General features: G+C 38.1%; 4 protein-coding genes and 1 non-coding gene across 7 annotated transcripts; 1 reads left to right on the top strand and 4 right to left on the bottom strand.

The window, feature by feature from the left end:
- Positions 1-342: 342 nt before the first annotated feature.
- On the bottom strand, positions 343-1971 carry LOC136234214 (large ribosomal subunit protein bL27c). Its single transcript, XM_066024007.1, has 4 exons — positions 1845-1971; positions 1459-1758; positions 748-852; positions 343-667 (listed from the first exon to the last, which is right to left on the bottom strand). The coding sequence occupies exons 2-4, from the start codon at positions 1744-1746 to the stop codon at positions 488-490; spliced, it is 573 nt and encodes a 190-aa protein (XP_065880079.1). The 5' UTR covers positions 1747-1758; positions 1845-1971; the 3' UTR covers positions 343-487.
- Positions 1972-9240: 7269 nt separating this feature from the next.
- LOC136233891 (arabinogalactan O-methyltransferase 1-like) lies at positions 9241-11311 on the top strand. Of its 2 annotated transcripts, XM_066023622.1 has the most exons (3): positions 9241-9948; positions 10027-10116; positions 10950-11311. In XM_066023622.1, the coding sequence occupies exons 1-3, from the start codon at positions 9411-9413 to the stop codon at positions 11177-11179; spliced, it is 858 nt and encodes a 285-aa protein (XP_065879694.1). In that variant the 5' UTR covers positions 9241-9410; the 3' UTR covers positions 11180-11311. The 2 variants fall into 2 exon arrangements, with proteins under 2 accessions (XP_065879694.1, XP_065879693.1); XM_066023621.1 differs by having other exon boundaries at positions 9241-10116.
- Positions 11312-36417: 25106 nt separating this feature from the next.
- Positions 36418-36498, bottom strand: TRNAL-AAG (transfer RNA leucine (anticodon AAG)). The gene has a single exon. It is a non-coding gene; the product is annotated as a tRNA-Leu (tRNA).
- Positions 36499-51744: 15246 nt separating this feature from the next.
- LOC136232903 (uncharacterized) lies at positions 51745-55472 on the bottom strand. Of its 2 annotated transcripts, none has more exons than XM_066022380.1 (7): positions 55195-55472; positions 55075-55115; positions 54787-54844; positions 54199-54292; positions 52345-52465; positions 52195-52260; positions 51745-52071 (listed from the first exon to the last, which is right to left on the bottom strand). In XM_066022380.1, the coding sequence occupies exons 1-7, from the start codon at positions 55289-55291 to the stop codon at positions 51985-51987; spliced, it is 564 nt and encodes a 187-aa protein (XP_065878452.1). In that variant the 5' UTR covers positions 55292-55472; the 3' UTR covers positions 51745-51984. The 2 variants fall into 2 exon arrangements, with proteins under 2 accessions (XP_065878452.1, XP_065878453.1); XM_066022381.1 differs by having other exon boundaries at positions 52345-52429.
- Positions 55473-55661: 189 nt separating this feature from the next.
- On the bottom strand, positions 55662-57087 carry LOC136232902 (ribonucleoside-diphosphate reductase small chain). The gene has a single exon (XM_066022379.1). The coding sequence runs from the start codon at positions 56808-56810 to the stop codon at positions 55821-55823; it is 990 nt and encodes a 329-aa protein (XP_065878451.1). The 5' UTR covers positions 56811-57087; the 3' UTR covers positions 55662-55820.
- Between the last annotated feature and the right edge of the window lie 15002 nt (positions 57088-72089).

Raw genomic sequence — 72089 nt, 5'->3', positions numbered from 1 at the left:
TTTACCCAAATACATTCCCGTTTGATCGATTTTCAAGTAGTCATATCAGCCGACTATCGGAGATTTCGAGATCTTTTTAATGATGTGATTTTCATTTCTTGGTTGATATTAAAGAGGAGAATTGTTGAGAAGTGGATTCGAATGAGTATAGTCTTCAGATTCTAGTTGTTGTTTTTGTGAAGATAACTTTTCCCCATCTGTTGTTTGATTGTGGGGTTTCCAAACAAGTTTGGGCAGATGTGGCCAATTGTTGCCATGTTTCCAAACAAGTCTGTGTTTTTGTTACTGTTGTAATTTATGTAATTTGTAAAGATGGAACTTGTTGTGTGTTCACTCATGATAAAATGGAAAAGGGTAGAGCAGCTTCAATTGAAATGAAAAGAAGCAAATGAATTTGATTAGAGTGGACAAAATAACAGGACTTTAGATAACAGGACTATCAACAGCTGAACATAAATATCTGCCTGGTTTTTCCAGTTTAAATTAACTAACATACAGGGTTATCATCAGTAGCATCAAGATTGGAAGCAAGTACTAATTGTGGCTCACCAACATACCCTTCTTTCCTTGCCTTCTTCCGCTCCCGCTGCAACCTAAAGTTCTCTCTCTTCCTCGCTCTGTAGCTGTTGGGATTCTCCGGTTGAATTACTCGTGGATAAACACTTATCTGCCAATCACAAACACTTACAATCAGCATCCTCAATCATACTTAACAAGTTCTAAATTCAACAACAAGGTCTGTTCTACCTTCTTCTTATGTTCAGGTCCGAACTTCTCAAACTTCACAAGTCCATCAATCAAGGAAAAGATAGTGTGATCCTTCCCAATCCCCACATTCTTCCCTGGATGGAACTGAAAATATGCCAAAACACAACACTTCTTTCTTAAATCATCTTAATCAACACAATTCTTCCCATCCTACATAATCAAATTCTATAACATACATATACATGTAAAATCAAACTTCTCTGCTGCTCATAACAAAATATTAAAAAAATACTAAAATTCATGTTCCAATCTGTATGCATAAGCATAACCAAAAACTTCTAGATATTCCTTTCAAAATAGCTATAAGCAACTATTTCTCAGTCTAATCAAACACACCTAGATTTTTCTTTCAAAATAAGGATATGTAGCTACTTCTCAATCTAATCAAACATTTCTATTCTACACTTAAAAAAGCAAAAAGTAGCTACGGAAACGATAACAAACGGACACAAATGCTAAAATTAAACATGTAATTGTAAAACCACATCAGAATTACAGTAAATCTACTACACATCATTATTCTGTTGAAGAATGCCAATTTCGATTTCCAAAAAGATTAGTCTCTTACCCTCTTCTTTTTTAAACTATCCTTCAATTCAAAGCTAAATCAAACATCAAAATTATAATTAATACAGAATTTTTTTAATAATCTATGAAATTAGTGAATTTTTAGAAATTTAAAGGCCGCACCTTGGTGCCGCGCTGCCGTACGATAATTGCGCCGGGTTTAGCGACTTGGTCGCCGTAAATTTTGACGCCAAGACGTTGGCCTTTAGAGTCACGGCCGTTCTTAGTACTCCCCGCTCCCTTTTTGTGAGCCATTTGAATCGTCAATGGACACTTGGGAAAAGAGACGGAGTTTCTGGAAAGAGTCAGCTTGAAGGAGCTAGTATCACCCTTGAAAAAGGAAGATGTCGAACTTGAAGATAGAGATAGACCTTTGAATGAGCCTACCAAATTGAAGCTTATTGCTGCCATTGTTTATTTTAGCTGAATATGGGAAGAATATCAAATTAGATAGCTTTCGATTTCATAGCCAATTAAGAAATTAAATTAAGAGGTGAGTTAGGGCTTACAGAAAAGAGGTAGGAGGAAACCAAGGAAGGAGAAGAAGAGGTGGGAAATGATCTAAGCTTATCTTCGAATGACTACGCACGTGCGACCTTAATGCACATGTTTTAGAAGGATTAAAATTCTGTTTGGCATTGTTAACCAACCCACGGTGGATAAAAATGTAAGAAAAAATTGTTATGGTAAGAGTATCTATTTGCAAATTAAGGCACCATGCAAATAATTCAATTAAGGTCGAGTCTCTTTCTAGTTATTCTTTGATCTATCTAATTTCGACGTCGGAGTATTCCTAAAGACTGATCTTAATATAAGAAGTGTCCGCAAGTGAAAGGCAACACTGAAAGTCTGACATCTCTATTATTTGGTGCACTGACCGTGAAGACCAAGCGAATTTCAGTCCCTTTCTATTCAAATATGATTGGCAACCGGTCTACCTCCACTCTTGTTAGGGAGATGCTTGTTGTAGCCATCGGAGCATCTGACTCTAGGCGTGAAGAGTCCTTATTGAGCCTCATTGGGATGCCACTAAACTTTCCTCCATCTTACGGAGGTCGAACCCGAAGAAGAAGAAGCGGGAACCTCCACATAGCTAATCAGCATCATCAGAAGCTTCCAAACGAATCAAGCAGTGCAGACCACCGCACAAATGAAGATCATCAAGCAACAACATGCTCTACAAGAGAAAACGCCAAAATATGGGAGTTCCTCAAGACTAAAAGGGCTTCACAGAGGCATACCTCAACCTCGGCCACACCATCACAGCTGTGAGCACGGATTTTCATATGATTTCCATGATGAGAATAATTATGCCTTTGTGTTCGATTAAACGAACTAAGATCTAAGTTCCTCAATAAATTTCGAGCTTTCAAATCCCCCAAGATATCATATTAGTACTTTACGTATTTTATTTTGGAAAAGTATCATGACGTACGTTCGCGTCATATTTTTATAGATTTTTCATAATTTTTCTGATTTTTTCCGAAAAACACTGAAATAATATATTTCTCTTCGCAGACCGGAACTAGGATGAGCTCAGAAATTTATAATTTAATTTTTGAAAATAAAAAATAATATTCCACTTGGAAAAATCTAACTAAACATTTTCAATTTATTTCATATTTTTCTGACTTTTTTTGGTCTCCTCGGCTCTATTCCGTGCCTCTAGCTCTAATTAGACTATAATTAGAGTCGAACAGTACGGAATTTTATCAGTTAGAGGCACATCCTGATACGAAGGGATTTGCCATAAAAATTCAGAAAATGTCAAAAATATTTTCGTACGAATTAGAGCCACTCGACATGAATAAGGTCGGGCCGGGTCGGCTCTAATTAGAGCCGAGCCGGTCCTATTCCGACTGCTCTAATTCATGATTTTGGTACAATTTTAGATTTTATGGGTCTTTTTTTTCTATAAATACAAGTCCAAATTCACTGATTTTGATACCAAAAATTAGAGAAAAATAACTCTACTTGATAGAAAGATTCTTATGATTTTTTTGAGGAACTTTTCTAAAGAGTGAAAGAAGCTTTATTTCAATTTGTCTCTTTTATTAAAGTTTTGGGTTTTGATCTTCTTCTATATTAACTTATCTTAATATACTTCTGAATTTTTCATACTTACTCTTATGCTTAAATTGTATATTCATCTTTTGAAGTGTTCTACCTTATGTCATGCTACCATGCTCTGATGTGTTTAAGAACCTTTCAAAAAGAATCGTGTAACTCTAATCTATATCAAGCTCTAATATTATTCATTTCAGATACATTTAAAGCTTTGATATATGTTTCGCTCTGATACTATTTAAAATCTTAGCTCTGAACTATTTTTACTTTTAAACTATTTAATCCTCTAAGTGTTTTCATTCTTAGCAAAATTCGGTAGCTCAACCCTTTATGGGGAAGTATCCAAAACCTGAGAAAGTTCATCAATTCTAGGGGAGTAAGTAAAATCTATTCATTCCTCTGAATATTTTTATCATCATCAGAATGGAGAAGATTGTTGAAACCCAATGTTGATAAAGTTTTTTATTATGATAAAAATTACAATTAAGAAATTAGATCCCCAAGGAATTAAAAAAATCAGAATTAATTTTGTGTGTTTATTTGCTAACAATTGTATTCAAGTATTTTAATTGATTAGAAGCAATATACACAAATAAGCAAAAGGCCTTAAAGGAATAAAGGCCCAGCCGAAAAAGTCCATAACCTAGAAGCAGAAGTCTGTGCGAAAGTTAAACAGAAGATTTTCCTATTCTGGAAAAATATTAGAAGACATAAGACTTTGTCAAAGAAACTCATCTATCTCTCTGTCATGATAAATAAAAAAAATGTGCATTTTGCAAATTCAGAATTCAGAAAAAGATCATTGGACACGCTTCTCAATGGTCAACAATCCTCTGAATTTAGAAACGGTTATTTCCTTAAATGGCAATATGGGTGCAACAGTCAGAAGCTCCGAAGAAGAACAAAAGTTGGTTCTTCATAATGGCTCTCTTCTGATTCAAACGACTAGTTTCAATGCTCCACTTATAAAAGCCAAGTCCAATCTCCATTTTCACAATTGATCATCAAGCTTAAAAGAGATACATTGCAAAAGTGAAAAACAAGAGCAAAGAGAAAATACACAAATCATTTTCATATTCGTGTAAACTTCTAGAGAGAGATTAGTTCATATTAATTTCATATCATAACTTTTATGTTGTAAAATCAGAAGCTCTATTGTTGCTTCGGTTATAGGTGTTGGTCCTTTAATATTGTGAGAATTAGTTCTAGAGGGGGGGGGGGGGGGGGGGTTAATGGAACTATTAAGATTTTAAAGCTTTTGTGCGTTCTTAAACATTTCTCACAGCACACAAGACAGATTAGAGTGCAAATGTCGGGGTTTATAGTCAATTTTAGTTAACTCATAACTAAGATTGTTTTTGTCCTTGATTCGGAGAGCAACACTTAGAGGGATTCTGAACCTTGCACGTTGGAGATAACACTCTGATTGCTTTAGCTATTTCAAAGTAGATTTATCCTAATTCGGCTTCCTGCCTACATCCAGTCCCCAGAATTCGTCTTCCAAGCTTTAATCCACTACTGAGCTCTTTGTGGTAGAGCACAAACCCTTACAATAGTTGTTGAGCCAATTACATAGTACCTTCCTCTATAATTCTATACTCCGACTAACTATCTACCTCTGTTTGCTAAATACCGAACAAACAGAGCTTTTGAACTATTCTAGAGAATTGATGATTTTTGTTCTAATCTAAGAACACATTGAATGATCTGAAAGAAAAGATTACACAAGAAATATGAAGGTGTTTGTGTAAAGCAGTTCTTGCGTTTTCTTTTGCTCTTTGAAATTTTAAGAGATAATCACTTAGAGCTTTTTGCTTGAAGATCCTTGTTTCTCTTGCATGTCTGTGTGTCTTCAAGGTTACAAATGAAAGGTTATTTATAGTTGACATTTAAGGAAGACGTTATTTCGAATTTCAAAATAATCGTTGAGAGGGAAATTGTGCAGCTGTCTTTTTCACTTTCCAGAGGCCAGAGCCTACAACCAATCATCTTCTATCTTGTGTCTGTTGGTTTGTCTGTTGCACTGTCGCTCAGAGTTGGTTGGAGTATGTCTTCTTGGTCTAACAAAATCAGGCAAAGTTCTCAGGTTGACCAGGGGACAGGCCGTCTGTGGTTCTGAAACTTTCCTTATTAGGTATGGGCAATTGATAATTATGTGCAGGTCAACTATGTCTCTGTTGATCGTTTGTTGATCTTGTCAAGCGTGGCTTGATGCTTCTCTTTCGGAACTCTCTTGATTTAGAGCTGGTAAGAGAATTTCTAGATCCTTTTATGATCAGGGCTTAAGCTTTTGATTTGCAAGCCTTCTTGATGATGGGATTTGTTTAAGCCTTAAGGCCCAAATTAACATCTTTGAACGTTTGCTTATAATTAACCAAACACTTCAACAAACACATTACTATAAATAAATCATTTTTATATTTTAATGTGTTATTGATTATGGAGATATAATTTTAATTTAATATTTTTGTCATAATCAAAATCTATGTGGAAATTGTGTTTCAACAATAGGCATCAACGAGTGTGATAGTTGAGCATTGTAGTAAAGGACGGTACTTTACTTAAGCTTAGTCTATTGTGTAAAAGGTTTGTGCTCTACCTTCAAAAGAGTTTTATAGTGGATTAAAACTCAGAAGAAGGTATTCTGAGGACTGGACGTAGGCGAAGACTAAACCAGTATAAATTTGCCGAGTAACTTCTTTCTCTTATATTGCCTTTTACTACTTCTGAATATTGCATGCCCTAAGTATTTATCTCACATTCATTACTCTGAATATTTTGTGCATATCATATATCATCCATATCTAAAAGATCTTCAGAGCCTCTATTAAAAGAGTTGTCCTCTTAGTGGAATTATCAGAAGCAAAATCAATCTCAGTAGACTAAAGCTGCCTCTGATTTCGAGAATTGCTTCTATGTTGCAATTAACTTAAAATAGAAAAGTTTCTAAAGGTTTGTAATTAATCATTAGTTCTATACACCCCCCCCCCCCCTCCCCTTTTAGAACTAATATGTCGTATTAGGGACCAACAAGTGGTATTAGAGCAAGTTCTCAATCTAAAGATATAACTAACTTTAGTAAAAGATCCACCCTAATGGCTGGAAATAGCACATGTAACCTTTTTGGTAATGAGACAACACAAATCCTTCCAAAAGGTTTGTCTATTACCAGACTCATATGTTCTTCGGATCAAACTACACGTTTTGGAAAAACAGAATGAATAACTTTATCTAAGCTCAAAGCATGAGTGACTTGTTAGCAATAATCAAAGGCCCATATGTACTTACTGAAATAGTAGCAGGGGCAAAGGTTGTAAAGTTGGAAGACAAATGGACAGAAGAATATTTGAAAAGGCTTCAAATAATGCTTTGGCTATTAATATGCTTCATTGTGCTTTAGATGCTCTAGAGTACAATAAAATCTCAGGTTGTGAATCTGCCCAAGAGATCTTGAACAAGCTAGAAGTTACATATGAAGGTACCAGCAAGGTGAATGAGTCCAAGATCAACCAAAATATGAGATTATATGAGCTTTTTGAGATGCAGGAAAGTGAAGGCATTTCTGATATGAATGTTAGGTTCACTAAGATTATCAACGAGCTGAAAAGACTCGGAAAGATTTTCTCAAAATAAGAACAAGTGAAAAAGATCCTTATAAGCCTTCCAAAAAGTTGGCAAGCCAAGAAAATGGCTATTGAGGAAGCTCAGAGCTTGACCACCTATAAATATGACGAACTCATAGGATCTCTCCTCACCTATGAGATCTCTATCAAGAACTTCGAGGTGAAAGAAAAGTCAGAAGAAAATAAGCAAAAGTCAATAGTGCTGAAAGCTGACTCTACTTATGAGAGATCTATTGATGATGAAGAAATGGCGATGCTCACTCGCAAGATGAAGCGAATGTTCAAAAAGAGTGACATGTACAACAAAAAGACATTCAAAAGGTCCGACAGACCTAAAAGGAAGTACAATGATAACAAGTTCAAGAAAGAACCCCCCAAATCTATCACATGTTTTGAATGTCATCAACCAGCACACTGCCTTTTGCGCAGCCGTCTATATGAATTCAATGATTGCTTTCTCCTAACCGTACGGTTGCTGGGATGGATGGTGGGGGTTCTTCCACGTGCCGAAGGGTGTCATTCGCGTCTTCAAGGAATATTCGCTTTTCCAGATTTGGGGCTCTTATGAATCATTCAGATCTGAAGGGTGCCACTGATTCACATGTCAAGGATGTTTTCATGAAATATTTCTTAAGGTATCAACTATTATATGTTTGATACTAAAATAAGTAGTTAAAAATATCTCTTTCTCTTTGTCTCTTTAATAGGTCCAAATTGAACAAGAGACCGTATGATCATGTTGATTATGAGTCAGTTGACAAGACCGAGTTTTGGATAGTGGAAGGAGAACTTGACATTGATGAATTAGAAAATATGATCGAGGAATATCCAAGTATTGGTGAAGAATCGTCCTCTATTCATGTTGAATGGTTGTTTTAAATAACGTATTTTAAATTTTCTATTTAATACACGTTATTATTTATTAGCAAATTTTATCTTAATTTTATTTATTTAGTGAAGGAAGAGGACGAGTTGATGATACCGAATGAAGATAATAAAATTAATATTTATTGAATTATTGCAATGTTGATTTGTGTTTTATATTAATTTCAGTCGTGATTATATAAAATAATTTCTTATTTTACTTGTGGATTTTTATGTATTTTTTTAATGACGTTATTTGATTCAATCAATTTGAATCAATCTATTGAACTCATAGACTCCCGACTCAGCTATCAATCTGGTTGTATGTCCAGTACAATTCTTTAAACATTGCCTTTTAGGTTTAGTGCCCGTTTGTTTTACCTATTGTTTGCTGTTTGCTGTTACGGTTTGTTGTTTGCTGTTGGAAAAAACTGCTTTTCCAAAAAGCAGAGATTCTCTGCTTTTGTAAAATGCTGCTTTTCAGGTGTAAAAGGCAACCAAGAGATCACTAATCAAACACTTAATGCTGCTTTTCAACTGTAAAAGACAAACAGTGGAGTCTAACCAAACACCTAAAACTCTGCCTCTTGAAATGAAAAGGCAAACAGGTGATGAAAAGTAGGTAAACAAACACCCCTAGTATCAGTAAGAATTATTATCTTGTTTGGTAAATGGAGGTAAGAAGTTAATGTCCATGTTTGGACGAATCCCCTCAATCCATGGTGTCTATTTTATATATGCCCTCCCTCCATCCCTCCTTACACGACACTGCACCCGTTTGGACAACATCCTTTCTTACCTAATTAAGCTGCAAGGTTAACATTACAAAGTTATTTATATTAGTTTTAAAAAATTGCATCTTGAAAGTTAATTTCAAAGTATTACTATATTATAGGGGAAAAAACAAACAAGCTTCTTTTGCTTGCTTAATTTATAAATTGAGGTTTATGGTTTTTAAAAATTTATAAATAAAAGTATATGGTATATTTTATTAATTAAATATAATATTTTAAATTACATTATTAAATTCTGATGTTGTGAACAACCGACAACTATATGTGTAGTTTTCTTTAAAAAAATTATAGTGATATATCGATAAAATATAAGTCCTCAAATAATCATCGTAAATCATATGATGAACATTTCACATTTTTTACTAATTTGACTGTTTATGAAATTAAAGTGATATTTACATTTATTTTACACGACTGCAATTTGATTTGAGAGCTATATTTCGTCAATATATAACTGTAATTTTTTTTAAAATAAAAATCAATTTATTTACCAACAAAATATATCCAAACTCTTAAACCATGGGATAGATATACATTATTCTTGATAAAAAAAATTCTTTCTTCTTTTTGTTACAATTGTTGATTAACCTAATGATTCAGAAATGTGATATATAGTCAGACTCAATATACTAACAATCGATATATAACTTGCATCACCCTTTGTTTTTGCTTGCTTCTTTTTTTTTTGGTTGTTTCTTTATTTTATTTTCTCATATTGAACTAACAAATGAAGAAAGAAGTAAAAACTCATCCAGTGAGGAAGAATTACCGCCAATTCATGCCAGAAAAACCATATAGGGTCCTTGCTATTCTCATCGGTGCTTTATTAGCTGCCACCGTCACAATATCCTCGTCCTACTCTTTCTTCACCACCAACTTCACCACAACCACCGCACGCTCAACTGGCTACGTGGCCACCCCCACGCAGCTCGAAGCCATTCTCCATTATGCCACCACTCGCGTCGTCCCACAACAATCACGTGCCGAAATCAAGCTTTCCTTCGACGTTCTAAATTCCATAGCACCTTGCAATTTTCTCGTCTTCGGCTTGGGTCACGATTCCTTAATGTGGACCTCACTAAACCCACGTGGCAACACCATATTCCTCGAAGAAGATCCCCAGTGGGTCCATATAATTCTCCAACGCATCCCTGCTTTACGCGCCTATGTTGTTAAATACAGGACGCACCTCCGTGATGCCGACGAGCTTTTATCATCTTACAAGGAAGAAAAATATTGTAAACTGCCTGACATTCGTCTGAAAGGTAACCTATTGTGCAAGTTAGCATTAAGCATGCTACCGGATGAAGTGTATGATAATGAATGGGATGTGATAATGATAGATGCGCCACGAGGATATTACGGGGAGGCACCAGGGAGGATGGGAGCTATTTTCTCAGCTGCTGTGATGGCGCGTGGTAGGACACGCACAGGTCCGACTCATGTTTTTTTGCATGATGTGAATAGAAAGGTAGAGAGGATTTATGCAAAAGAGTTCTTGTGTATGAAGTATATGGTGAAGAGTGAGAGAAGACTTTGGCATTTTGAGATACCATCCTTGCCGGATAGGAATCTCACCCATCTTAATTCTAATTTTTGTTAAAAGTGATTTTTATATGCACTTTTAAATTAACTTTATACATGATATCAATTAATTATTGTCATTTATATACATATATTTTTTAACACTAATTAATTTTTATGAATTGGTATAGATCCTTCTTTTAATTGATCAGATCTAAAACTCTAAGAATATCGTAAAAAAAATTCAAAATCCAAAATGATGTAATTTTAATCTTAACGTTGATAAATTTGACGAATTCAGATATCATTAAAAAAACTGACATTTTGTTCATATGTTTTGCCTGAGTTGCATATGTGTTGGTTACCAATAGTGATAACATGATGCAAATGTGTAGTGATGACATGGTAGGCTCTAGATCTAGAGAGAACAAAAGCAAATTATTTGTTTGGACCTTTTGAAAATTATATACGTTAAAAAAAGTTTTTAAGTTTTTTTATGTGAGTCTTGTCCTCTGACAAGTTTGGTTTGTCTTGTCCTTTGACAAATTTATTTTTTTCTTTTCAATTCTTGCGTCAAAAGTTCGTTCTCTATCTATGACATCATCAAGTAATTAGTTTGTCTTGTCCTTTGACAAGTTTCTTCTTTTCTTTTCAATTTTTACGTCAAAAAATCTTTTTCCATCTATGGCATCATCAAGTAATCTTTAATCGATATATGTTAATCTCTCATTGGAAGATGCAGAGAATGGTGGGGTTACTATACCCGATGAAGATCTCAATATTAATCATCTTGATCTCCGTTGGTCCTTTATTGGAATGATTTCCCAAACTGGATGGAAACCTCGGAATAGGGGTGCTCGTTGGCATGTCAATGATGCAGGTGTTAGAGATTGTGGCGGTAGTTCTCCAATGGTGGTGGACGGTTCGGGTCGGGCCAAGGTAGTCCGTGTAATTGATAATTATGATGTGTAACTGCTCAATTAAAAGAGTAATTGATATTCATGATGGTAGTAACTACTCAATTAAAAGCGTAACTCGTAATTATCGAAACATACGCACAAATCCTAATAAATGATTAACATTGTCAAGATGTGTCTGCTTATAGTTTTGGTGTGATTGTAAATCTATATTATTGGATCTTGAGAATAGTAATGTATCTTTTATTAAACGGTCTGCAATCATTGTTGCCGATGTGTTAGCCAAAGCGACTTGTTCTATGTTAGATTGGTTTGCGAACAAGTGAAGGTCAACTCTGTGGTGAGTTTTCTAAACTTCTCCAGAGCAACTATCAAGTCAGAGATGGAGAAGCAGTGGGTATAAAAGAAGCGCTGAGTTGGTTAAAAATAAAGGTTTGGAAAGATGTGAGATTGATCGGATGCTGCTATGATAATTAATCTTACGTAATGACCTTTTAGGTCTACTTATGGTTTTATATTAGAAGAGTGCAAATCTCTGTTAAATTCTTTAAATGACGTTAGTGTCAATTTCGTTAGCCATTTTGCGAATAGTTAAGCTTGCTCGGACTGTCTACACTATATCAGGACTAATGGAATGGTACTTAAAACTTTCTGATTTTATTTGTTATATATTGTATTATAAGTTTCAGTCATGAATTTTTTTTTGTTTAAAAAACGTTTTTTATATGAAACTTATTAATTGTTGTGTGCGCAAATTCCTTAATTAAATTTTCATATTTAATTTCTTTTACTAAGATATTTTCTCTTATGGATATTGTATTGTAAGTTATAATGGTTAGAAGAAGAAAAAAAGTAATTAATTTATTAGTCCCTATATTTTGACAAAACACATTGTTTAGTCCCTGTATTTTTAAAAACGCATAGTAAGGTCTCTAACCTTTTTCTCAGTGTTTAGCCCTTCCGTCAGTTTGTTAGATTTTTACCGTTTATGACTTCAGAAATGACTAAATTATCATTTACTATTTACCTTCGAACTTCAGAAGAGGAAATCCAATTTAGAAGAAGAAATTATTTGTATGGAGAATAAGAAAAAGAATAGACCCAATGCTTACGAATTTGAACGACTAAGAAGAAAATCATAAGAACACTCAAAGTTGATTTCAGATGCATTAGAGTTTAAAGGAAAGGAAAATAAAGGAAAAGAAGAATGCAAATCCAAATTAACTAACAGAATTTTCATGAGAGTCTAACGGCAGAGACTAAACAGTTCACCGAGAAAAACGTTAGGGACTAAACAGTTTATTGAGAAAAACATTAGGGACTTCACCGTGTGTTTTTGAAAATACAAAGACTAAACAGTGTGTTTTATCAAAATATAAGGACTAATAAATTAATTATCCAAAAAAATAAAGATGCTAATGTTATTGTAACGAATTAAAAAATGGAAGTGAAGAATTGCTTGTAACTTTCAATAATGTTAATACTTATTATAATAAGTTACTATTTTGAGTTAGGTCCTTCTATGATTATTTTGTTTTTGACAAATTAAACCTTACTTGGTTATTTTCACCATTGGATGATGGAGTATAAAATTCATACAATGGTAAAAACACACAAAGTAAGGCTTACTTTGTCAAAAACAAAGTAAGACTTACTTTGTCAAAAACAAACTAAGCATAGCCTTTACTTTTGAGTTATATATGTTTATTTTATTATTGATTAAAAACCTATTCATTAAAAAAAATTGGGATCACATTATTGGTGATTTACACGATTATTCTCATAAATATTTGATATTTCCTAGATTTTTCATATATGTTCTTCCATGTGATCAATTTTTTTTTAATCGAAAAATATTATTAATCAGCAAAGGTCTCATATCCTTACAAATTGAATCTGCTAACCAATTTGGCTGGCAGAAAGAAATAAACGAGCTAGCCTTGGAAAGGACTTGGCGTATCGCAACCACATTTGCTAATCTCGGAATAAAAGACACAAAGAAACCTGGTCTAACTAGTAACATAGAACGACAGTCATCAATAATTTGTCCATACTTAGAAATATCCAGAGCATTCAAATATAGGCTTCGTACCACGGCTTGAGCGTCAGATTCGAACACTACTTGCGTGTGACTCGTGGACATCAGCCACTTGATACAGTTCTTCAGTGCAATGGCTTCGGCTAGTCTGGCTTCCCCGGCTCCCTCATAGTGGCCGCAATGAAGCGCGATAAACGCCCCATAACTGTCACGCAGCACCCCGCCAAACCCATATTTATCTTCGCTGCTGAAGACCGAGGCATCCAAGTTGCATTTGAGCGATCCCGCCACAGGAGGACGCCATCGATCTCGTCCCTGGCCTCGACACACAGCAGCAGTATCAGCAGCCTGTTGATATACTGGTTTTTCTTACACTGCACACCAGTCCGCCAGCAAAGACATGGCCGAATCCATCGCGTTGGTCGGGCTTGCTCCTCTCCCTTTCCACAGCAGCTCGTTCTTTTGTTGCCATATTCCCCATAATACCATCGCCATTCTCCTTACCACCTCGTCCTCCTTCATGGCACACTAGTGTAGGTGCCGCGGCCACGCCCGAGCGGACCGGGGGGTGGACACCGTTGACGACAGATGCTGTGATTGGCGCCGAAAGCAACCAATCGCGGAATCAAGCTGCTCGGCAGGACCGGAGCCTGGAGTATGGAAGAGTCGCCACCCACGAATGGGAAAATGAACACCGATCCCTTGCGGGAGACCGGTGAGGGTTCGGGAAACTTAGGTACGAGCCGAGAAGGCTAGCTCCTTTCCAGAGAAAGGCTACTAGGCACCCCGACATCGCCCGGTTATGAACCACCGGCCTCCTACTTAGCGTGTTAGGCGATAACGGACTAATCGTATATTTTTTTAAGTTTAAAATTCATTTGAAACCTTTTCTTTCTCGCTTTGAAAACCGTTTTGAGCATGTTATTGAAAGCCATCTTATTAAAGAATCACCCATTTTGCATGAATTTAAAACGTATAGGAGAGAGGGGGGGATAGAAGAAAGAATTGATTTATTTACAGTGTGAGTTATGCTTTATATCATATATTACATCTACGCTAATCTCACTCCCAAAAACGAGTTTATTTACATGGTTCGTACCTTAATCGCCGTTGGAATGACTTAGGTACGTTTCAAAACCCCGTTAGTTTATATGATGTTCACTTGAATCGCCGTTGGAACGACTCGAGTGTTTGAAAACGTTGAAATGAGAAGTTTTAACAAGAAAACGTGATTAAGCATACAAGTCCATTAATTTTGTACAAAACTGTTTAGTTAGGAAAACGATTTAAAACTCTGTTATTTACAATGAAAACAGTTTTAATCACAAGGTTCGCTTAATCCGTCGTTGGAACGAATTAAGGTTTCGAAACGTGACATTCTAGAAAACCACTTGGAACCAAAAAGAAATCAAAAACTCTTATTTACATTTTGAAAGTCTCTAAATGCCTTTAATTTACACAATTGAATTGAAATCCTTTTGTGGCTTATTTTCCCCATTTTCACTCTCTTTAACCTTCATAATCACAACAATTAGCAAATCAAGACCAAATTCACCCAACCAAATACATTTGAAATATACACATATATACAAAAATAGAGTGAAAATACATATATATATATACATTTTTATCTAAAAATAAGGATATATCTATAGATAAAAACGAGTAAAAGATATTATATGGTATAATAAAGAAAATGAAAAATACTAAATATAATGCATTCTTATTCTAATTCAAAACACGTAAAACAATGAACAAAGTTCATAAATGTGAAGAATAACATTTGGTTCAAACTAGTTTTAAGTAATAAATATATAGAAAATAACTTCCATCCTAAATAATGACTAATATAACTTAAATGAGCCAAAAACTATATATATATATACAAATATAATACTTTACAAAACCAAATCAAAATGAATTAAGTTCCAAATATGAAATATATAGCTACATAATACGTAATTAATAGTTATAGGACTCAAAAATAATTTTTATAAATATATTACATAATTAAATACATATGTATACTAGTATAAATATCAAAGAGTTGAGAAAAGAGGGTTAAAAGAGGAATTTTCGGATTCCAGCAGATTACCGACGGAAAATCCGTCGCTAATCTCCTGTTAGTGACAGAAATGGCAGAATATCAACAGCAGTCCTTATACTTTCCAGATTCATTAGAAGGCTTTAAATCTACTCTATTCTATCATTTTGGGCCTCCGAACTACCCCAAATCGGGTCATAGTCTACAATGGAACCTCCCTAAACGATGTTTTATTTTAAAACGTTAATTAAAAAGGATTTTTCTAAAATTTATATATATACAACGTTTTAATCCCGAACTACCCTCAAACGGGATCACGGTTCGTATTGGGGACTTAAGACGAGGTTTTTTTATTTCAAAAAAAAACCAAACGTTTATTTAATGCATGACGGAATTTTAAATAAATACGGGAAAATAAATAACTAAATAAATAAATAACTAAATAAATAAATAAAACTACATCCTAAAAATAAATAAATGAAGAAAATAAATAAAATAAAACGAGTCTAGTCCTCGGATAATACCTCAAGATCGGTATTGACAGCTGAAGTCGGTTGATTCCACGAATTATGATTTTTCGGTGTTTTTGGTGTTTTGGTAAAATATTTAACTTTTAGGAAATTTGGATTTTTTAGGGAAAAAAATGTTTTCTCCCAAAAAATTAACTTTTTCTCTCTAAAAATGTCTAGAGTGAGAAGCTCCCAAAAATCCCCTCATCTTCAATGCATGGGGATCCGTGCCTTTTATAGGCACGGATTCCCAAAAGTTTTGGGCGTCGCCCGACGAGAGTTGGGCGGACGCCCAACCTTAGTTGGGCGAACGCCCAACATCAGTTGGGCGAACGCCCAACTTCTGTTGGGCGCGCGCGCCCAGCTGTCGCTGGGCGTGCGCCCTGCGCTGCTGGACGCAACGCTCGACTGCCGTCGGGCGCGCGCCGGCTGCCACTAGGCGCTCGCCCAACGCCGCTGAGCACTCGCGAGCCGTCCACTTGACGACACGCAACCCTTACAGACCCTTTCGTGATTCTTATTGTTTAAATTATCGGAATCAACCGTCTTGTTATGGGTTTTCGTCACAGGTCCTCCGACTCGGTGTCTACAGTTGCCCTACTTTTCTATTTTGACAGTGATGGGTGTGTTTTGAAAACGTTCTTCACGAACGCAACACATGCAATGGAAATATATTAAAGTAAAAGACACATATAGAGTGGGACGAGAAATACCTGATCTCCATGTCGCAAGTTCCTTCCTCGTCTTCAGTCTCTTCATCGACCGTCTTCCCGTAGCTTTTTCTAGCGACCCTAGTTTCTAAACCAACCGCAGGTATATAGCTCTTTCTAGCGACCCTAGTCTAAAAATCGACCGCATGTATGTAGCTCTTTCTAGCGACCCTAGTCTTGACGTCGACCGCAGGTATGTAGCTCTTTCTAGCGACCCTAGTCTTTACGTCGACCGCAGGTATGTAGCTCTTTCTAGTGACCCTAGTCTTTATCTCGACCGCAGGTATGTAGCTCTTTCTAGCGACCCTAGTCTTTACATCGACCGCAGGCGTTCTTTCATTTTGCATATCTCCAAATCAACCGTTCGACCCTAACCTCTACATCGATCGTAGGCGTTTTCTGGTATTGCAGATCTCCAAATCGAACATCCGACCCTAATCTATACATTGATCGCATGTGTTGTTTGTTGATGATAGTTGGGCTTCATCGCTCGTCCGAGAGTTTTTTACCGCAATCACTTTGATATTTGGGCTTTATCACTCGTCCGAGAGTTTTTGACCGCAGTCGCTTTGATATTTGGGCTTTATCACTCGTCCGAGAGTTTGGACTTGGGACTCGTCCTAGAGGTTTCGACCGCAATCGCTTCTTTTTACCAGGATCATTTGAGTTTGACCGGAGTTGATGATGCCGTAGACCGGAGTCCATAGCGGGGCATGTGCCCATTGATGATGCTGTAGACCGCAGTCCGTAGTGATATGTATGCATGTGATGCGCTTATGTATGTATAACTTCCGTTGTTATCTATTTTGGTGTTTTTTTTCTTTTCTTTTTTTTATTTGCAGAGCGATCTTCATGCTAATGATCAGCGGTTCAGCGAGTCGCAGCGGGATGCTGATGCTAGGGTCGGACGCGTCTACCGAGAGAGAGATGCTTATTGGGCAGAGATGATGCGAGTGGAGATCGAGGGGCGCCTTGCCGCGGAGGAGGGTCATCGGGTTGCCGAGGAGGCCTTAGCCGGGGAGCGGGCTTCACATTTAAGGGACTTCGAGGACTTCTGGGATTTTCCTCCTTGATAGGCCCATTATTTGTATTTTTCTCATTAGTATTACCCCGATGTATAGCTTGTATATAGGGAAAGGGGTGGATAGGTTGTAGGCTTTTTATGTGAAGGAGGTGGGAAATGTATAACTCATGATTCATAATACAATGCATTCAGTAGATTATAATGATTCCAATCATTCTCTTCAAATATATCCATGCCTTTATTTATTTACAAACAACAGAAATACTTAGCCGCTTATACATTATTTCGTAATTGCTCAAGATATAACTACTGTTATCAGGATCCGCCTTTTTTCGGTTTTCAGATCCCAGCGATTTTTCAACTCTCCTTTTATTATCCCGGAATTTTCAAATGAGTGCCCTTTCGGGTTTTCACCCATTGGGATGTCCCTTATTGTTGCATAGGTCTCCCTTTGCGGGTTTTTAACCTATCGGGAATTTTTATTTCTTTCTTTTTTTTTATTTACGAAAAGTATTTCTTAAGCCTATCCAGATTGGTAGGTTCGGAGAACTCCATGCCGTCCATAGTAGTTAGCTTCATCGCCCCTTTGCTTAGGATCTTCTTCACGAAGGACGGTCCTTCCCAGTTTGGCCTAAACTTGCCCCTAGGGTCGGTGTGCGTCATTCGGATCTGTTTCAGCACCATATCCCCTTCTTTGACGGGGCTGGCCTTGACCTTTTTGTTGAAGGCTCGGGCCATCCTTCTCTGATATAACTGCACATGGTAAAGAGCCCTACATCATTTTTTCGTCCACCAATGCCAACTGTTCATATCGCTTCTTCACCCATTCCGTCTCGGGAATCCCTACTTCTACTGCGATTCTCAACGATCGCTTTTCAATCTCAATTGGGAGAACGGCTTCTGCCCCATATACCAAGGAGAACGGTGTTGCCCCAGTTGATGTTCTAACCGTCGTGCGATAATCCCATAAAGCGAGCGGAAGCTGCTTGTGCCAATTCCGATGCGATTCCACCGTCTTTACGAGAATCCTCTTAAGGTTCTTATTTGCGGCCTCCACTGCACCGTTAACTTGCGGGCGATATGGAGAAGACCTATGATGCTTGATACCGTATTCCTGGAGGAGACTTCTCACTTCCCCCTGAAACTGGACCCTATTATCCGTGATCATGTGATGAGGCACTCTGAACCTGGTGATTAGGTGCTTTTCAATGAACTTCCTCATCTGCTTAGATCCCAACTTGCTAAACGATTCTGCCTCTACCCACTTGGTGAAGTAATCAATGGCAACGACAATTAATTTGTGCCCTTTTGATGCATTAGGTCTCACTTCTCCGATGATATCAATGCCCCAAGCTGCGAACAGCCAAACGGGTGCCAACACGTGCAGTTCCATAGCCGGCAAATGATTATAATCTCCGTGGATTTGACAATCATGGCATTTCTTCGCATATTCATTGCAATCTCTTTCCATGGTGAGCCAATAGAAGCCTTGCCTTATGATTTTCTTTGCCAACAATGTTCCTCCCATATGGGCTCCACAAATTCCCGAGTGCACTAACTCCATCGCCTCACGGGCTTTTCCCTCGTTTAAACATCTCAATTGTAACCCATCGGTGTGCCTTTTGTAAAGCAGATCGTTGTGGATGACAAATTACTGAGCTAACCTTCTGATCACAGCTTGATCCCTAAGTTCTGATTCTGCCGGGTACGTTCCACTTTTCATGAAGTTCACGATATCGAAATACCAAGGCTCTTCATCCGCTCCCAACAACATTACGTCTTCATAGCACGGTTTGTGGGACCTCCTCAACACCAAAGGCTTCGAGGCAAGGTTCCGAGGATTATCCCATACTGACACTAATATGGCCAAAGCATCCGCCGCTAGGTTCTGCGCTCGAGGAATATGATAAAAGCGACACTCACCGAACCTCTGTGCTAAGCCCCCTAACTGATCTAGGTACGGGCGCAATCTCTCTTCTCTTACTTCCCAGTTTCTCTGTGCCTGTTCGATAATCAGTTTTGAGTCGCCCGAGATTTCAACATATGATGCTTCCAGCGCTACTAACGACTCTAACCCGTAGATGCACGCTTCGTACTCGGCCATATTATTGGTGAGAGGGAAGGATAACTTCTTCGCCATAGGGATCCTTTCTCCTTCCGGTGAGATAAGTAGCACTCCTACCCCGGCTCCATTCGAGTTAACTGCTCCATCGAAGAACATTTTCCACGGTATAATTTCTATTGCGTTCAAGTGCTCATCTGGGAAATCATAGTTTATCACCTCCTCTTCCGCATTTAGAGGATGATTGGCCAGAAATTCCGCTACGGCTCTCCCCTTAATAACCTTTTTCGTTACATATTCGATGTCGAATTCGGACAAGAGCAACAACCATCGGGCTAGCTTCCCTGTTAGAGACGGAGTTTGGTACAGATACTTAACGAGATCCATCCGGGAAATAATGATTACTTTGTAAGATTGAAAATAGTGCCGCAGTTTCTTTGTTAGCCATACTACTGCCACGCACGTCTTTTCGATCATGTTATACTTAAGCTCATATTCCAGGAACTTCTTACTCAGATAATACACTGCATGCTCCACACATGTGTCCCCTTCCTGGGCCAGCATTGCCCCAATTGATCGCTCATTGATCGCTACATAGAGGAGAAGCGGTTTTCCGAGTTTAAGCGGTCTCAAAACCGGTGGATTAGACAAATAGTTCCGGACACTCTCTAATGCTTGCTGGCACTTATCATTCCAAACCGTGGGTTGATCTTTCCGTAGCAGCTTAAAGATCGGCTCGCAGATCGCAGTGAGTCGTGCTATGAACCGACTGATATACTGAACCTGCCCCAAAAATCCTCTTACTTCTTTCTCATTTTTTGGTGCCGGCATTTCCTGTATGGCCTTTACCTTGTCGGGATCCACCTCGATCCCCTTGTTACTGATCACGTAGCCTAAGATTTTCCCCGATGAAACACCAAAGAAGCACTTCTTTGGGTTCAACCTTAGCTTGAATTCTGCAATTCGGGCCAAAAACTTCTCAAGTGCAGCGAAATGCCCCTCTCTTGTCTCCGATTTGACCATCATGTCGTCCACATAGACTTCCACTTCCTTGTGTATCATATCGTGGAACAGTGCCGTAGCCATTCGTTGGTAAGTTGCCCCAGCGTTTTTCAAACCAAACGGCATTACTCTATAGCAGTACGTTCCCCACTCAGTTGTGAACGAGGTCTTTGCTTTGTGCTTCTCGGCCATCTGAACTTGCATGTAGCCCATGAAACCATCCATGTTCGTGTGTAAGACGCTTGATGCTGCACTAATTGATCGATTCCTGGCATATATTTGTACGTCCAAGCAAACGCTATTTCGTATTTTTTAATTATTCTCTCGAATTCTTTCCTCTCTTCAGTAGTTAATTCTTGAGCAATTTGTATAAGTTTAGGATTTTCATCCGTGCCAAGATTGAAAGTTGACATTTTTATTATATTGATTTCAAATGTAGGCATGTTATATGAATGAGAATGCATGGAATGATCAGAATCAACATCAAGCAAGTAAGCAAAATTAGAATTCATTTCATTGATAGCATTAGCGAGTACATCATCAGATTCAAATAAAGCAGTAATACAATTGTCCTCATCGGGGCTCTCGGGTTTATCATAAGACTTGGAGGTGCTGGGCTCATCCACCGCTCCCACAGTGGCTTCCATCGTGATGACCTGCTCCTCGACATTCAGATCTAACATCATGATCTCCTCGACGAAGCAGCTTGCTTTTCCTTTGCCCCAGCTGGTGACATCGTTGAAAATCTCAAAACCGGGCAGAATCTTTCCCTTAGTGCTAGTCCATGACTCGGAAGTTCCCGAATAAGGCTTCCCATGGCCCTCATTCACAAAATACTTCTTTAGGCCCACTTTTCCCTCACTGCCTGTGTTGGATGGACCTCCCAGCTCATATCCCAAACCCCTCCGGTTTTTCTGACTCTTGAAGTTCGGAGATTCTGGCAACCCTTGATGGTGTGCTCCCAAGCCCATACCGGGGATGAAACCCCCTTTCATCATCTTTATCACGTCGGTGGTCATGCTGGACTCGTAGATCCCGGAAACCTGGAATCCGGAGAAAAGCTGAGGCTCAATTCCCAATGCAGCCACCAAACTCAGTTTCTCGGCTCAGATCGTTACTATCTCCTCCCCGTAGGGGAACTTGATCATTTGATGGAGCGTGGAGGGTACACCCCCCAACTTGTGGAACCATGGACGTCCCAACAATACAGCAAAAGTTACCGGTATATCCAACACGGTGAATTCAGTTTCCTCCTCATGCAACCCCACTTTCAGCTTAGCCTTGAAAACTCCCTTGATGTGGCAGCGACTATCATCGTAAGCTCGAATTATAGTCTCCGAGGCCATCAAATCTCCCTTCTCTATCCCCAACTTGGATAGCAGCTTCAATGGACACACGTTAATGGCCGATCCATCATCAACCATCACACAGCTCGTCCTCTTCCCATTTATCTCAGCTCGGATGTACAAAGGCTTGTTGTGAGCCTTCCCTTCTTCCGAGAGATCTTCATCGGTGAAGGTGATTTCCGTTCTCTTCCGGGCCATGATTGCCCCTACTAATTCCGTGGGCTCAGTATCGGTAGAAATGACCAAATTCTGCAACTCTTTCATCAAATTCTCACGGTGGTACTTAGAATGGCACAAGACTTCCCACACTATAGACTTAGCTTGTGTTTTCTTCAACTGCTCAAGGACTTGATCATCCGGCTTGGGAGCCGATCCTTCTCCCACCTCAGTTTCCACCATCGGCGCCTTTCCCTCGGCCACTCGACCTGATCTTGTCATAACGGCAATCTCCGGCTCATCGTCAGATTCATCCCAAATATTGATAGGAATTCTCCGATCGGCATCCTCCTCCTCCGAAGAACTTCCCCAAATGTCCACGACCATCAGATCCATCACGTGAGGGACGTTCGAATTCAAATAGAAGGGATCCGCCAATCCATACACGGCCCAGCCTATCAACTCATCATAGTCCCTGAGGGACACTCTGTTCATCCTTCTTGCCGCCATCGGAACAGTGCCTCTCTGTATGCACATGAGCTGCACCTTATCACTCATCGTTTCTTGACATAGCCCGTAGTGGTACTTCCACCTTCTAGTGTAATCCACAAACGGTTCTTCGGGGAATTGCCTAATCCGGTCTAGATCTTCCAGGGATCCCATCCACGGAACATACATCTCATATCTTGATACAAACGCATCCCGAAGAGGTATCCAATGACCCATTTCTTCTTCTGATAGCCCTTGGTGCCACAACAAGGCTTCTCCCACGAGAGTTTCTGGGAAGTGCTCGTGTAACTCACTTTGAGGGAACCCAGCGTCATACATATGGTTGCGGAATAACTTTGCGTGTTCAGCGGGATTCGATATCCACCATACTTGGGCATTGCTAATACTGCTTCAGGTGTCTCGTAAGAAGGCGAGTCCGATGTTTGCTCCATAAGCATCCATACCGTATATTCCTTAATGAACCTCTTAGTCATCGCGGCCCAATCGCACTTGATACGCATCGGAAGAGACATATACCACATCAGCGGTTCCCCCATCAGTGAATTGCAAAACAGACTGGTGCTCTCTTCTTCGTTAAAACCCAAAGGCCCCATGGCCGATAAGTAGAAGTGAAGGTGTTCCATCGGATCCTTTTTGCCGTTATACTTACTGACAGCTGGCAATGGACGTTTAATAGGCCCAATTTGCAGCGCAAAATGCTCTGCGGTCCTATCCTTAGCTTTCTTGTACTTCTCTAGGAATAGATCGGACAACTGTTCCCAATCATGCTTGCAGGAGTCGGGCAATGAGTGGAACCACCTCAAAGGCTCGCCTATCAATGAATGGTGGAACCACTGAGCAACCTCGTCCACCCCAAAGGATTTAACAAACATATCACGCATATACTCGCGCAAGTGCACATCGGGATTCTCCACCCCACTGAATAAACTCAACTCTGGCACAATAGTTCGAGACGACCCTTCCCCGGTCTCTTCGGCACTATCTTCATCATATGATGCTCCGCCGTCTAGTCCTTCATCCATCGGTTCATCCTCCTACTCCTGGCCAAGAAAGGACACATATAAACCATTTCCGACATTACTCTGCTCATCAGAGTCCAACAACTCCTCTTCGTTTTCCCCGAAGGATTCCAAAACCAAACCCTCTTCGAGCCTAGGCCCGATCATGCTCACCCTATGGTTAGGCAATGGATTATGACTAGTGGAAGGGTTCACTGACGAAGGGTCAGCTATCTTCTTTTCCTCAATCAAATCTTGGATCTCATGCTTCAACCTCTCACAGTTCTCAATATTGTGCCCATAATTACTGTGGATCTCGCAGTACCCCCTAGCTTGTATCTGCGGAGTAGGCGGTGCTTTGTTATAAGGAGTGAGGGCTTTCAACAATCCCTTTTTCTGCAATCGTTCGAAAACTTTTGCGTAGGTTTGATCAAATTTGGCGAACTGCCTTTTCTCGATAGCGTTGAGTTCAAGCATTTTCACTGCGGCAGATTCTGTACTTGCGCTTGGCCCTCTGGCACTATATCCAGATTTCGTCCACTTGGTATAAGCTTTCTTTGGCTCACCATCCCCCTCAACTATCAAGGCGCAACTATACATCTGATTGAAATTGGTAAAAGGCATGTACCGCAGCTCATTCTTAATATACGGCAAAGTGTTGCCAATTACCATTCGGATCTGATCCTGCTCAAGCGGCTTCTGCTTCATAACTGCCGCCTTGGCTCTCCACCTCCTTACAAAATCGGACAAAGACTCCCCAGCTTGCTGCTTAGTGCTCTCTAGCTCTTTCAACGTAACCTCAAGCATAGTGTTGAAACTATATTGAGCGATGAATGACTTCGCCAACTCCTTCCAATCTCTCTTCGTCACCAGCGGCAACGCGTGAAACCACACGAGGGCAGCCCCCTCCAGGTAAGTATTGAACAGTCCAAGAACTTGTTCCTCAGTCAAGATCGTGTGCTTGATCATGGCAACATACTGATTCATGTGAGCGGTAGGATCCCCAGTTCCATCGAACTTCTTCATGTCAGGGAGCCGGAATTTCAAAGGCAAAGCAGTTGCCGATAAACAGTTCTTCAAGTTATAAAAGTCCTGACTCCCAGAGCTTCCCCCACACAGATCCTGTACCTCTTGAGTGATGTGCTGTTTCCACTCCTCTTCCTTAGCTTTCTCCTTCTCAAGCTGTTTCTGGATGTAATCCTGATAGTCATCCTCATTCTCGAAGTGGGGACCAGTGTTCACCTAATTCTCAGCGCGCTTACTACCACTCTTGTTATCCTTCAATGCCAGTTCAACTAGCTGGGCCAAAATCGCGGCTAACTGATCATTAATGTTGTTCACAGAATTTTCCAATTCGGCCACCTTTTCGTTGGTCGCAAACATACTAGCCGAAGACTGAGTATACTCAAACGAAGATGATTTGGAAGCCACAACTGCCGATTCAGAATTGTCAATCTGTAGCTGATCAAACTGCCTGACTAGCCGGTTACTCTCGCGAAACCACAACCGCTTAATGATGAAGTCTGCGCGAACGGTATCCATTAGTATGTATGCATGATTTTATATGCATGATTCGTGGTGTGTGCATTTATTTATTTACGGATATATAAGATAAGAAGAACAAACGTCAGTCTAATTACACGTATCACAACATCTCTCTTCCACCCTTATTCCTCCACACACTCGATGGTCCAAGTCTCATTCCTAGGATTTTGGTTTGGGGCTCACATTGCGGTCCAGGGGACGCGTGATGTCGTCGATTATTGCGGAAAAATAAATCATTCACCAGACAATACAGTTCGTTTTGACGTATCAACGTTCAGTGACTAAGATATCGACCAAATTGGATTGTCCTTTCGGAATAACTCGTCTTTTGTCATTTTGCGAGATACGTTAGTCCGGGTTTTAACTTCCTTCTGAGCGTATCTCGGATTTTAGACATGGCGTGAGTTACTCTTTTGGTTCAATCGTTCGTTATTGACAATGACTCGTTCCTCTTTATTCGCGTGGGTTCGTATCTCGGTTTTTGGATTACGATGGGATCTTTTGGATCTATCGAGAGACGCAACCACGTGTTTATTTAGTGATGAAATCACTTTTTGGATTTTATTTTAGGGAACGGACTCATCGCATAACGTGTTTGTTTTTAGCGTCAAGAATCCGCTTGCTCGTTTTGGCTACGTGAAAAGACGATGAGTCTTATTTGAGCGCGCAGTAATCTTTCGGCTAGCCACAAATTTTTATTTCTTCCAATTTACGGGATATACCATCCTAGCGTGGTTATAGAAAATCAACGTTTCGTTAAATCGCATGCTTATTCGAAGCAGTGATATTACCGTTCTTTTTCATTTAGGCACGAGTTAAGCAAACATGCGTGTCGGGCCATATTTCTTGTAGTTTGGTAACGGTCGAAATGATCGAGCCATTAGTCAAACCCATAGTCTCGTCCATATGGTGCAATCATGGGGTTTCTTAGCTTAATTCGGCTTCGTGATTTTAAACGGCGTATATACCAGTTTGAGGCATGTATTTAACGGTATTGGTTCATTTTCTTTAACTACTCTTGGGATTGACATATATCGTAGATACGGAATGATTTTGGTCATTTTTTTGCTTTTATTTTCTTAGTCACTTTCGCGGATACGTCCATTTCTCTTTAGAACAACGCAAGGTATAACGTAAGAGCTTGTCTTTTATTCGAAAGGGACGGGCCACGTTTGCAAAACTCTTTACGTTACAACGGGGTCGTTCAAAACAGAAATGTTCCTCGTTTTCGTTTCGTCATAATCTCGCTTTATCCCAACGTATTTAAAGAATGTGAATAACGGCTATTGTTAATATAGACTTTTGAATCGAGATATAACCATCCTTAATACCAAACTGATTTGTACTAATACGTGCTTACGTCATAACGCATTTCCTGAACATGTGCCTTCTTCGGGACACGGAAAGGGACCAAGCGGGTCGCACAAGTTCATTCATACGAGATGACTAAGTCGTCTTTAGTTCAAATCGTTTCGATGCTTTGGGGTAGTTTATATATCGGTTTAAGAGTATATATTAACGCATCGTTTCATTTCCTTTACATATTTTAGGATTAGACACGTATCATGGCACTTTGAAAACACGAATTGATTCATTCATCATGTCAAAAATAGTAACGGGTAATCCTATGGCAACTTCTAAGGCTACTATATGCTGACATGGCTGATCGCGGGACCTCACAGGACCGCACAAATTCGCCCCTAACGAATGGATGGAGACCCTTTGGTGCCTTACTGCAAGGGGGAACTTACACTAGCCTCTTTCGAGTGACGAATGGACTCTCGCTAGAGGTTTCGCGGAAATTACCCAAAAGGTTTGCAATAATGCTTATGAATGCATACGAAAAGAAATAATACGATCCGTCCCCGTTAAGGGTTTAATACACGCCTTCCGGAATCAAATTTCTCGCTTCCACAGCAGAGTCGCCACTTGTAGGTGTCGCGGCCTCGCCCGGGCGGACCGGGGGGTGGACACCGTTGACGACAGATGCTGTGATTGGCGCCGAAAGCAACCAATCGCAGAATCAAGCTGCTCGGCAGGACCGGAGCCTGGAGTATGGAAGAGTCGCCGCCCACGAATGGGAAAATGAACACTGATCCCTTGCGGGAGACCGGTGAGGGTTCGGAAAACTTAGGTACGAGCCGAGAAGGCTAGCTCCTTTCCGGAGAAAGGCTACTAGGCACCCCGACATCGCCCGGTTATGAACCACCGGCCTCCTACTTAGCGTGTTAGGCGATAACGGACTAATCGTATATTTCTTTAAGTTTAAAATTCATTTGAAACCTTTTCTTTCTCGCTTTGAAAACCGTTTTGAGCATGTTATTGAAAGCCATCTTATTAAAGAATCACCCATTTTGCATGAATTTAAAGCGTATAGGAGAGAGAGGGGGATAGAAGAAAGAATTGATTTATTTACAGTGTGAGTTATGCTTTATATCATATATTACATCTACGCTAATCTCACTCCCAAAAACGAGTTTATTTACATGGTTCGTAGCTTAATCGTCGTTGGAACGACTTAGGTACGTTTCAAAACCCCGTTAGTTTATATGATGTTCACTTGAATCGCCGTTGGAACGACTCGAGTGTTTGAAAACGTTGAAATGAGAAGTTTTAACAAGAAAACGTGATTAAGCATACAAGTCCATTAATTTTGTATAAAACTGTTTAGTTAGGAAAACGATTTAAAACTCTGTTATTTACAATGAAAACAGTTTTAATCACAAGGTTCGCTTAATCCGTCGTTGGAACGAATTAAGGTTTCGAAACGTGACATTCTAGAAAACCACTTGGAACCAAAAAGAAATCAAAAACTCTTATTTACATTTTGAAAGTCTCTAAATGCCTTTAATTTACACAATTGAATTGAAATCCTTTTGTGGCTTATTTTTCCCATTTTCACTCTCTTTAACCTTCATAATCACAACAATTAGCAAATCAAGACCAAATTCACCCAACCAAATACATTTGAAATATACACATATATACAAAAATAGAGTGAAAATACATATATATATATATACATTTTTATCTAAAAATAAGGATATATCTATAGATAAAAACGAGTAAAAGATATTATATGGTATAATAAAGAAAATGAAAAATACTAAATATAATGCATTCTTATTCTAATTCAAAACATGTAAAACAATGAACAAAGTTCATAAATGTGAAGAATAACATTTGGTTCAAACTAGTTTTAAGTAATAAATATATAGAAAATAACTTCCATCCTAAATAATGACTAATATAACTTAAATGAGCCAAAAACTATATATATATACAAATATAATACTTTACAAAACCAAATCAAAATGAATTAAGTTCCAAATATGAAATATATAGCTACATAATACGTAATTAATAATTATAGGACTCAAAAATAATTTTTATAAATATATTACATAATTAAATACATATGTATACTAGTATAAATATCAAAGAGTTGAGAAAAGAGGGTTAAAAGAGGAATTTTCGGATTCCAGCAGATTACCGATGGAAAATCCGTCGCTAATCTCCTGTTAGTGACAGAAATGGCAGAATATCAACAGCAGTCCTTATACTTTCCAGATTCATTAGAAGGCTTTAAATCTACTCTATTCTATCATTTTGGGCCTCCGAACTACCCCAAATCGGGTCATAGTCTACAATGGAACCTCCCTAAACGATGTTTTATTTTAAAACGTTAATTAAAAAGGATTTTTCTAAAATTTATATATATACAACGTTTTAATCCCGAACTACCCTCAAACGGGATCACGGTTCGTATTGGGGACTTAAGACGAGGTTTTTTTATTTCAAAAAAAAACCAAACGTTTATTTAATGCATGACGGAATTTTAAATAAATACGGGAAAATAAATAAATATGATAAATAAATAACTAAATAAATAAATAAAACTACATCCTAAAAATAAATAAATGAAGAAAATAAATAAAATAAAACGAGTCTAGTCCTCGGATAATACCTCAAGATCGGTATTGACAGCTGAAGTCGGTTGATTCCACGAATTATGATTTTTCGGTGTTTTTGGTGTTTTGGTAAAATATTTAACTTTTAGGAAATTTGGATTTTTTAGGGAAAAAAATGTTTTCTCCCAAAAAATTAACTTTCTCTCTATAAAAATGTCTAGAGTGAGAAGCTCCCAAAAATCCCCTCATCTTCAATGCATGGGGATCCGTGCCTTTTATAGGCACGGATTCCCAAAAGTTTTGGGCGTCGCCCGACGAGAGTTGGGCGACGCCCAAAACAGGTTGGGCGCGCGCCCAACAGACATTGGGCGTCCGCCCAACGTAGGTTGGGCGCGCGCGCCCAGCTGCCGCTGGGCGTGCGCCCTGCGCTGCTGGGCGCGCGCTCGACTGTCGTCGGGCATGCGCCGGCTGTCGCTAGGCGCTCGCCCAATGCCGTTGAGCACTCGCGAGCCGTCCATTTGACGACACGCAACCCTTACGGACCCTTTCGTGATTTTTATTGTTTAAATTATCGGAATCAACCGCTTCAACCGTCTTGTTATGGGTTTTCGCCATAGGTCCTCCGACTCGGTGTCTACAACTGGTTCAGAAACCAGTCTTCCACTTCCTCCTCATTACACATCGGAATGCTAAACCCAGCACCCAACCAGCATTGAACGGCAAACGGACAGCCGAGAAATAGATGGAAATCGTGCTCTATCTCCGTCGGGTAGTAAAGACACGAGGAAGGGGCCCGCACCTACTGAGTTCTCAGTCGCCATCGAATTGGGATGATTCTCGCGCATAGGTTCCATAGAAAGAATGCAATATTTGGCGAAATTTTTAACCTCCACAGGCCTTTCCACCCTTCTTCAGTACCATTAACAGGATTCTGACCGCTTTTAACCAGTAGATGGTATCCAGATTTGGATGAGTAATGTTCGTTCTTGGTATAGTGCCAGATTAGCCTATCCACGCGTGATGTGTGTCGGATAACCATCTATCTTATCAGCTTAACTATATCAGGGGGGGAAACGCCTCTAATTTACCCCTATCCTATATCCTCGTTTCCTCCAGCATCAATTCTCTCACCTTCAAGCCTTCAAAACCAGGCAAACAGTCGGTAAGCACCCTAAAGCTAGGGGCATTAGCAACCCACGGATCATTCCAAACATCTATCAGATTCCCCATGCCTATGCTCCACCTTAAGCCCGTAGACAGAACTTCTCTCGCACTCCACATACTCTTCCAAACCTAATTAGGGTTATTGCCTAATTCAGAAGAAAGGAAAGCCCCATTCTTGAAGTATTTTGCTTTAAAGATTCGGCTCACCAAACTATGAGGGTTGTGTATCAATTTCCATCTTTGCTTGCCAAGAAGTGAGATATTATACTCATGCAAATCTCGGTAGCCCAAACCTCCTCTATCCTTTCTCGCACACAATTTCAGCCACGAAAACCAGTGAATATTCCTTCTACCATTCTCCTTCATACCCCACCAGAACGAATTCATCATTTTTTAGAGGTCATCGCAGATGGATTTAGGAATCAGGAACGTACTCATACAAAATGAATGTAAAGCCTGTCCAATAGATTTGAGAAGGACATCTTTCCCAGCCATTGACAAGAACCTGAAGCTCCAACTATTCAAGCGCTTGTGCAAACGTTCTTTGAGGAACCCAAAAACTGCACTCTTCGACCTGCCAATCAGTGATGGAAGGCCCAAATATCGGCCTGTGTTCAGTGGTGTATGAACATGAAGTGCATCGCTGATAGCTTGTCTGACATCAGGCTTAACATTTGAACTGAAAAATATGCCAGACTTCCCATGGTTTATAGCTTGCCCAGATGCCATTTCATATTTTGCAAGTATATCAGTAATTACCTTGCACTCTTCAAGATTAGCCTGAAAAAACAAGAAACTATCATCAGCAAATAATAGGTGAGGTAACGCTCGGCGCGCCCCTCGTGACTCTGCACCCGTGGATAGAACCAGCTAATTCTGCCTGACAGATAAGTCTAGAAAGCACCTCCGAGCATAGTATGAACAGATACGAGGACAAGGGATCCCCCTGTCGAAGACCCCGCGCAGGGTTAATTGGTTTGACACTTATCTCTCCACTAGATACTATATAGATAACCGTTGATACGCAAAGCATAATCCATTTAATCCACTTGTCATGAAACCCCATCTTCACCATAACTGCTCTCAAAAATTCCCAGTCTACTCTGTCATAGGCTTTGCTAATATCAAGCTTCAAAGCTACTTCACCCACCCCATCTCTCCTTTTTCCTTTTCATATAATGTATAGACTCAAAAGCTATTTGCACATTATCCACAAGGGACCGACCCGGGACAAAAGCAGATTGAGACTCAGAAATAATATAAGGAAGCAGAACTTTCAGCCTATTGGCAAGTACCTTAGCATAATTTTATACAGAACATTACATAGCGAAATAGGTCGAAGTTCGGTTATTGCCTCAGGGTTATCACATTTTGGGATTAGCACAATAATCATATCATTCAAATTGGCTGGGAATTCGACATGATCAAGCCAGCCCTTACACACATTAAAAATCTCAGTTCCAATCACTTCCCAATAATGTTGAAAAAACCCGGGTTTAAACCATCCGGACCTGGGGATTTATCAGCATGCATTTGAAAAACTGCTTCTTTTAAATTCAGCAATGTTAAAATCCACAGTTAACAAGCAATTAGCTTCATCAGTTACTAGCCTAGGCACAACATTCACAGATTCATACAAATTACCCGGCGGGGCAGCAAACAGATTAGTGAAATAAGAGAGTATGATGTTACCTATGGTGTTTCGCTCGGTTTGCATTGACCCATCGTCGGCTCGCAATTGATGAATTAAATTCTGTTTTCTCATTTCCTTAACACAGGCGTGAAAATAATTCGTGTTGTTATCACCCCCCCCCCCCCCTTCAGCCAAAACTTCTTTGATCTTTGCTTCCAAAAAGTCTCTTCCACACCCAGCCAATGGTTCAGATCATGTTTTGCTTGGAAAAACCGAGCAATAGAACCAGCGTCAGACTTACTCTGAAGTTGATTAAGGCATCATTTCGCCCCCTCGATCTTCCTAAGGAATTTCTTCTGGAATTCCTTCCCCCATTGTTCCAAAGACACAGAACATGCCGCTAATTTCATAGGGACAGCATCCGTACCACTGGCAGCCCATAGCTGCTTCACAAAATCGTCAAAACCCTCCTACTGTATCCAAGCTGACTCAAAATGGAACTTGTGGCTCCTCCTTGGCGGACGCACCTGCTGCAAATCAATAAGAATAGGCATGTGATCAGAGTAAGCAGTGGGAACCATTCTACATTTGTACTCATTGAACTGGTTAATCCATTCTGAAGACGCCAAGACTCTATCAAGTTTCTCTTGCACCCAGTGAGCAATGCCTCGACTTCGTTCCCAGATAAATTTTCCACCCGACACACATAATTCATTGAGAGAAGTATCAGTTATTGCCTGTTGGAATGCTTCCATCAGGTACACAGGGTAAAACAGGCCTCCTCTCTTCTCTTCTGAGTTTAGAATGCAATTAAAATCTCCCGCCACCATCCATGGTAAGGCCGACCTGCCCGTTATATTCCTGAGAAGAGCCCAAGACTCTCTCTGCTTCGCTCTATCCGCATACCCATAGAAGCCTACAAACCTCCAATCCTTCTGACCCGAACTATGAACAACTGCTTCAATATGGTGAGCTGAGAAGCCTTTTATGGAAATTGCATTAGGATCTTTCCATAGTAGCGCCAACCTTGCACTCTTGCCATTACAATCAACTGTAAAATAACCATTAAATAAAAACTTCCTTCTAAGGAACTCCATTTGATCCTTATTCATAAGCGTTTTAATGAGAAAAATAACTTTGGGGTTGTGGACCCTGATGAGGTCACTGAGAGCATGAACTGCGCGAGGGTTCCCCAGACCCCGGCAGTTCCAAATTAAAAAACTCATGCATCGTGGTGGGCCTGGTTACCAAGTCCTGCCGTGTTCTGATTAATAGAGGTAATTTTATCTACTGTTAACTGTGAATAAACTACCTCTTTTTATTTCATGGTTGTGGAAGTGTTAACTCCCGATTCTGCCTTCAAATCTTCCCCGTCTCACCTTCTCTTCTTCATCTCAAGTAATTCAAGAGTATCGGATTCCCCTGTCCCCATTTCCTCATCATTCTTTTCGGTTTGCTAGGCCAGCTGCACATTAGCATTAGGTAAATGCTCCTTCAGAATATGTGGTGTTTTAATTATCTGGGTAGGCTTCTTCAGGACAGAGCTCCCACTCGCTGAACCTGCCCCTTGGAAGCATTGCGGCTGGATATTTTCTTGTTGGACCCGCTGCTGTACTCCACTCATCCGCCTGGCTCCCTGTGTGCCTATTCCGCTGCTTCCTGATTCCCGTAGCCACTTCGAGCCACTACCAGAACCCCCATGAGGCATGGCCTTCAGCCACTCCCCCCATTCCCTCTCTATATTATCCACATTCTCTTTAAATAGCTTCTCGCAGAATCGCTCAGAGTGACCGAGTAAACCACATAAGTAACAGAAGGTTGGAAGTCTCTCATATCTGAACTGAATATAGATACCTTCTAAAGGGGATTTCTTAATTCGCTTGCACCTTTTTTATGGCTTTCTTGTGTCGATGAGCACCCGAATTCTCATATATTGGCGTCGGTCGCCCATGCTATTATTGCTATCGTATTCAATATATTCCCCAATGAAGTTGTCGATTTGTTTGCCTGCCACTTCAGACATAAATCTCATCGATAGCTCATGAACCTGAACCCAAAACGGAGCAACATATAACGGCACATTTGAAGCTTCGACCCCTGCTGGCCATTCGTCCCAGACGAGAAGGTGGTTGTCAAAAGACCACGGCCCACTCGCAACCACTCTATCCCGATCAATTATATGGAAGAACTCAAACGAGAACCGGTTATTCTCCAGTTCAGCAATCACAATGCCCCTCTCGGGCCTCCATAAATCAGCCATCTTCTTCTTCATTGCTATGAAATTAATACTCCTATCTGTTAAGAAGCGACCAATCATGGTTAAATTGGTTCTCTGCTTGGCGCTCTTCGACAATTCCTCCAGAAAATCAAGCTCGACATGCTCATCCTCTCCAATTCCCAACCCTTCCATAGCTTTTTCCATCTTCTCTAGTTCGAATTAAAGATCAAAAAGCAGCAAAACTCGCTTGCAGAGGAACGCAAGATGGCAAACCCTAAGAACCTAGGGAAAGCGATGTCCGCCGCTTGAAAATATCTTAGTTTTAGTTCAAGTTAGTAGTAATTATGCAAATTTCCTCCTCAGCTCTTTTCTTTCGTGCAGTAGACCAATAGTTACTTGAATCACATCACATTGGTTCAAAATCCTATTGTAGTGATTTGTTTTTTCCTTCTTTTCCCTACCAAAAAAAATCCTTTTTATTGCTCTCCAACTAAATCATCCAACCAATTTTTAATTTGGATCTAATTGTATGAGCTAGTTGTATTGGGGCAAATTATTAGAAGCATCCGGTTTTTCATGTCAAATAGAAGACCTTCTATATATATTTTGACACGTGTAACATGGACCCGTATATTTTATAAGAGGCCTCACTATTTTAATTATTACGTGAGGTCACAATACACGTGTCCAAATATAAATTGGAGGTTCTCCGAGTGATATGGAAGACCCGCTGCTTAATATAAAAACTCATGTATTGAAGATCATTAGATGAATAGTACTCCTTATATTTATCCGGACTAAAGAAATTAATTAGCCAATTTAATTTATAAAATATTTCATTAGTTTTTAGAATTTACTTAAAATAATATAATTAAGCCTCTAAGTTTACGTAATAGAATAAGAGATAGATTTTAATAAATGAAATGTGTATAACCATGATCGGTCCTAATATTTTAGGTCATATGGAAAATAAGAGATAATGAGCACTTAATAAAAAAAATTATACTTATAAAATTTAAAATAGAAATTTGGACTCAATTTAAACTTAAAATATCATATTATTTTATTCACTTTTAGGTTTCAATAGGTATTATATAAGAAAAAATTACTACATATATAGTAAAATAAAAAATTTGGATCCCTTTTAGTCCTGCGCTCTGACCGGCCGCACTTCTGACCTATGATCAAGGTCAGTCCTGTGTATAACTTTAATGGAGTGTTTGGTTTGTCTATTAATAATAGAATGGAATTTAGAAATGGAAACAAAGAGAAAGCAATAGAATGACCATGAATACTCTTATCAGTTTGTTTAGATTCTAGAAAATGAATGAAATATCTCTAATTCTTTTGTGGTTGTTTGGTTCAAAAGAGATAATAAACAAGAGTTGTAGATTGTTTTTAACAATAATTCTTATACATGCATGTTCTGCATTGATTGATTTATATGTAATATAGGAATTAATTTAACCATTAAAATCAAAAGACAGTGAAAAAGATGAAACTGAAATAAATTTAATCAAATAAAATGCATAAACAGTATAGGCCGTTTGGTTTACCCGATGTTTGTTGTTTGAAAAAACTGCTTTTCAAATTGTAAAAAGCTATTTTTCATGTATAAAAGGTAGATGAGAGGTTCTAAAAACTCTCCATTTTAAGGGGGTGTTTGGTTCCTCCTTTTCGTGCTCATGTTTGCCTTTTCACTTCAAAATGTAGAGTTTTAGGTGTTTGGTTAGTGACCTTTCTGTTTGTCTTTTACACCTGAAAAGTAGTATTAGGTGTTTGGTTAGTGACCTGACCTCCTGTTTGTTTTTTACACCTGAAAAGAAGTCTTTTACAAAAGCAGAGAATCTCTACTTTTTGGAAAAACAGTTTTTTCCAACAGCAAACAGTAAATAGCAACAGCAAATAGTAGGTAAAACAAACGGGCCCTTAAGGTAAACAGGAGGAGAGAATTGAGCAATAAAAAACCTCTATATTAAAAAAAATATTTAAAATAATTAAAAGGGAGTATTAAAACTGAATAATGTGATAAAATATAAAGTGAAAATATAAAGGCAACGATAAAAAAAATGAAATAAATTTAGAAATAAAAAAAAATTAAAATAAATAAGTACATAACCGAAATAAAAATTACTAAAAAAATAAAATAACGGATAAATAGAATTTTATGAAATATCAAAGGAATAAGGTAGAAAGGAGGGTTGTATAATGAAATTAAAAGAATTTGGAGTAAAAAGAAAATTGTATTTAAAAGATAAGGTAGAAAGGAGGGTTGTATAATGAAATTAAAAGAATTTGGAGTAAAAAGAAAATTGTATTAAAAAATCAAACAACAAGGAATAAAACCCTGTTTCAAAAGTAAACGGGTATCAGCAGTCAACGCATTCCAAAAGCACAAAATTTAGGACGGAAATAAAAATAAATGTTGAGAGTGGGATTTGAACCCACGCCCTTTCGGACCAGAACCTTAATCTGGCGCCTTAGACCAACTCGGCCATCTCAACTTTCTTGTACATCATTTATGTCACGTCCGTGACTAAATTTCTAGAATTTATATTTTGATATTAGTATATATGATAATTATTAGGTGTATGATTTTTATTTGGTGTTATAGAAAAAGTTTGGAGTTAATTTGAGGATTTTATGTGGAAATGAAAAGTTTAGAATAATTTTTAAAAGCTTATATAAAGATGGAGGATCAAACGTGATATTTGCCAAGTTTTTCTCAAAAGTTCCAGAGTATAATAAAGATATACTCCATCGTCGTCATCAACATTCATTTCCTTTTCTTTTTCTTTTTCATTTTCATTTTCATCATCAATTTTCTCTAAACCGTTTCTCCACCGTTTCTTTGATTTACGGAGATTCGACCGTCCGAATCACTCGAAATTGGAACCATAGCATCCTTATATATAGATATAAGTCCTAGCCGAAGAGTTTTTGAGTTTCGGCAGTGTTTGGAGGAAAATGTCTTAGACAGAGTTTAGAGGCGAATTGAACGGATTTGTGGTCTTTAATTAGTGACCAATGTAAGTAACTATCAACTATATTTTGAATTTTATGTATACATATATATATATAATCAAGGAAGTTTCAGAAATTGATATTTTAGGGTTATGCAGGAATTTTGTAAAATTGGGGTTTTCCTGATTTTGCTTTTTATTGTGAAATTACGGTTCAAATGAAACTATTGATTATGCTTCTATATGGATTTCATATTTTATATGATTATATTGATTTAAGGCTTGATTTGATTGATTTACATATATACGTATATGTTTTTGGTTTCAATATATATCTATATTTGAACAAAATGAAGTTGATGATTTCTTACGAATTGTTTTTGGATTAAGAAATCTGTTGCGGTTATTATTATTATTATTTTGGATTGAAGTCCACATATGATTTTTATGATACAAAATGGCTAATTGAAGCCAAATGATTTTGGTTAAGAACTAGTTTGGCATTTGATTGTTGGATATTTGAGCACGTTATGATTTTATGATTTTATATCCATCGAGAGCTATCCGGATCGGTGGTTCCATATTTGAAGACCATGTTCAGTGAGGGACATGGCCTGTGTACACAGTTTGAAGACCTATTGGGTATGGCAAAGAAGTGTTGGGTAAGACCATATGGGATAGGCAATGTTAAGAGACGTCTCGATTATATATGTGGTTATGGATTGATACTTAAGGGGAGAAACTCGAGGATGGATACAATGTTTTAAGTTCATTTGGATTATGTTTTACGTTATGATTGATTTTGATATAAGGTTTTACGTTTAATTGATTACGATTTGGTTTAATAAAACGCTTATTTGATTATAATATTTTATAAGGTTTTGAACTCAAGAATCGATACAAGATTTTATATTTTTGGTTTTTGGTTTACTACTTTGACTATATTATGAACTTTGGTTTTGAATATATTTTATAAGGTTTTAATTAAATCCCTTTTTAAAGGTATATATGTAGCTATGATCAGTAAGTTGGTTTTTATAGCTGATAGTTTCTTACTGAGATTTTTGTCTCACCTCTTTAAATGTTTTAATGTTTTTAGGTGATAAAGTACAGAATATAGAGAAGGTTACTGACCAATTAGCCGAGGTTGGAGACTCCTAAGTGTTGATTATGATCTTTCTATTTCACGCCCGATGCCAATTGAGGTCGTTTAGGGTCGGGTGTGACAGTTTGGTATCAGAGCTCTAGATTAAATTCTTCGGACCTAAGGTTGATAGTAATTGGAGCATATGAATATTTGGTGATAACTAAGAAATAATCGATAGTAATTGAGGAATATTGATTTTGGTGATAGCTAAGAAATAATTTGAAATTTGTCGAGGATTGAGTAACTAGCTAATGAGGGGTCGAAATGAGATTTGATGGTTAGTAAAATATTGGGTGTATGAACATCTAGAGATAATAGAGAATTGTTTATATAGGTGTTGCGGGAGAATCAGATCCGTATCTTAATCTTATGATGCATTTTTCGACTAGATATAGGCCGAATCTGTCATGAAGTCCTAAATGAAAGTTTTTTTATTATTATCTTACGTTTCCAAGGGTTTTTGAATCACCTTAATCGGACTCCGTATGAAAAAGTTATGCTGGAAACGACATATGTTGGCCATGTTAGCTTGAAACCAGAATTTGGTTTTTGTTTTGATTTTTCTTCTTAGTATGACTTGGAATTGATATTTGAGAGTTTAATAGTTAGCTAAAAAATATACGTATCTCAGATGTGAAGTAAGGTTAGGAGACTTTGAAATGGTATGATGAGTTTTGAAGTTAATATAGATGTGATTAAGAAAGCGAGAATGTGGAGATTTCAATAATTGTTTTGGAGGTTGATTATAAATTGGAGATTATGAAAGGAGTTTAATAAGTTATGAAATCTTAATTGGAATAAATGATATCAGAATTCAAATTGCAGATCTATTGTTGAACTTTATCAGGTTGAAGTTTAGAATTATTGAGAGTTATATAAATGATGTTTCGAGAGATACCGATGTTAGTGAACAATGAGAAGTAAAGTTGGAGAATATATTAGAGTTCACGATTTAATGATTAAATATGAAAATTTGGTAAGCTTAAATAGTGTTTGAGAAAATAATTAAGATATGAATTTTGAGGATAAATTTTGCTGATCTTAAACACAGTTTGAGGTAGGAAATTAAGAGATAAATATGATATAAGAGGATATATATGTTGATAATTGAAAATATAAGTTATTGTTAGTTGAAGTTTGTGTGATTATGGTTTAAGTTTATATAAGGAATATACGGATCAAATTGAGTGTTTATAGGTCAAATAAGAAAATTGAATGATATTATAAAGTTATTGACTTTTATGGGTGTAAAGATATTATTTGGAGTTTGGAGAAGACATAATTGATTGTCGTAATTTAGGTACTCTATATTTCTTGATTATATTGTTTGGAGAAACGATTAAAGTTTATTTGGTTGGATTGATGGTATATATAGTGGTGATTATAAAAAAATAGCAGGTTACCTTAATTGATTTTAAGGAGTTAACTGGAGAATTATAATAGTGATATTGATATTAAAATTTTATGGAAATTAGACTTATTGATAGGAAATTGTATCATCATAATGAGGTTTATATTGGTGATGTTGATATTGAAATTTATGAAATGACTCTTATAAGAGTGATGATGATGTTGATGCTAATGATTGCAGATTATAATATACATAGTTATTGGAGTGAAAAATTATAGATACAATTATTATGATGAAGTAAGATTATATACGGAGGCAAATCATTATTCGAATTATTTGAAGTTTTCAATATCACACATATTAACGGTTCAAAAGTAATATTTTTGAAGTGTATAGAATTTGGAGATAGGTGAAATATATTTGATATATATGCAATTGATGGAATCAATTGAGATCTAACTATATTAAAAGTGAGATTTCGTTCATGTTAGGAAAATGCAAATATAAAGTGTATCATATCATATACAATTGAATATATGATCTTTGAAGTTTTCTTGTGGATTTATCGGTGATGGAATTGACTAGGTTGAAGTTTAGAGTTACTAAGAGTTATATTTAAATGAGTGTTACAAAGATATCGATATTGATAAATCATGGAGTTAATGGAAGGAAACGTTAGAATTTGTGGTCTTATGATGATTATGAGGAATCTTGATAATTTGAAAATGGTTTCGGAAGGAAATTAAGATAGATTAGAGAATATGAATTTCGAGGACGAAATTTCTTAAGGTGGGGAGAATTGTCACGTCCGTGACTAAATTTCTAGAATTTATATTTTGATATTAGTATATATGATAATTATTAGGTGTATGATTTTTATTTGGTGTTATAGAAAAAGTTTGGAGTTAATTTGAGGATTTTATGTGGAAATGAAAAGTTTAGAATAATTTTTAAAAGCTTATATAAAGATGGAGGATCAAACGTGATATTTGCCAAGTTTTTCTCAAAAGTTCCAGAGTATAATAAAGATATACTCCATCGTCGTGATCAACATTCATTTCCTTTTCTTTTTCTTTTTCATTTTCATTTTCATCATCAATTTTCTCTAAACCGTTTCTCCACCGTTTCTTTGATTTACGAAGATTCGACCGTCCGAATCACTCGAAATTGGAACCATAGCATCCTTATATATAGATATAAGTCCTAACCGAAGAGTTTTTGAGTTTCGGCAGTGTTTGGAGGAAAATGTCTTAGACAGAATTTAGAGGCGAATTGAACGGATTTGTGGTCTTTAATTAGTGACCAAGGTAAGTAACTATCAACTATATTTTGAATTTTATGTATACATATATATATATATAATCAAGGAAGTTTCAGAAATTGATATTTTAGGGTTATGCAAGAATTTTGTAAAATTGGGGTTTTCCTGATTTTGCTTTTTATTGTGAAATTACGGTTCAAATGAAACTATTGATTATGCTTCTATATGGATTTCATATTTTATATGATTATATTGATTTAAGGCTTGATTTGATTGATTTACATATATACGTATATGTTTTTGGTTTCAATATATATCTATATTTGAACAAAATGAAGTTGATGATTTCTTACGAATTATTTTTGGATTAAGAAATCTGTTGCGGTTATTATTATTATTATTTTGGATTGAAGTCCACATATGATTTTTATGATACAAAATGGCTAATTGAAGCCAAATGATTTTGGTTAAGAACTAGTTTGGCATTTGATTGTTGGATATTTGAGCACGTTATGATTTTATGATTTTATATCCATCGAGAGCTATCCGGATCGGTGGTTCCATATTTGAAGACCATGTTCAGTGAGGGACATGGCCTGTGTACACGGTTTGAAGACCTATTGGGTATGGCAAAGAAGTGTTGGGTAAGACCATATGGGATAGGCAATGTTAAGAGACGTCTCGATTATATATGTGGTTATGGATTGATACTTAAGGGGAGAAACTCGAGGATGGATACAATGTTTTAAGTTCATTTGGATTATGTTTTACGTTATGATTGATTTTGATATAAGGTTTTACGTTTAATTGATTACGATTTGGTTTAATAAAACGCTTATTTGATTATAATATTTTATAAGGTTTTGAACTCAAGAATCGATACAAGATTTTATATTTTTGGTTTTTGGTTTACTACTTTGACTATATTATGAACTTTGGTTTTGAATATATTTTATAAGGTTTTAATTAAATCCCTTTTTAAAGGTATATATGTAGCTATGATCAGTAAGTTGGTTTTTATAGTTGATAGTTTCTTACTGAGATTTTTGTCTCACCTCTTTAAATGTTTTAATGTTTTTAGGTGATAAAGTACAGGATATAGAGAAGGTTACTGACCAATTAGCCGAGGTTGGAGACTCCTAAGTGTTGATTATGATCTTTCTATTTCACGCCCGATGCCGATTGAGGTCGTTTAGGGTCGGGTGTGACAATTTACCCTTTTTTCTTATTTATCCCTTTATGTATACAGATACTATATTAATGATCTTCTAAAACAGTCAGTTCTCTCTTTTCGGGCTGTAATCGAGCCGAGCCTAGCTTTGACCTGTTCAAGCTCGGCTCGCTATAAAATTAACGAGCTCGAGCCCGAACCGAGCTTGCTATAAAATTAACGAGCCGAGCTTCGAGCCCAAAATCCTCTTTTGGACTTGGTTCATTAAGAAAATTATCTAACCATGAATTGTTTGTGAGTAAATTGTTAATTATATTTGTGAAATTTGATCGCAAATAACTCTTTAATTGTGTACATAAACAAGCTCACAAGCAAAGTTCGTGAATAAATAAACAAGATGCTTACAAATAGTTCGTCTATTACTCATTTATTATGTTTGTGAACAAACTCATCTAATAGCAAATGAAATAATTTTAAGTTTAGATATTTGTGAACTAACACAAAACTATATAGTTTTCTACAAAACTAAAATTTGTTCATAAATGTCTCGATTAAGTTTTCTACAAAACTAAAATTTGTTCATAAATGTTCTAATCGAGCCTGCTCGCGAGCTTTCGAGTCGAGCTTCTGCCTGCTCAAGCTTGGCTCGTTTACGAACCGAGCCAGTAAATCGTGTTCACGGACGGCTCGTTTACAAGTCGAGCCGAGCTTTTATCGAGCCGACCACCGAACCGTTCATGAGCGGCTCTGTTCATTTACAGCCCTACTTTTCGCCTAACATAAAGCCATTTTTTTTTCTTTTTCTTTTTCTTTTTCATTAGAAAAAATCTTTTTAAAGGAAAAAGAGATAAACGGTACAAAACAATTTTGTAATGCCAATGTCTGCATATATTGAATCGAAGCAACTTTTGGAAAATTGGATTGAGTGCTTAAATGTTTCTAAGTGGTTTAAACTATTTTGAGCTTCAAATATATAAAAAAAAAAAAAAAAAATTAATTCAAATATATAAAAATCTTTAATTGAAGGGTAATTAATTTATTAGTTCCTATATTTTGATAAAACACACTGTTTAGTCCCTGTATTTTCAAAAACACATAGTAAGGTCTCTAACCTTTTTTCCAGTAAACTGTTTAGTCCTTCCGTCTGTTTGTTAAATTTTTTACCGTTTATGATTTCGGAAATAACTAAATTACCCTTTACTATTTACCTTCAAACTTTGGAAGAGGAAATCCAATTTAGAAGAAGAAGCTATTTGTATGGAGAACAAGAAAAAGAAAAGACATAATGCTTATGAATTTGAACGATTAAGAAGAAAATCAAGAAAAATAACACTCAAAGTTGATTTCAGATGTATTGGAGTTTAAAGAAAAGGAAAAGAAGAACTCAAATCCAAATTGACTAACAAAATCTTCACGAGAGTCTAACGGAAGAGACTAAACAGTTCACCGAGAAAAACGTTAGGGACTAAACAGTTCATCGAGAAAAAGGTTGGAGACTTTATCATGTGTTTTTGAAAATACAGGGACTAAACAATATGTTTTGTCAAAATATAGGGACTAATAAATTAAGTGATTTACTATACCTAGCCACAAATTCCTACCTCTAGCCTCGGGAATTGACCGAACTACCATTTGCCCGAAAATTGAAAAAAACCAAAACCTCTCAAATACCCTATACACTCTTCGATCAAATCCGGACTCGTTTGTGAACCAAATCATGGATCGTGAAAGAGGTCGTAAAGGGAAAGAGAAAATGGTAAGATTTACGGTTTTATTTCGTTGATTTTCGCTCTATTTTGTGATCTGTGGGGTATTTCAAAAAATCGCCGGAATCGCAGTCGGGCGTATGAAGATCACACCCGACCTGTGGTTCCGGCGTAAGGGAATCACGCCCGACCAGTGGTGTGGGCGTGATAGCCACATGTCCGCACCACTGGTCAGGCGTGATGCTCGAACGCCCGCACCACAGGTCGGGCGTGATGCGCTTACGCCCGAACCACTGGTCGGACGTGATGTTCATACGCCCGACCAGTGGTCTGGGCGTGATTTGCATACGCCCAAGGTTTTTTTTAAAAAAAAATTTACATTATTTACAATTTTATTAATTTAGTGTAATTTTATAATTTTAGTATAATTTTAGTATAACTTTAGTATAATTTTAGTATAATTTTAGCATAATTTATAAGTTTAGTATAATTTACATTATTTAAAATTTTATTAATTTAGTGTAATTTATAATTTTAGTATAATTTTATAACTTTAGTATAATTTAGTATAATTTTATAATTTTATAATTTTAGTATAATTACAATTATTTACAATTTTATTAATTTAGCATAATTTTAGCATAATTTTAGCATAATTTTATAAATTTAGTATAATTTACATTATTTACAATTTTATTAATTTAGTGTAATTTATAATTTATATGTTACCATTTTTTATTAACTAGATGTAATTTTTTGTAGACGGAGCGGCCTACTAGGGGTGGGAAATCCATCACGTCATCTGCTCGTCGTCTAGATATGGACGACGAGGATGATACACCACGCCATACGAGATTGCGTGGTATTGATATATCCGGTCGTAGGCGGAGAGGGGCTGCGACAGACCAGTTGAGGAGGGGACCGATTGTGGAGCAGCCCGATATTGATGGATCGGAGGGGGCGACGGATTTTGGTGACAGAGAGCCTGATAGCGATACTGTGGATGACTACCTGGATGTGGCAGCCCAGGCAGTGCGACAGTCTGCAGTTGCACGTGATCGCGAGGTTGAGGATAGCGATGAGCAACCGACCCCGGGCAGACAGCCGACCCAGCGCGTTGGAGGTCGCTTTGCGAGTACAGGTATTTTTTAGTATAATTTTATAATTTTAGTATAATTTAGTATAATTTAGTATACTTTTATAACTTTAGTATAATTTAGTATAATTTTAGCATAATTTTATAACTTTAGTATAATTTTAGTATAATTTTAGCATAATTTTATAACTTTAGTATAATTTAGTATAATTGTATAATTTTAGTATAATTTTAGTTTTAATATTTTAGTATAATTTTATAACTTTAGTATAATTTAGTATAATTTTCGTATAATTTAGTATAATTTTAGTATTTTATTATAATTTTATAACTTTAGTATAATTTTAGTATTTTAGTATAATTTTATAACTTTATTATAATTTAGTATAATTTTAGTATTTTAGTATAATTGTATAATTTTAGTATAATTTAGTATAATTTTAGTATTTTAGTATAATTTTATAACTTTAGTATAATTTTAGTATTTTAATATAATTTTATAACTTTAGTATAATTTTAATATAATTTAGTATAATTTTAGTATTTTAGTATAACTTTATAATTTTAGTATAATTTTACAACTTTAGTATAATTTTACAACTTTAGTATAATTTTAGTATTTTAGTATAATTTTAGTATAATTTTATAATTTTAGTATATTTTAGTATAATTTTACAACTTTAGTATAATTTTATAACTTTCAGGGACAAGCAAACGTCCCAAAGCTAGTGAGGACGAGAGCTGGCTAGTTAGTGGACCGGTGGATGGTGGCCCCGTTGATGGTTCCGTGATTCCTAGTTTTCTAGGACATGTTGCCTCACGGATGCTGGGAGGAGAGATTCGGTCGTTTCTGACATGCTACAACAGATCAACAGCATGCCGAGATTTGTGTCAGTGGTTTTCTGGTATGTCACCCGAGGTAAGAATAATATAGTTTGTCAACATTTATTGTAATTTGTATTTTTAACTATAAACATCAAAAACATTCAGTAATTGTATAAATTGTATATGTGTCATTTTACAGCTGAAGGAGATGATCGAGAAGACTGGTTTGTCTCACCTTCCACATATCAAGTTTAAGAACCTCGACACTCCGTTGTTGACTGCGTTCGTGGAGCGGTGGCAGCCCGATACGAACTCCTTCCACATGTCGTTCGGGGAGATGACTATCCAGCTGCATGATGTGTGGCAGATTCTTCGGATCCCGATCGACGGTCTGATGGTGTCCGAGTCTCCCACTATTGACGGGCTTTATGCCATGTGCATGATGATGTTTGGGGTGGATCGGGATCAGCTTCTGTTGCCGGGCCGACATTTATGGGGTGGTGGAGGTGTATTTGTTCAGGCTGTACACAAGCTTGTCATCCAGGGTAGGGATGACGCTACTCGGGCCACAGCGTGGATGTGGCTTATGCTTGGATCCACTCTGTTTGTTGACAAGAGTGGAGATAGGATTAGGCTGGCCCATCTTGCTGAGGTTTACGGTGGTGTCAGCGGGGCATCTGAACTTTCATGGGGGTCTGCTACACTTGCCATGTTGTACCGGCAGCTGGGAATAGCGAGCAGAGGATACTGTTCAGGTATATGCGGATGTTTGACCCTACTGCATGCATGGATATACGAGTATTTTCCGGTGTTCCGGCCGCGTAGAGGAGCTCACTTGATCCCAGCTGACCATGCCCGTGCACTGAGATGGGAGGTCGGGGTACCAGGCAAGACGACGGCCCAACTAGATACCATACGCGGGCAGCTGGACCGTATGACGGCAGTAGAGGTATTTTATAAAATTTTAGAATTAATTTAAGTATTATTTATAGTATATTATTATTTTTTATTGAGTATTTTTTTTTCAGGTGACGTGGTTGCCTTATGGTCCTATCCCCGATGATGATCGGCTTCGAGTGTCCTACGCCGGTTGGATACGGTGTAGAGACATCATCGAGCCGTATATGTCCGATCGAGCGCTGCGACAGGTCGGATATGCGCAGCCTATCTCAGCTGAGCGTATTAGACCTGATAAAGCAGTACGACCATGGAGATCTTTAGCGTATAAGCTCACGCATTCCTTAGTCACAGTTGAGGATACCTGGCGGAGATTTCCATCGGCTCGGGGCATTGATCGGAGGAGATGCCGACCAGTTGGATACGATCCCACTGCCTGTGATCCTGCTTATATGGACTAGTATATGCGATATTCGAATCCTCATCTCCTTCATGCACCACAGGCTGGACCGATACAGCATGCTCGCGCCAACAGCGAATTTGTAAGTTTATTATTATTTAATATTATTATTTAGTATTAGTTTATATGTGTTTATTTTTTAATATTTATTTATTAATTTTTTTTGCAGTGGGTTAGCTGGTTGTGGCGTGTCACCCAACTAGCGGCTACCCACCGATCTGACGAGGATGCTCCACGCATTAAGAGGGAGATGGATGAGTTTATGGATGCGTGACGTCGGGCGAACTAGATTATTTTTGTAGAACTTCATACATTTTAACACTTTTGATATTATATTTACTCTTTTATGTTTATAAATTTTTATGTTTATTAATTTTTATTTTAATGTTTATGTTTTTAAATTTTATTTGTTAAAGGGTAATACGAGTTAAAATGCCGTAATTTTATTTCTAAACGGATAATTCGAGTTACCACAATTATGAATTTTTGTGATTTATTCATGCGGGCGTGAGGTAATCACGCCTCACCACAAGGTGAGGCATGAGGCTATCATGCCTCACCACAAGGTGAGGAGGTGTGATAGCCTCACGCCCGCGTGCCGGGAGAGGTTTTTTCCCCCAATTTCCCACCTCAAAGCCTGAAAGAGTACTTTCGTCCTTTCACGGGACTAGAGGTGGGAAATTGGAGCTGGTTTTAACAACACTTAATTGAAAGATCATTCATTTAAATAGACTCAGCTAATCGAATAAAGTATTAAAAAAATTACATTAGAGTAAGTAAAACAACATTTTTCATTCTTCTACTTGGCCAAATTTTAACCATTTACTTTTGTATTTCCTCAATGGTTGGACAATCTATTTGCTCAACAAATAGCTCCCTGGTCAGTGGCTCATCTCTTATTGCAGTTGCGGTAAGTGCGTCAGCCTCCTCGTTTTCCTCTCGAGGAACCAGTATGAGTCTGGGCTCGATTTCTCTTTCTTTGAGTTTTCTAACAAGTCTTTTTTCTTTCTCCATGTACTTGACCATGACTGAGTTCTTGGTTTTGTATGATCTATCCATGTGACCGATTACCAACTTTGAGACACTATACGTTGTCAGGAGCCTCGTACCACTGTGAGCGCCATCATCAGCTATGGGAATTTCCACTACTAGAAAATACATATTTATTGACGAAATCTTCCGTCGTAAACTGGTTTACTAGCGGAATATTGACCGGAAGAAAACCGTTGATAAAAAACTCATGTCAAAAAACTGTGTTGACGGTTGTCTAACGGAATAGTCTAACAGTTGTTTGACCAAAAGTTTCGTTAATACATTCTGATGTTCTGTTCGGCGTTTTTATCCGTCGTGGGTAAAAAGATTACTGTGCGCTGAGAGTGCGAGGATTGATCGTCTGCCTGCGCCATTGATTTCTCGTCAGCGTGGCTGTCATCCGTCGCCCTCTAACCCAGGGGGTCCCTTGTTCATGGACCCTGAGAGGCCTCGGAGTTGCATATTCGTGGAGTTTTATCGACGAGGGCTGCTAAGGTGCATACCTATAGATGCGATCATGAAGTTACCCATGAAGGAAAAGTGTGCTTGTATCATTGATAAAATGATCATTTGACCGATGAGTGTCATGACTGATCCGAGATGCATCAACTTCTAATGGATGATGGTGTGATTCTAAATCCTGGTGATGTTTGAGTGAGGTGTTGTTTGCTAAAACATGTGTTTGTACAGCAATAGTGACTCGTATCTTTTTTATCTTTTGAATGTTGATGCATCTGTAGGTATGCATCAACTTCTATCTGATGTTGCCTTCCATGTAAACCAAAAAAAAAACTTCTATCTGATGTAATGGATCCGTTAATGGGCCTTTCGATAGAATGTAAGCGCCTTGTCACATGGCTCCTGGTTTTATATGCCGTAAATAGACTGCTGATAGTTGGTTGTTATTTGATCGAAATTTGTGTATAATGATGTGTATTCGAATTGAGATGGGAGCATCTCCTGTTCCAGGCAACAATCCGTGATTGTTGTTTTAAAGATGTAAACATATGTGATTGTTACATGATTGTATCAGTATCTTGATGGTTAAATATAACATGTTAATGTTGGATTTAAAATTAACAATATGAGATTAGTGAAGTTAAAAGGGACAATATGTGATCGTCGAATTTAAATGTAACAATATAGGATTGTTATTGTGGTGACATGAGATTGTCATCTTCGTATAACAATATGTGATTGTTGATATTAAATATAACAATGTGTGATTGTTAGATTTAAGGATGACAATATGAGATTGTGAATAGTCAATGTAACAATATAGGATTATTGCATTCGAGCGTAACAAAGTGAGATTGTTGCCTTTACGTGTGAGTATGCGACTGCTTGTAATGAGTGTAAACTTTCAATTAGTTATATCGTTTCTCTAAAAATGACAATTGTTGCATAGTCGATAAAAATAGGTAGAACATGTGATTATCATCGATAATATTTCCGAAGCGTTTGCACATTCCAGTTGTTGTTTAGTGGTTCGAACTGGGACATCCTCACCGCCCACTCTATTACTCTCCTAGAGACTTGTGGCTTCTGGATAGTCTTTCTTAGATAGAGATTTGTGCACACAATCACTTTATGGGCCTGAAAGTAGGGCCTCAAGTGAGTTGTAGCATGCACTACTGCGAGTAATGCCTTTTCTACCATGGGATATCGTGGTTTTGCCCCTCACAGTATTTTGTTGAGGTAATATATGGGGAAGATTTCTCCCTTTTCTGATCTTACCAGTACCATTGTTATTGCTTCCTCAATGACCGTGAGGTATAAGTCGAAGACGTCCCTTTTTTTTTTTTGTTGAGCAAATGTGGATCCAACAAAAGATGTTTTATGCCTTCAAAAGCTTCCTGGCATTTGTCATCCCATTTGATCGGATGCTCTTTAGGAGCTTGGAAAAAGGTAAGCATCTTTGGACCGAGCAAGCTATAAATCTTCTTAGCATAATGAGTTCTCATTTAGCCTTTGTACCTCGTGGAGTGCGTTTGGGGGCTCCATTTCCATTACGGTGGCCACCTTGTCTAAGTTAGACTATATCCCTTTTCCTTAACAACACAAATCCCAAAAACTTTGTTGACCTCATTCTAAAAATGCACTTTTCTAGATTAAGCCTTATCTCTATTGCTTTCCACGTAATCTACAGGGCAGTTGCAATCATCATACCTGACGAAACTTTAACCTATAAACAACAATTCCTCAAAGTTGCGAGGAGGGTCGGTGTAGCATTTTTCCATAGGGGTTCATAGTTGGTACCCTTAGCTAGGGCATCAGTGGTGACTTCTAAGTTGAGTGTTTTCACATAGGATGACATTTTATGGGATATGGTTAGATAGTCATGCAGAGGTCCAATACTCCTTTGGTAGATGTCATGCAAGTCAATGCTCATTATCTTGGCTCTCATAGCCCCAACAAATCGGGCTACAAATAAGTGTTTCAAGTGCTTAAATGTGTTGATTGATCCTCTTGGTAATTTCATGTACCACGCATGTGTTGTTCCTACCAATTTAGTAGGGAATATCTTAACATAATTGTGTTATCCTAGATGTACAAGTTCATCATACTCATGAAGGCAACACAATGCTCATTAGAGTCTTCCAATCCGGTGTAGTGAGGTAGCCTATGTGTCTTCCAATGGTGTGGGGGGGGGGGGGGGGGGGGGGTGGTGTTTATTACTTTTGAGCCAAAGGAAAATGGAAAGGTATTTTATAGCTTACCATACCTTCGAGAACTCTTTTATCAAGGAACCTTTGAAAATAGTACATCCCAAGATTTATATGTTGCTAGCGGACTCGCTTGCTACATCACAATTCTTAAAGGCTCTACTAATAGGAGTTACCTTTGGGTTATGTCCATCGCTCGTCATACTTTGCTCATTGTTAGCATTGTTGGCGTGCCACAATGAGGGGTTACCGCCTTGCATGGTCGGTGTAGGAGACCACGCCCTTATGAGTTACTCTCATATTTGGTGGTTATTGTGCTGCAATTATAGTTAAGCCTTCCTCAGCTCGTTGCAGGAATTTTGCAACTTTTGTAGTACCGTTGCGAAAGTCCCAATAGAATCAGTGTTCAGGATGGATGGATAGAATCTTCATCATGGTTGTTAGCCTCGTTATCATCGGAAGGCATAGACCCTCCTTCTCTAGCTGGCAAGAAGTCATCAAGGCCAAAGCCTCCTTCAAGATGCTTACTAAAGTCTTGTTGAGAACTCTAGATTGTTGCTCCCGTCATAAAAGACGAGGACCTTTTGCAAGATAAGTTGCTCAATTGGTCAAATTTAGAAAATAAACTAAAAATTATCTAAATAGTTATCCACGCTTACTGCACCAAATATGGATCTCACCCAAGAACTCGATCGCTGACTCTATCTTCAAAGGTTAACATGAGCTAGGATAGAATCTGTCCTCGGAGATTGACATGCATTAAAGTAGAATCTGGCCTAAAGAGAAACAACAATAACTTTTTTTATAAAAGGTTTGTAAGGGGTAAAGTTACGTTGTAATCCCTGTATAAACGGTGTTTGTAGATCCATATAGGGAGAGAAGGCTTTTTGCATCCCTTAAAGGGATGGACCCTCAAGAGAGGGTCAGGTCCATTAGAGTTGTCTTTATCTGCAACATATATTATATGCTGTCAAGTTTTTAACGTTGGAAACGAAAGTCGTTTTAAATATCTCAACAAATTATGGGGCATTTGTCTATTGGAAGAAACTTCATTCAAAGATTTGAAACCGCTTTAAAAAAATCAAGCAGAGCAGAATCATCAACCTGGAAAAAAGAAAGTTAACAAAATACAACTTAGAACTAGTTTAATGTTCATTTTAATATAATAATCTATCTAAGTTTCTAACTAAAATTTCTATATACTTTTTTCCTTCCGAACATGCGTACATTCTCATCATTGCCTTAAGTTCCAACGTATGCTTTTCAAATTTTGTAAAAAGAAATATAAAGTCTTATTTCAATACATCAACCCATCTAGAGCAAAGGAACTCCATTGTGTATGTATGGCAAGCATTTGATGAAACTAGAACAACTCAAGTCTGATTTCCCTACCCATAAATAAAGGTCATACCCTCCTACCTACCAACAATTTCCTCCATCTCTTCTCCAGACAAAACTGATGCCTCACCTCTAAAATTCGCATTTTCCATCTGCTTATGCACCTGAACAACAGAGGAACCATTTCACAGATCACTAAACTTTTTTTTTACAGTAAGCAATACTGGAATTTGAAGTAGCATATTTTAGTTCTAATGTGTATTCTACATATACAGACAAGCATGCACCTTTTCAAGAATTACAGCTTGGTCGTCCAAATGAAATTTACGCATGTGCTTTAGCATCCCTAATTGCTGCAATTCAAATAGAAACAATTTTTGGAAACCTCTTCCAACTAAATTCATACCAAAATGTGGCTAGGCTAAGCTAGGCACTACCTGTTCCTTTATTTTTTGTTGATTTTGCATTTTTTCTGCAAACTCGTCTGCTCCAAGCTCAGCTTCATCGCAGGCTATCTCCTCACTGTTGTTTGATAGAATAGCCATCCATTTTACAGCACTGAATTAGAATAACTATTCTAAGAATGAGATTTCACTTACATCAGTAAATGACCATCAGGAATAAAAAAAAAACTATTGGTACAAATGTAAGCTCATACCAAAATGTCTAGATTAATCTCAGGGAAGACAGCCAAAATCATTGATATGGAAAACTAGAAAACCCAAACATTCCTTCCCCAAAAGCAGAGACCAAACAACTACCAGGTTGTTGAGGACACGCCTGAAGAAAAGATGAGTTTCTCTAAGTGTAACACTCAAACCACTAATGTAATATGAGGGGTAGAGTTGAAATGGAACCAACTGATTGACTACCCTGTTTTTCCTTTGCATTACCTTAATAGTAGCATTTGATAAGGGTCACACATTCAACACATGAGTAATTCAATATTTAATATAATCTCATGACTCATTAGTTTGAAAGAGGCGTAGAAAAGATAGAAAAGGAAGGGTCGAGTCAACTGGGTCTTAGAGATAAACGGCGCGCCTAAGCGGCACAAGGCGCACTAAAAGAATAAAATTATATAGAACCACCATAAATGGAAATTATATAGAACCGCCATAAATGGAAATTATAATATTTAAAAAGATAAGAAATTGTAAACTTTAAAATCAGATGCTTTAAATAAAAATCATGTTAACATTCTTTTATCATAGTTCTAACCTGCAATAAACCTTATATTCAAAAGTTAAAGTGTTTAACTAAATAGTAAATCCTAAGTTGACAGTCAATCGGATTGAAAGTGAAAGCCGCCAAAAACCAGCAGAACGCTCTCGAAACAATTCACTTGAGTGGGACAGGGGAGAGTGGAATTTCGTGTCTAGGGGTAATAGCTAATTCTTATCAAAAGTCTCCAACTTCAAGTTCTGCCCTTGTTTGCTTCTTTTTCTTTGGTATTTTACTGTTGTTGTGTGCTTCTTCTTTCCCTTTGTTTCCAATTATGCATCTCTCTCTATTTTTTTGTGCAATTGTTCAAAGTCTGTCTGCTTTCCTTTGTTTTTGGTTATATTTGGACACTAAATGTGTCTAATCCAAAGGTGGAGATTGAACATGTGGATAAATAATATAAAACATATGACAGAAAAGGCACGCCATGGCTCTGATAACCCTGCCTAGGCACGCCTTGGCATTGCCAGACCAACGTCACCCGCCTTAGGGGTGCTAAGGCACACAGCCTTGAGACTTGTGCGCCATGCCTCGCCATTAACAACTATGTAGCTTAGCTTGGTATCAAATTTCACCCTATATTCTCATTTAGTCGTCTATCATATAACCTAGATTAGTCTCCTTTCCTATCCCTACTGCAGGATACTTTGGGAACTTCTAAGAGCAAGAAACACTTCCTACTTTAAGCTAAATGCTAAAGTAGGCCTCAAGTTTAAAGCACTCAGCTCTACATGCTGGAGAGAAGAAGACAATAAGATCAAAACTTCATAGAAATTCTCAATAAAACAGTAGGAGCCTGTCAGGCAGTACCTAAAACTGAAAAAGAAGAGTAAATCAAGTGTTTATTGGGAAGTTGGTCAAAGACTAGTGAAGTTCAAAATACTGATGATGTTAGTCAAACCTGAGCTTAGGGATGTGATCATCTACAATTTCATGAGGAAAGAGAAAGGCTTTGCAGCATGGGAGACAACACAATTACAAGATTTATCATCCAAAAAAGGATATGATGAGAGCCATATGAAGATTACTAACATCAGAATACTAGATCAAGGAGACAGAGATCTTACTTCACAATAAATTCATAGAAGCGAATCATCAAATCTCGATCATTCTCATAAACCATATTCACTTTCCCCAGGCATGACATACCAAAACCGGGATCTGCAGTAATGAAAAAGTAGGTTTATTGATGCTATATGAGAATTTCAAGAAATTAGAAAGAGATGACTATCATTTAGGAACAAACCAGCTACACGTAAAACTAAAATTTGAGACTAAATGCACTCGTTGCATTTCATCAACTCCAGATGTGTGGATTACAGGCAAAGAAAGACAAGCACAATGATGAGAAAGCCAAAGCGATATATGTTCTGCAAAACCCAACAACCTCTAAAATCTTATCCCTTATCTTAAATTTCTCCATTCTATTATGAAAGAGCAATACTATCCACTTTTCACCATAATTCTAAGATGAATTGAAATTCAGTGTTCAAAAGTCATATGCCATGCGCAGATTTGCAAACTGCAAGATACATCAGTCACACTATATGGTACTGGTTGAGCATCATGAACTAAAATAGCACAAACGCCACAAGTCCACTTCTTTTTCCACTTAAAACCATTTTAATGCTAGATGAAAAAAACAGATGACTCACCAACCCCCATCTCCAAAAATATGCCTTCCTGGATTGCGGTGGTCACAGCAACAGCCTCCTGTATAACATCATAAGGATATTCACAAATCAAAGGCAAAAAGTAGAAGCAATTATTAAAGCTTAATTTCCACCGACTAACAGCTATCTACTATCATAATAAGCCTGTATGCAACCTCAATGACTAATTTTCAGGCGCGTCTATCATGACAAAATAACATGGGTCACAGACAATTAAACAGCAGCTAAACCAAACTACAGCATTTAACATTCACAAAGAGGAATTGTTACCTGTTTATCATTCACGGCATCCGCAATCCTTTTCTTCACATCTGATTAGGAACAGAACATAGCAACAGCAAGCAAGAAAGGAAAGATAAAGAGAATGCGAGTTTAGGGAAATGTAAATACCAGATTGAGAAGTGAGCTGAGAAAAACGATCGGAGAGATAAATCAACTGTTCTACAGTTAGCATTTCTGAACTTTGATGCTCCTTAGAAGTATCCATTGTTTAAATTTGAAAATGAGGGAATAAGCGCTGTTTTTGAACTAGAATTGAACCTCCTATCCACGCTTTCTAAGAAAAATTGAACCTTTCACTCAAAAGATAAAAAGTGGCTAATGTGATGACACGACGCGATAACCTAAAAAAAAATATCGAAATAACTACATTTTTCTACATTTTTAATTCAACCACAAAAAACGAGACTCTAGTTTCATTTTGTTGCTTAACCCATTTGAACCCATCAATTTGTCAACAAATTTCTCATTGACCCCAATAATAAATAAAAATTTGCTTCTTTCAAGGGATTAACCAATAGTATTTATTACCAAATTGGGAAAAGAGTCTTCTGGCATTACAACATTGGCAAGCTAAATTGACAAAATCTAACTTTTTTGTGAGTTTAACAAATAGTAGTAAAACTGAACAAACAAATGAAAGCCTTGAAAAAAAGAAAAAAATTAGCATATTCTGCAAAAGCAGAAGACAACCTTGTAATCCTACTAGAATACAATAACTACAGGCCTAAAACCATCTAAAAATCTTCATCCATCTTGAACACATGGTTTTCACCATTTCCATTAATGCTCGACATAACAGAAGCCTTCTGATACTCCCCAACTCTCTTTTCAAAGAAATTGGTCTTACCCTGCAGCGATATAAGCTCCATCCAATCAAAAGGGTTACTCACATTGTACATCTTTTCAACCCCAAGCGCTCCCAGCAACCTATCCGCAACGAACTCGATGTACTGACTCATGAGTTCCCCGTTCATCCCCACCAACGCGCAGGGTAGCGCGTCACATACAAATTCCCTCTCGATGTCTACAGCATCACGCACTATCCCCTTCACGCGCTCATCGCTCAGCTTCGTCCTCAACAGACTGTAAAGCAAACAAGCGAAATCGCAATGCAATCCTTCATCACGCGAAATCAATTCGTTTGAGAAAGTTAATCCCGGCATCAATCCTCGCTTTTTCAGCCAGAATATCGCACAGAAGCTACCGGAGAAGAATATCCCCTCCACACAGGCGAAAGCGATTACCCTCTCAGCGAAAGATTCTCCGCCGTCAATCCATCTCAAAGCCCAATTGGCCTTCTTAGCAACACAAGGAATAGTATCGATGGCGTGAAACAAACGATTCTTCTCAGTGGAGTCTTTGATATAAGTCTCCAATAGAAGACTATACATCTCAGAATGAATATTCTCAATGGCGATCTGGAATCCATAGAAAGCCCTTGCTTCAGCAACCTGAACCTCCTTCATGAAACGTCCGGCGAGATTTTCGAGAACAATTCCATCAGAGGCGGCGAAGAAGGCAAGAACATGTTTAACGAAATGTTTCTCATCGGCAGTGAGGGCTTCCCAGTGACGGACATCTTGAGAGAGATCGACCTCCTCTGCAGTCCAAAAGGAAGCCTCAGCCTTCTTGTACATTTCCCATATTTGAGGGTATTCAATTGGAAACATACAGAATCGATCGGAGTTGGGGGCTAGGAGTGGCTCTTCTGGGATGGAAGGCATATTTAAAAAAAATAGAAATGTAATATGTTTCTAGGGTTTGAGAAGGGGGAATGGAAGTAGGTTTAGAGTGAATAGAAATGTGAAATTAAGTGTGGACTATATAGGGAGAGGGAAAGAGGATAAGAAGGGAGGTTTGAATATTGAAATTTGAAGATGAAGACATAGTAGGGCGGGGGATTTGAAAATATTTTTGTGAGAAACTTGCGGGAGACTGAAGTTGAAGAAGGGTAGATTAGGTATTTGAGGGCAAAATAGGAATCGAGAGAGAAAAAAGAGGCGGTGTTAGGGGAGGGGGGAGGGGACCATTAGGTTTGGCGGGACTTTCATAAGCGCGCTCTTTTGGAAATTTGAGAGTGGAAAGAAAACAACAACACACACTTTTATTACGTGACAGCTTTAAACTTCAATCAAACTTCACACGCTTTTCCACCGCTCCACGTGCCTTCTTCTGTTTCACACACATTCTTCAGTAAATTTTACAATTACACTACAAGATTCTTACTCCAACCAATCTTTATCTTCCATTTTTACTTTTTCCTAGAAGATACCCTCGCTGGCTCCGCTTTGGGGTTTTAAGAATTTCTGAAGATTAAGAGTTTATAGTAATAACTAGACAATACAAAACATTAGGACTGAATAAATTACAAAGTGCAGGGATTAATAGTTAATAATAATATAATACAAAAACATTAGGAACAAATAAACTATAAAGTACAAATGTGCAATGATAGCATAGGTTAAGAAGAATAATAATGTTTGAGTTGTAAATATGACATTACATAAATATGAATAGTAATACTATCAGTATAGGAAAAGCAAATGATTGCAAGAAGTTTAAAGGAAGGCCAAGATGTTATTTCGACGATGAAGAAGTGCTCCTGTATACAAACCAAAGTTGGAAAATATAGTTAATTTAGTAAGCTAAAATTTGCAATAACATTTTTTTACGCTAAATGAACAATACTTACTCAGTGCGACGTTTCTTAGTTGTTCTTTCTCCGTATTTGTTTTCCATCACTGGGGGGTGCACTTCGAAATCCATAACTTGTTTAGCAGACGGTGTAACGATATGGCGACTAATAGGTGACGTTAAATGAGTTGATTGCTTCAAAACAGGGCTTGGTATTTCTTTTTTTGGAGTGAGTAAGGTGTCTGTGAAAATATAAACAACTTTAAATGTTATGTTGGACAGATCATCAACTATGTTGTTTATTTGGACCTGAAAGACATGTTCAGTCCTATAAATCTTTGTCATAGCAGGAGGAATTTCATGTCTTTCCTTGAAACTATTGGACAATGAGTTAGCTGGTATCCCAATTAAATCTGCAGCCATGTGTCCAAAAACCACAAAACTTGCAGAACTCGTGGCATCTTCAACAATCAATCGGACTCTATACCTGAAATTGTGTAAATGGCTAGTGTGTTATAATATTAAGCATAGACATAATAGTGAACAAAGGTATAACTGGAAAATAGTTATTGTACCATGGTTGGGGGAGCTCTTCAATGAATGCACAGTTCTTGCACCAAAGCTTGTCTTCAAAATTTTGGATGCTACTTTTACATCGTGGACATGCGCGGTACCACCAACCTTCGCTCGAATTAACTTCTTTAATTTTAGCCTTGCATGTGAATTTTATCCACTAAAAAATGGTTAAATAATTTCATTTGCAATGCGCACAATATAGCATGTGTTGAAAGTCTTAAAATTTATGCCTTGTCTGTATGTATATCAACTTCCAACAATTCTGAAATTGTCCGCCTGTTTGATTCCTTCTCAACTTCAATGTTAACTATTTGGGAGGAGGCTGGAGTAGTCTTATGCAAGACAGGATATGGTTTCCTAAGACTGGAACATACGATAAATAGTAAGAAAATGGTGAAAAAATGCTTAAGGTAATGTAGTAGGCCCATAAAGTTATAATTTAATGCACTAACCTTGAAGTAAATAAACTTATTTCAGGAATGGTCGGGTTGACGTGGACTTTAGTGGCAGCCGAACTATTTAGTGCAATGATGTCTGCATGGCATTTATTTATTTTTTAATAATCATCAAGGTGTACTGTTGGTCCCTTATAACGTAACAAGTTAGTTCCAAGGGGGGGGATAGGAACTATTTAAAATTTTAGTACGTTAAGACTGACTTCTTTTTCTTTGAAAAAGGATTACACAGCGCGCTGAGTATATTAAGACACTAGCTTAGTCAACTGGTTCTTTTTCTTTGAAAAAGGATTACACAGCGCGCTGAGTATATTAAGACACTAGCTTAGTCAACTGGTGACTAAGTCAGCTTCTTTCGTTAAGTCAGGAGATAGCACTTGAGTCTATTCCTGAACTTAGATACTCAATGTATACAACTCAGCGTGACCTCTTTACTTGGTCAGTTTTGTTTAAGCAAGCAATATATAAATAAAGGAGTTTAAGGTTAGAAATATATTACTCAGCAGATTTATCCAGGTTCGGCCTCCAAGCCTACGTCCTATCCCCGGAACACGTTCCGAGATTTTAAATTCTCTACTGAGCTCTTTAACGGTAGAGCATCAAACCTTTTACAACTTAGAAGCTGAGTATAACAAGAGTACCTTCCTCTATACCTACTCACTTCTAATCTCACACTGAGTACTATAACCGAGTACTCAGCCTCTCCTTTCTAATCTCTAGAAATGATAAAGATTTGTCCTAAACAACAATTGCTAAGACACCTTAGATGATTGAATAATCACTCTAGACTTTTACACAAAAGATATGAAATTTGGTGTAAGAATTTCCTTTGCTTTTTCTTGCAGAACTTTGAGTAGAATTTTGGTCAGCGTAATGGCTTGATCAAGTTCTGTGTTGAATGAAGCAATTGAAGGGCTCTATTTATAGAGACGTCTGAGGCATCTATCATTTCGAATTTCGAAATAACCGTTGGAGGGAAACGGCTTCCTGTCATTGTCACTCAGTCTTGCTTAGAGCTCTCGGCCAATCAGATTTGAGTATCTTCTGTCCTCGGTCAGTGTTGAGCAGCTTTTAGTCAGCTCGGCAGAATGTCTCTCCATTTATGGTAAGGTCAACTAGACAGCGTTCTGTGTCTTCTGAACTTTACCCGAAGTGGAATTACTTTGTTTGGAAGTTGTTCTTGCTCAGCTGCTGTCTCGTACTCTTTGTCGATTCAACTCAGCGGCTTCACTCCGAAGTTGTTCAACGAAGGTCTTCTAGATCCTTCTCTTGCTGAGTTGCATTTTGATCATAACGACAGCGTTTCACACACGCGGACCGAGTTGTCTTGATCTGTTTGACTTGGGCTTTGACTTCCGTATTGGGCTTTGGCCTTTTACTCTTAAAGTCTTATAAATAATTTTAACTCAACAATGAACAAACACATTAGTATAATAAATCAAAGCATTTAAACTTAGTGTGTTTAGAATATATTTGATTTTACTTAAATAATTTTGTCAAATCAAAATCATGTGGAAAGGTGTTTCAACAAACTCCCCCATTTTGATGTTGGCAAAACTATTCAGCCAGGAACTCAGTGTTAAGCTCCCCCATGATAGTTGACCTATTATTACTTAGCAAACTCCCCCGTAAGGGTTGAGCTACTGACTTAGTTTTAACTCTTAAACATTCTAAGGTTTACTCGAGTAGGTCTAAGGTCAGTTTTTAGATATAGGTCAGCTCATGGAACATATTCTATGTTACTCAGTATTAAGCGGAAGGTGTAACATTCAGAGAGCACTGAGTAAACATTTTGTTCAATGGGTTTTCTAAACATACAAGACAATGTCAAACATATGATCAGCATGGGATACAATCAACAAGTATTATAGACAGTAAACACAGTTGATGTAATTGAAGATACATAACAACATAATACTCAGCATCATATTAAATAACTCAAGTTAGAATAAAAGATGCAAGTATTGTATTAAAGTAAAGTAGTCAGCATACATAGCAACCACAAAGATGAGCATAAAAGAACATAGGACTACAGACTAAGTTATAAGCTAAGCCTAGCCTATTTCTACTTCTTTTTCTTTTGCTTGGACTGACTGCTTCTAGGAGCCTCCTGCTGAGTTCTAGCCTGTTCTTTCTCCCCCGTTTTGTCAGCATCGGGAGGAGCAGGAATTCTAAAAGAGTCGGTTAAGACAGCGGCGGTTAGCACGGTGGACAGCTCCTTAAGTTTATCAGCGCTTTCATTAATGCCATCAAAGACAATAACGCTTTCATTCAAGACCTCTTTTGGTATGCCGATTTCAGTGGCGCTGAGTAGTTCCAGTATATAGGCTTGAGACTTTCCTACCCAAGTAATTGAATCCGCCAAGGCAGCAAAGACTTGATGAAAGGTCTTCAGCAAGGCTGTGTCATAATATTGACGCTGGAGATTGTTATGACGCACATGGGTGAAGATTCTTTGAGAGTTGACCAAAATCTCATTTTGCTTCATTTGGTCAGTGTCCATCTCCTGTTTATTTAAGTTCAGCAGACAAATTGCTTCGCTTATTTGCTCCACCGAGCATTGAGAGTAGGAGGCCAGCTGATTGTTGGTCTTGATTTGCTCAGTGTGAAGCTGGGCAAAGAGCATCCTTACTTCATCAGAAGTGGAATACTGAGTATTCACAGCTGACAAGGTCTGGAATTGGCCTTGAAGAGTGTTAAGATGTTGAACAGTTGTCAGTTGGAGCTCAGCCAGCTTCGATATTGAGTCCTACTTGGGCTGATGTGATTGAATTGAAATCATATCACTTAGCAGATCCTTCAGTCCTTTAACCTCATTTAAGAGTTGAGTGACTTGGGACAGCTGAGTTGATGCATTGTTACTCGACCCAGCAGTAGGTTCAGCAGATTGATGAATGTCCTTAATGAATGACTGCACCGAGTTGATGAGTTTTCTACCAGTCTCGGTGGTATGTAGATAGTAAGTTAATGACAGTTTTCTGACTTGCCTTGATTAATCTTCTTCTGCGAGGAGGAGTGTCAGCTTGGATAGACTCTCCTGAGTGAGAGGGAGAAGTTTCTTCTTGATCAGCATTAAGCTGGTCAGCTTGTTCTTGTTCTTGATCTGCACCCAACTCAGTATTAGATGGGTCAGCAGTTTCCTCTTCACTAGCTGTCTCCTCAGCGTCATCCTGACCGCTTGCTTCTTCTTCTGCTTCCTGATCATCCTGATCATCGTTATCTAGTTCTTCTTCCACTTGAGTGATGAAGTGATCATCCAGTTCCACATCATCTTCTTGATGCTCAGCTTCAGTTCCTTGACACTGTGTGTAGTGAGAATCACCAGGAACAATGATGTCAGTGGGGATAGCATCAATAGGGGTCAGCGTAGAAGACTTCTGCTTCTTTTGAGGTTGCTCAGCTTCCAGTCTTTCCTCTGTATCAGGCTCATCTTGCCTGCTTCTCTTCTCAGCTGACTTAGGTCTCTCCTGACCTTTTTCAGCAGCTGACTTAGGCTTATTGGCCTGAGGCTCAGCCTTCTTTGAAGGAGTCCCAACAGCTTTTCTCTTTCGGGCAGTTGGAGCCTTTGTCCTTTTGCCCTTCTTTGGGACAGTTGTCTCCTCATTAGCCTCATCAGTATTTTTGCCTTTCTTAATTGGCTGATTGAACTTTAAAGCCCTCGATGAAGCAGCGGTTATCTCGGATCCTCTAACCTTAGTTTCCTCAGATAGATCAATTTGATGATCTAAGAGGATTCTGGTGATGAGCGAGCCCAGTCTGAGAGTTCCAGTGCTCCTTTGGAAACCAGCAATCAAGAATAGTGGCATGTTAATCGGCTTGTATGTTAGCATATGCCATATGAAGAATTGCTCAAAATTCGTTGCTGAGGTGGTGCAGTTGATCTTGGGATAAATGTAGTAGGTCAGCAAATAGTGGGCCATCTTTTGGTGCTGACCCATTGAGGTGCTTGAGATTTCTCCAGAGTGGCCAGTGGGCTTGCAGAAGGTGGTATTGTACCCAGTTCCTTCATGATCCCCAGACCTCCTCAGTTTTGTTCCCTCATTCTTTAACTTCAGCAAGTTAGCAAGATAGGTAGGGTTTATAAAAATGGTCTTTTCCTTTACCACAGTTACCAGATAGTCCTGGTTATCATCAGCAACTCGGAGATTGTGGTAGAACTCCCTTACTAGGTCAGGGTAGGTGTGATCTCTAATGGAGAACAGCTCGGTCCAGCCATTCTTCGATATCCATTCGCAGAAGGGTTGCTCAGTTTCTACGAAGGCTTCTGAGACCCATCTAGAGAAGTCAATCTTCCATTCTCTAACGTTGTCGAATACCTTAGTATAGGTTCTGACCTTGGTCGGCTTTCCCTTAGAGGAGGTAGCTTGGCCAGCTTTGCCTTTGCTCGGCGTAGTGACCTTTGTGGTTTTAGGCGAAGTAGTTTGCCTGGAGGGTTCATCGGAACTGGTCTTAGGGTGACCGGCACCGGAGATGTTAACGGAAACCTTAGTCATAGTTTCAGAAAAAAGATTGGGAAGCTTTGAGAGTTTTAGAGAGAGAATGCTTTACCAGAGAATTCGGTAAGTGTAAAGAGATAACAATGGAGATTTGCCCATTATTTATAGCGGTGAAAAGTGGATCTTATCGAATCCATGTGTCAGTTTTGCCTTGGGATTGTGAACCGACAATAATCCTGGCTTTTATGACACATTCGGCGCATACATCATCCTAGGTGGCTATTCGCGTGCTCTAGCATTAACTACAACAGATCTTATACTCAGCGTTTAGAATACTAAGCGTTTTAAATTCTGAGTGGTCAGTTTTATACATACGGATGATTTTTCAGTTTGAGATAACTACTCAGTGCCAATGTTTGCTCAGTATGTGATATTCATTCATTTAACATTAAACACTCAGCATGCATTTATTCACTCAGCAAATAATAGATCATTCAGCATGTTAATTCACTCAGCATGAGTCTATATTAAGAGCTGGAATTTACTGAAGAGGATTAAACATACCAATGGCTTCTCTCAGTATGTTGAACTGTTCACGAGCCAGTGGCTTTGTGAAGATATCCGTAAGCTGCTCATCCGTTGGGACGTAGGTCAGCTTTATCTCACCCTTGAGTACATGGTCTCTAATGAAGTGATGTCTTATGCTGACATGCTTCATCCTGCTGTGTTGAATTGGGTTCTTTGATAGATCAATTGCACTTTTGTTGTCGCATTTGACCTCAATTGTCTTTGTTTGAACACCATAGTCTTCAAGCTGTTGCTTAATCCATAGGACTTGAGCAACACAGTGTCCAGTAGCAATGTACTCAGCTTCAGTGGTAGACAAGGCTACTGACGCCTGCTTCTTGCTGAACCAGGATACAAGACAGCTTCCTAAGAAATGACATCCTCCAGAGGTGCTTTTTCATTCTAGCTTGTCTCGACCATAGTCAGCGTCAGTGTATCCAACGAGTGTAAAGCCATGAGTGTTGGGATACCATAAACCTGCGTTCACTGAGCTTTGCAAATATCTAAGGATTCTTTTTACAGCTATGTAATGAGATTCCTTAGGGTTAGATTGATATCTAGCACAGTAGCATACTGAGAACTGAATGTTCGGTCTACTTGCTGTTAAGTAAAGTAGAGAGCCTATCATACCTCGATACAATTTGCTATCTACCGACTTACCATTCTCATCAGCGCAGAGGACAGTGTTAGTGCCCATAGGAGTGGATATTGGCTTGCAATTTTCAAGATCATATTTCTTCAATATCTCCTTGGCATATTTAGCTTGACTGATGAAGATGCCATTTTTCCCTTGTTTGATTTGAAGTCCAAGGAAGAAGTTGAGTTCTCCCATCATAGACATTTCAAACTCAGTCTGCATTTGCTTGCTAAATTCCTTGCATATTGACTCATTAGTAGCACCGAAAATAATATCATCAACATATATTTGAGCCAGCATGGTATCTTTACCCTTTCTCTTAATGAATAAGGTTGTATCAGCTTTGCCCCTGACATAGTTTCTAGTCAGCGGGAAACTGGCCAGCCTCTCATACCAAGCACGTGGTGCTTGCTTGAGGCCGTACAGAGCCTTTTTGAGTTTATAAACGTGGTTTGGGAATTTAGGATCCTCAAACCCTGGAGGTTGATTAACATAAACTTCCTCGTTTATAACTCCATTAAGGAATGCACTCTTAACATCCATTTGAAACAGTTTAAAGTTCATATAGCTTGCATAAGCGCATAAAATTCTAATAGCCTCTAGCCTTGCCACTGGGGCAAAGGTCTCACCGTAGTCAATACCTTCTTGCTGACTGTAGCCCTGAGCTACAAGCCTTGCTTTGTTCCTGACTACATTTCCTTGCTCATCCAGCTTGTTGCGGAAGACCCATCTTGTTCCAATGGTCTTCTGACTCCTTGGATGTGGCACTAACTCCCATACATCGTTTCTTCTGAATTGGTCAAGTTCCTCTTGCATTGCGCTCATCCAGAATTCATCTTCCTCAGCATCAGCGAAGTTCTTAGGTTCCTGAACTGAGACGAAGGCTACATTGCTGAGGTATCTCCTGAGTTGGTTTTTTGTCATCAGGGTATTCTCAGCGGCATCAAGAATAGCACTCTCTGAGTGTCCTCTTGGTATCCTTATCTCCTTTGGTAGATTTATGTCTTGTGCTGTTTGTGTTTCAACAATCTCTGCAGGTGAAGACTGGTCAGTGAAAACAATATTTGGTTCACTTTTACCTTTGGTCAGCCCATGAGGGAATGACTCAGCGGCTGTATCTTGATCGGCGGGTACTGAGTGTGGATCATCCTCGGTCAGTGGCAGATATCTTCCTGTAGGGTTAGTTTCGTCGAACTCAACGTGTACTGACTCTTCTAAAACTTGAGTTCGTTTATTGAAAACTCTGTATGCTTTGCTGTTTGTTGAGTAGCCTAAAAAGATAGCTTCATCAGCTTTTGAGTCAAATTTAGCTAGGCTATCTTTGGTGTTTAAAATAAAACATTTACAGCTAAAGGCACGAAAGTATCCAATGTTGGGCTTTCGTCCTTTCCAAAGCTCGTATGGGGTTTTCTTTAGTATAGGTCTAACAAGAGCCCTATTAAGAATATAACACGCTGTGTTAATAGCTTCTCCCCAAAAGTACTTTGGAAGCCTATGCTCACTCAGCATTGTCCTGGCTATTTCAACCAAGGTTCTGTTCTTCCTTTCAACAACCCTATTTTGTTGAGGCGTCCTAGGAGCAGAAAAATTATGGTCAATGCCGCTGGCTTCACAGAATTCAACAAACTGTTGGTTTTTGAATTCTCCACCATTATCACTTCGGATGTGAGTCAATTTTAGGTCTTTGTCATTTTCAAGTTTTCTAACCAAATTTGAAAATGTCTCAAAGGTCTCATCCTTGCTACTCAGCAAGATGACCCAAGTGTACCGAGAAAAGTCATCTACAATGACCAAGGAAAATCTTCTTCCACCCAGACTCAGCGGCTGGACTGGACCGAAGAGATCCAAGTGTAGTAACTCTAACGGATGCTTAGTTGAGACAACATTTTTACTATGAAAAGATTGTTTGGTTTGTTTTCCAGCTTGGCAAGCGTGGCATAGTTGATCTTTTTCAAATTTAAGTTCTGACAGTCCCTCAGCCAATTGATTTCTTGCTAATTTGGCCAGGAGGTCCATGCTTACATGACCAAGTCTCCTGTGCCATAGCCAGGAATTTTCTTCCTTTGAAACTAAGTATACAGTTATTGAAAACTTTTTCTCCAAGCTCAGCATGAAGACATTATCAATGCGAGGGGCAGTTAAAATTAACTCATTAGATTTACCCTCGAATATTTTACATCCAGTGTCATCAAATATAACTTTTCTCCCATTATCACATAGCTGAGCTACGCTGAGTAAGTTATATTTGAGTCCGCTGACTAGGGAGACTGACTCAATAGTAGGATTACCTCCAATGGTTCCTGACCCTACTATCTTACCCTTTTTGTTGTCTCCAAAACTTACACTTCCTCCTCGTTTACGCTCGAATGTGATGAATTGAGTTTCATCACCAGTCATATGCCTTGAGCATGCGCTGTCAATATACCACATCTTTGACTTCTCGGCACATCTCAGGCTTACCTGCAATGTAACTAGTTACTTTTACGTACCCAATTCTTTTTGGGTCCTTGCTTGTTATGTTCAACAGGTAAAGCATCATATTTTATTTTATGGCGGCATACTTGGACAGTATGGCCATTTTTTCCACAGAAGTCAGAGTTGACCTTCCGTTTAGGATTTTTCACTGACTGGTCAGCACCCCAGTGCTGAGCGTGCCAGCACACCTTTGTGGCGTGTCCTTTCTTCCCACAGAAGTCACACTGGACATTCCGCTGGGGGATTCCATCTCTGCTGACCAGTACTTCGGTACTGAGCATTCAGAGGAATATTTCTTTTGTTTGGAACCTTTAGTTGGTTCTGAATGGATGTGATGTCCTTTCTCAGTTTCTTGGAATCTGATTGGACCTCAGAGACAAGCTTTTGCATAATTCCGATGTTACTATGCAAATCTGAGTTGTCCTGAAGAAGATATCGAAGGTCACTCAGTTTGACAAGTGTATAGAGGTCACTCAGGGCATTAACCATTTCATTTCTGAGCTGGGGAAGTGATATTACCTCATTTGATTGCTCCTCATCGTCAGATGCAATGAAGGGGTCAGCATGCTCAGAGATGCACGGCTCAGCAAGTTCGTCAGCCATAAAACAGATCTTTGCTGACTCAGTGGCATCAGCTTCTGATGATGAAGACTCATCACTATCGCTCCATGTTGCCACCATTGCCTTTTTGCCGTTCTTCCTTTCTTTCCTCAGCGTGGGGCAGCTTGACTTAATATGGCCAGTTTGATGACATTCAAAGCATGTAATGGGCTTCGAGTTGTCCTTCTTGTATTTGCTGTCGCTGGACTCAGCTTTATACTTATCAAACTTTCTGTAAGGCTTCTTAGAATATTTGTCATTCTTTTTGAACAGCCTTTTCATCTTCCTGGTGAACATAGCCATCTCCTCATCATCTGTTGAGCTCCCGTCAGTGGAGTCAGCTTTCATGACAAGAGACTTTTGCTTCTTGTCTTCAGACTTTTCCTTCACCTCAAAATTCTTCATCGAGATCTCATGGGTCAGCAGTGAGCCGATGAGTTCATCATATTTATAGGTGGTTAAGTCTTGAGCTTCCTCAATAGCTGTCTTCTTTGCTTGCCAGTTTTTAGGAAGACTCCTAAGAATCTTCTTAACTTGTTCTTCCTCAGTGAAGATCTTCCCAAGTCTCTTGAGCTCGTTGATGATGTTTGTAAACCTTGCATTCATGTCAGATATTCCTTCATCATCGTTCATTTCGAACAGCTCGTATAGTCTCATCTGCTGGTTCACCTTGGACTCCTTCACCTTATTGGTTCCTTCGTAGGTGACTTCCAGCTTCTTCCAGATCTCTTGCGCCGACTCACAACCTGATATCTTATTATATTCTGCAGCATCAAGCGCACAGTGAAGCATATTTATAGCCGAAGCGTGATTCTGTAGCTTCTTGAGATCATCCTCTGTCCATTTGGCCTCAGCTTTGACAACTGTTTGGCCAGCCACAACTTCAACAGGAACAAACGGGCCTTGGACTATTGAAAGCCATGCACTCATGTTTGTTGCCTGAATAAAGTTTTTCATCTTATTCTTCCAGAAGGTATAGTTAGACCCGAAGAATAGGGGAGGCCGAGTAATGGACAGTCCCTCAGGTAAGATCTGAGTTGTTTGGTTTCTTGGGAGAAACCGAGTGCTGTTTTCAACCATAGTGGGGATCAGCTCAAGGTAGTTAAACCTTTAACAGTGAGCTTTTAAGCTCTGATACCACTTGTTGGTCCCTTATAACGTAACAAGTTAGTTCCAAGAGGGGGGGGGGATAGGAACTATTTAAAATTTTAGTACGTTAAGGCTGACTTCTTTTTCTTTGAAAAAGGATTACACAGCGCGCTGAGTATATTAAGACACTAGCTTAGTCAACTGGTGACTAAGTCAGCTTCTTTCGTTAAGTCAGGAGATAGCACTTGAGTCTATTCCTGAACTTAGATACTCAATGTATACAACTCAGCGTGACCTCTTTACTTGGTCAGTTTTGTTTAAGCAAGCAATATATAAATAAAGGAGTTTAAGGCTAGAAAGATATTACTCAGCAGATTTATCCAGGTTCGGCCTCCAAGCCTACGTCTTGTCCCCGGAACACGTTCCGAGATTTCGAATTCTCTACTGAGCTCTTTAACAGTAGAGCATCAAACCTTTTACAACTTAGAAGCTGAGTATAACAAGAGTACCTTCCTCTATACCTCTACTCACTTCTAATCTCACGCTGAGTACTATAACCGAGTACTTAGCCTCTCCTTTCTAATCTCTAGAAATGATAAAGATTTGTCCTAAACAACAATTGCTAAGACACCTTAGATGATTGAATAATCACTCTAGACTTTTACACAAAAGATATGAAATTTGGTGTAAGAATTTGCTTTGCTTTTTCTTGCAGAACTTTGAGTAGAATTTTGGTCAGCATAATGGCTTGATCAAGTTCTGTGTTGAATGAAGCAACTGAAGGGCTCTATTTATAGAGACGTCTGAGGCATCGGTCATTTCGAATTTCGAAATAACCGTTGGAGGGAAACGGCTTCCTGTCGTTGTCACTCAGTCTTGCTCAGAGCTCTCGGCCAATCAGATTTGAGTATCTTCTATCCTCGGTCAATGTTGAGCAGCTTTTAGTCAGCTCGGCAGAATGTCTCTCCATTTATGGTAAGGTCAACTAGACAGCTTTCTGTGTCTTCTGAACTTTACCCGAAGTGGAATTACTTTGTCTGGAAGTTGTTCTTGCTCAGCTGCTGTCTCGCACTCGTTGTCGATTCAACTCAGCGGCTTCACTCTGAAGTTGTTCAACGAAGGTCTTCTAGATCCTTCTCTTGCTGAGTTGCGTTTTGATCATAACGACAGCGTTTCACACACGCGGGCCGAGTTGTCTTGATTTGTTTGACTTGGGCTTTGACTTCCGTATTGGGCTTTGGCCTTTTACTCTTAAAGCCTTATAAATAATTTTAACTCAACCATGAACAAACACATTAGTATAATAAATCAAAGCATTTAAACTTAGTGTGTTTAGAATATATTTAATTTTACTTAAATAATTTTGTCAAATCAAAATCATGTGGAAAGGTGTTTCAACATGTACCACATTTGCAAAATGAATATAAAATACATACTATTAAAAGGTTTAGCTATCATTGATAAAACTGCAATGACAACTGGTTTATCATGAGCCAGAGATAGTATGTGATCTTCAGGGAATGTGGTCGCTGCTTGTTGCCATAAAGTAGCTTGCATTTCGACGCCACTGTTATTAAAAATGAAATATTTATAGAGCGAGGGAAAAAGTAAAAACATTAAACTTTGTGATAAGTTTGAATGTAAAAGACATACCTCGAGTTCTGTAGAAACACATATCGTTTATCCTTGATCTGATCAAGTGCGCGTATCTTTTCGAGGTTCCCAATCTTTGTAACTAAGTCGTACACGTCTAACATAAGGTGATAAATTTAAAAATGTTAAGACCCAAAATTAACAACGTGTGATACCATATTTACCAATGCAAGAGGCGCGGCATGTTAATGTTACAAACTCACCAATGACATAGTCAATCAACCCACTACGTTCATTTACTTCATCAAAAGTAAGGAAGTTGAACGTGTCGTATGGAATTTCGGTAGCTACATCTTCATCTTTTTTAATATATGTATTGTAAGGAAACCGAAGACAAAAAAGAGTGAGTTGAAACACGATAAGTAGCTTGTGCTGACGCTATTGTAAACCCAGATATATGATAGACAAAACCTTCAACTAACTGCTTCCTAAACTTATCAGAAATCTCATTTGGAATGGTTGCTTGAATTGTAGTGCCCTAAAAAAAGGCAGAGCATTGTTAAACACATATAATTTATATTGCTAGAGTTAAGAACCTTACGTCTTTGTCAATTAGGAGCAAGTCAAAGCTGAATATTTGTCCAGCTTTCCTTGGATTGATGAAATCCCAGCTTCTTGCTACACGAACTTGGATACAAATGTTCTTACTGTCCCTACCGATGTCTTTCAATGGGGTAAATGCCATTGCCTTTGGTGGAAATAGAAAACATAAAGTGAATTACCAATTCAGGAAATGATTCAATTTGGAAGCATTTTATACAATAAACAAATAATAACAATTTGATTAATATCATTGTTAATGTTTCGCTTAATAAAGAACACTAAAAAAAACTACATATTCACTTAATAAAGGACAATGAAAAGGACTACCATTTACTTGGTTAGTTAGTGTAAATGTACAATAAAGTTTATGATTAAAACAAAGATCTAAATATTTCATTGTATACTACATTTTTTGTTAAACATGATACATTTACATTGTCAATGTCTGGAGTACGTCCAATAGTTTCATACGACGTATGATGAAGAACCACTTTAACATTTTCACTGTTGGTTACCCGAGATAGAGCAACATATAATTGCCCATGAGTGAATACGGGTTCATTCAAAAACAAACCTATACATTTCAAAGTTTACCCTTGACTTTTATTAATTGTCATGCTATAACAAAGTTTTACCGGGAATTGTCTGCGTTGTAAAACAAAAGGGAATTTTCTCCCATAGTGATTTAGTGTTATGCGCGATATGTAAACTCTATTCCCAACAAAAGATCATGTCAAGATACTTGCCTCTATAACTCGATCACCTAGTTGTACAATAAATAATCTAGTTCCATTACAAAGACCAATTGCTGGATTGAGATTCCGCATTAGCATTATCGGAGTGTTTATTCTTAAAGAAAGTTCATGATGTGGGAAACCGTGAGGGTTGATTGAATTTAAAAATTCAACAGGATATAAAGTCTCAAGTTCTTCTAAATTGATTGTTGTTTTGCACAGTGAGTCACAACTATAAAACGTGCGTGCAGTACCTGATACCAATTGTAGCATATAATCATTTATTTGTTTCGAAGTTTCATTCCTCGGTGTTACTATTGCCCTTTCTTGTAAATACATAAGGAATGTATATTTATTTTCAAAATCGTTGTATGTTTCTGAAACAACATTCGAGATTGGATCACCGACTAACTGGGAAATAATTTTTTTGGGCAAGGTAATCCAATTGATTTCTGTGTCTATTCCACTGTTTCGAAGACATTTGACTTGTCCGTCCCCCAAAGCCAATAACCACTGGCCAAAGGACTCATAATGTTCATGTTCAAAAATATTATTGGTTTTATTTAACCTCATGTTTGTTTCTAAAGTGAAAATATTAAAATGC

This window comes from Euphorbia lathyris, chromosome 6, assembly GCF_963576675.1.
Source record: "Euphorbia lathyris chromosome 6, ddEupLath1.1, whole genome shotgun sequence".
NCBI lineage: Eukaryota > Viridiplantae > Streptophyta > Magnoliopsida > Malpighiales > Euphorbiaceae > Euphorbia > Euphorbia lathyris.
The sequence above is the reverse complement of the archived record's forward strand: the minus strand, read 5'-3'. Positions and strand labels throughout refer to the sequence as shown.

Bases quoted from the DNA above. Each gene is read 5' to 3' on its own strand.
- LOC136234214 (XM_066024007.1), bottom strand. From the start codon at position 1,746: ATGGCAGCAATAAGCTTCAATTTGGTAGGCTCATTCAAAGGTCTATCT. The intron at 853-1,458 runs GTGCGGCCTTTA...GCATATTTTCAG, and splicing joins TACGGCAGCGCGGCACCAAG to TTCCATCCAGGGAAGAATGT. The intron at 668-747 runs GTAGAACAGACC...TGTGATTGGCAG, and splicing joins GACCTGAACATAAGAAGAAG to ATAAGTGTTTATCCACGAGT.
- LOC136233891 (XM_066023621.1), top strand. From the start codon at position 9,411: ATGAAGAAAGAAGTAAAAACTCATCCAGTGAGGAAGAATTACCGCCAA. The intron at 10,117-10,949 runs GTCCGACTCATG...TGGAAGATGCAG, and splicing joins GCGTGGTAGGACACGCACAG to AGAATGGTGGGGTTACTATA.
- LOC136232903 (XM_066022380.1), bottom strand. From the start codon at position 55,291: ATGGATACTTCTAAGGAGCATCAAAGTTCAGAAATGCTAACTGTAGAA. The intron at 55,116-55,194 runs GTATTTACATTT...GTTCCTAATCAG, and splicing joins TCAGCTCACTTCTCAATCTG to ATGTGAAGAAAAGGATTGCG. The intron at 52,466-54,198 runs GTAAGATCTCTG...ATTCTAATTCAG, and splicing joins TTCTATGAATTTATTGTGAA to TGCTGTAAAATGGATGGCTA.
- LOC136232902 (XM_066022379.1), bottom strand. From the start codon at position 56,810: ATGCCTTCCATCCCAGAAGAGCCACTCCTAGCCCCCAACTCCGATCGA.